General features: G+C 36.0%; 2 protein-coding genes across 2 annotated transcripts; both read right to left on the bottom strand.

The window, feature by feature from the left end:
• Positions 1 to 21061: 21061 nt before the first annotated feature.
• Positions 21062 to 54133, bottom strand: LOC110731966 (uncharacterized protein slr1919-like). The gene is made up of 16 exons (XM_021911872.1): positions 53252 to 54133; positions 49223 to 49398; positions 48724 to 48886; positions 48525 to 48577; positions 44928 to 45071; positions 44442 to 44546; positions 44237 to 44362; positions 41614 to 41811; positions 36372 to 36478; positions 36121 to 36283; positions 34150 to 34215; positions 33508 to 33601; positions 30898 to 31010; positions 24839 to 24909; positions 23618 to 23765; positions 21062 to 21815 (listed from the first exon to the last, which is right to left on the bottom strand). Exons 1-16 carry the CDS (start codon positions 53616 to 53618, stop codon positions 21435 to 21437), a joined length of 2475 nt encoding a protein of 824 aa, XP_021767564.1. The 5' UTR covers positions 53619 to 54133; the 3' UTR covers positions 21062 to 21434.
• A 4084-nt stretch (positions 54134 to 58217) lies between these two features.
• LOC110731994 lies at positions 58218 to 59129 on the bottom strand. Its single transcript, XM_021911912.1, has one exon. It carries the CDS (start codon positions 59127 to 59129, stop codon positions 58218 to 58220), a length of 912 nt encoding a protein of 303 aa, XP_021767604.1.
• Between the last annotated feature and the right edge of the window lie 12960 nt (positions 59130 to 72089).

The following is a 72089-nucleotide window of genomic DNA, read 5'->3' as shown; positions in this document are numbered from 1 at the left end:
AAGTTTATATGAAATGGGAAAGTGGTTGGATACTTTAATAAAGAAAATGGGCTCAAAGAATTGGGTCGAAATTCGGTTTGTAATTCGGTTTTTGGTTTTTTTAAACCCCATACCGAATCCAATCCGTAATCCATATTTTTTAATTTTTCCAATCCGATCCAATATGAATTAAAAAAAAATCCAAACCGAATTAGTAATTCGGTTTAGTTTTCGATTCGGTTCGGTTTTAATCCGAATTACTTTCACCCCTAGGTGGGAGAGACAATCATACTCTCATAATTTCTTATAAATACCCAAGTAAGGGCATTGGAAATGATGCTTGAGTAAGAGTTGTAAAGGGCATCTCTAGTAAATGAAAACTCTTAAACTCAAGAGTTGGAAAAGGTATAACATTTACTGAAAGCCTTTGAACTCAATTATTTGGGTTTTATTGGTCGGGTCTTGCTAACCCCAAGACATTGGACCTTGTCGGTATTCGTTGGTGCGGGTGGATCAACGTTGGAGGCTTTGTGCTTTCGAAGCTTGCTTTCAAGTAAGAGCCTATTTAGTCGGGCGAAGCACGCTCCAATAGGTAATCGTTTTATCTTAATCTTGTGATTAATTTAATTATATTTATGGTTTTATTTATTGCGAGTGCGGTCTTGTTTTTGGGTTTGTTTCCATGGTGAGTCGGACTCACCAAAACCCCAACAGCGGTATCGGAGCCTCGCTCGTTTATTTTTAAAATCATAATATTTTTCAAGGTATTTTTATGGCTTAATTTTTCTTGTTATTAGTTGCTAATTAGATTAGTAGCTCGTTTTATCCATTTTAACCTCGTATTAGAGCTGACTTCAGCTTCCGAACCCAGATTTCAACCCAAAAATAGTGTATTGTGGGTGGAAAACACATTCTGGAAATGGTTTCACCCTTCCAGAACTCGGTTTTTAGCCAAAAAACGACCAGAAATGCATTTTCTGAGGGGTTTTTTGTTTTTACGAAAAATTTAAATCTTTCTAACCTTGAAAATTAGTTGCATATTATGGTGGTTATGTAATTGGTTCAATAAATATTTTATATGCAATTTTAAACCACTTTAGGCATGATTACTTGGTGGTAATTTGTGTTTGAAAATTGGTTTTATTTTTCACATAATTGCAAATTAACTGCATTAAGTGTTAAGCACTAAAGATTCAATCATTAATTATGTTAAGTGATTGAAACTTTGAGTTACTAAATTCCATGAAATTATGTTAAACTTTATTGATTTAATCATTTTTTAGTTGATTGGAATCATAAAGTTTAAAACTTGTGATAGAAATTTGTTTATCTTCACCTTGGAAGATATAATTTTTCAAGAATTCACAAGTATTAAAGTTGGAATCTTTATTGAACTTATGTTCATTTTTTTCAACTCCCTTTTATTTTGTCAAAAACTCAAGATTAATTTAAATTAATTAAATTGATAGTGAGTAATTGCCCTCTTATTTTTGTTACATTAAGTTAAACATATTTTATTAAATAATGGTTCTAGGAAATAATTTTGGTTACATGCACTTGGATGATTTTTTATTTAAGTTAGACTTGTTTAAATTTTCAATTTCACTCATGAAAATTAGTTCTAAAATTAATTTACAATTAGTAAATTGTCACGCGAAATTTGTGATTAAAATCCCGAGGTTATGGCACGCAAATATTGGCAAAGCCTCCCTTAGCTAGCCGAGCTGCATAGTAGCCCGTATGTGACTTCCAAGGGGCTGCTCGATGCGTGCGGCCATATGCGTGGGGTGTGCGAGCGTTATAGTGCGTGTATGTGCTTGGTGTTTTGGTGTAAAGGGGCAAGCAGCCGTGGCCTTGTGTCTAGCACCTTGTAACCCGTAGCAAACGCTACTAGGGTGTACCTAGCTAGTGCTACGCGGGGTGGTGAAGGCACGTGCACCAAGCCGTATAGTGCGGGGTTGTTAAACAACCTTGAATTTCATATGGCACGTATGTAGTGCGTGAACCACTTGAGTACGGTTGGCTTCGTGTTTGCATATTTTGTCGTTTTAATTATTTTAATAAATTTTGGAGGCTAGGCCTCGGTTTTTCAAGAGCGGCATTTGCAAATTTTATTTTGGCAAATAATTAGGTTTTACCGACTTAATTAATTGGATTAATTAAGATGGATGCGGAATTTAGTGGGAGATTCAAATATTAATTGCGCTTATTTACATAATCGTTTAAAACAACTTTGACTAGTTTTAATTAGGCGTGTTAATTGGATTAACCACCTAGATTAGTTACTAGTTATCGCGTTTTAATGCATTGTTACTTGTTTATTGTTTAAAATGCATGGGCCATTCACATATAGTGATTGGATGAATGGAATGTATATTCTCTCACAGGTTTTATAAAATTGGCAACTAGTGGGGCCCGATTAGGATAGAATATACGGAATGCGATCCCTGATGTATTTTTGTAAATATAAATACGGTTTGCGTACCGTTGAGTATTTTTGTACCTTAATATTTATATTTTTCCTAATCGTAGATACTAGTATTGCATAACTATGATCAAGTCTTAAAGATGGAGGTTCTTGGAAGACAAAGCCATGAAGTTGCAAAAGAAGACCTTTTGAAACTTGAAGAATTCAAAGAGTCATGCTAGTTGCCAATATGCATCAAAATGATTATGTTTTACATATTCATGATTATTTATATATGAATTATATGTTAGATGCATGTTTAGCATTTCAAATGTTGTGATAATTAATTAAGTTCACTTAAATAAACAATCATAGAAACACTAGGTCCCTAAATATTGAGTAAAATTTCCATTCCAAAACAACACTTATCGACCTATTTAGAGTAGTGATGGGTTACGCCAAAGCGAGGCATCAGTACTACTCCCTAGACTCATAAGGCATATTGGATATGCAAGTTGGTTTTGGTTGTACTCAATGATATGAGTGATGGAGTCCTAACTTTTCGTGGCAAAGTGGATAAATTGTTGAGATAGCATTAGATGCAACGATTTATTCAACCAAGAGTGGCTTAGAGCCATTAGCAAAGCATTTCTTACTTTAGGATATAAAGTGCTAAGACAAGCCAAAGCATGCTTAGCCACTTTTTGTTTCCTTGGATCTTGGAATCGACTTATTTTCATAACAAGGAGACAAATATTAAGTGTGAATAAGACGTTGAATAAGTTTGAAATATGCATGAATTAAATTCAACCTTATTTAAGTATTATGAATGCTTTTTCAATTAAATTCTTTCAATTGTAGAATCATGTCTTCAACTATCGACAACAATCTAGTATTCCCAGAACTTCCCGAGAAGTTATCATTTAGCTTAAATTTGGAAAACTTCAAGGAATGGGAAGTTGAACTCCGTTTGACCCTCCGCAATTGCTACCTATACCATATCTTGGATACACCCATCCTGAGATTCTACTCAAAATGGGTTATGAGCAATGAGGCTCATGATGAGTGGAGTTATGATTGCAAGAGAGTCTGTCGACTCATGGCGAACTCCATTCCGGAACAGTGGAAGAAGAAATTCTCCAACTACCTTCCGGATGTACTTCTCAAGGCTCTAGAAGATGTGGTCAATCAGAGGGTCACAAAGAGCGATAACGGCAACTATGATGGACTTGTGGAAGAAGTGACTAGGTCATTGTCTAACATGAGGATCAAGCCACCGCAAGATGGGTGTCTCAGCAAAGAGAGGCAAGAAGTATGGGATAGGGTCTATAGTGCAAGGCTTAGACCCGGGAGGCCACTTCAAGCCCATGTGCAAAAGATGACAAGGTTATTTAACCATCTAGAATTGATTGGTAGACCGGTGGAGGATGAGAAAGCGGCTCATATGATTTTAAACTCACTCCACTCGGGGTACGTTGCAATTAAGATGCAACTTATTAACAATCGAAAGAAACTATCCTACAAGGAAGTTATCCAAGAGCTCCAGAAAACCTATTCTTGCAAGGCGGCTAAGTTTTCTCTGAGGCCCAAGAAGACGGAGTTCAAAAACAAGGCTAAGATGCGCTGCTTCTATTGTAGTAAGAAAGGCCGCTACAAAAGAGAATGTAGCGAGTATTTGGAAGATGAAGTAAGAGGAAAGATAGCCTCAATCTCAGGTATCATCTTGACACTTGAATATAAGTAACTTGTAAGGTATTAGATACCGGAAAATTAACTCACTTTATGCTCCTATTTAAGGAAAATAGTGAGCGGCGCATTTCAAGTGGACATGAGTACACAAGTGGATGAAAAAGAAAATCTATCCGAAGAAAGCTTGTAATCTCATTTATTTTGTCTAAATTCTAAAACTTGCTAAGTTATATCTACCATACTTTGATCTTGCGACGTTAGACGTCATTTTAACCTTGATCACAAGACCTTTTATTTATATTTATGGAAATGGCACTTTTGTGTGTTTAGACAAAATTGTTTATAATGATACCAAAAGATCTAAGACCATGGAGTCAAATCAAACTTACTTGTGGCATTGTCGTCTTGGCCACATTAGCACCAAGAAGCTTCTTCAAGAAGGCGTTCTTGAATCTTTCGATTTAGAATCTTTTGAGAATTGCGAAGGATGTTTATTAGGCAAGATGATAAACCAACCATTCTCCAAGTTGGGAGAAAGAGCATGTGACTTATTGGGTCTAATACATACCGATGTATGTGGACCAATGAGCTTCGCCATAAGAAACAGACATCGATATTTCATCACCTTCATAGACGACTAGAGTAGATATGGCTATGTCTACCTAATGTCGCACAAATCTGAATCGTTTGAAAAGTTCAAAGAATTTCAGAGTGAAGTGGAAAATCAACTTGGTAAGAAAATCAAAGCCCTTCGATCGGATCGAGGTGGTGAATACTTGAGCCAAGAATTCTATGACCATCTGAAAGATCATGGCATACTTTCAAAACTGACACCTCCAGGAACTCCACAATGGAACGGAGTATCTGAACGGAGAAATCAAACCTTGTTGGACATGGTACGATCAACCATGGGACTTAGTGATCTTCCTATCTCTTTCTAGGGACACACACTTTTAAATTCGGCACTAACACTGAACCGTGCTCCATTGAAAACTGTAGAAAAGACTCCATACGAATTATGGACGAACAAACCTCCTAGGTTGACTTTTCTAAGTATATGGGGATGCGAAGCATTTGTCAACAAATTGATTTCTGACAAGCTTCATCCCAAATCTGATAAGGTTTACTTTGTGGGCTACCCAAAAGAAACCAAAGGGTATTACTTCTACAACAAATCGGAGAGCAAAGTGTTTGTTGCTCGCGATGGTGTCTTTTTGGAGAAGGAGCACCTTTCCAAAATGACAAGTGGGAGGAAAATCGAACTTGACGAAGTTCGTGAGGATGAGCAACAAAATCAAAATGACAGTCAAAGTGCTCAAGTAGCATCTGTTGACGAAGGTTAAAATATGCAAAGTCGAATCGACAATGCAAATGCTCAGTCCATTACCCTACGTAGGTCTCAGAGGCCGAGATCTCAACCTAATAGATATCTTGGATTATTTTTAACCGAGAATCAAGACATCCTAATCATGGATAGAGATGAACCGGCAACCTACAAGCAAGCGATGGCAAGCACCGACTCTGCTAAATGGCAAGAGGCGATGAGATCTGAAATGAATTCCATGTTTGAAAATCAAATCTGGGACTTGGTTGACTTACCCGAAGGCTACATACCTATCGAATGTAAGTGGATTTTCATGTTGAAAACCGACAAAGATGGAAATGTATTCATTTACAAAGCTAGATTGGTAGCAAAAGGTTATAGACAAGTTCATGGAATTGATTACGATGAAACCTTTTCTCCAGTCGCTATGCTTAAATCCGTTTGGATCCTCCTAGCGATTGCTGCATATTACAATTATGAAATATGGAAGATGGACGTTAAAACCGCCTTCCTAAATGGTATTTTGGAAGAAACTGTGTATATGACACAGCCTGAAGGTTTTGTCGACCAAAACAACGCTGGAAAGGTATGCAAGCTTAAGAAATCCATTTATGGATTAAAGCAAGCAAGAAGAAGTTCGAATCTGCGATTTGATAAAACCATTAGTAAGTTTGGTTTTATCAAGAATCCAGATGAGTCTTGTGTTTACAAGAAGGTCAGTGGGAGTGACATCGCCTTCCTAGTCTTAAGATCTATAGGGATAGATTAAAAAGGATGATAGGATTGAGTCAAAGTACTATATTGATAAGGTACTAACTCGATTTTGCATGAAGAGAGGCCACCTACCCATGTCACATGGCATAACCCTAATTAAGCAAGAATCAGTGTCCAAAGACACCTGATGAGCGAAAAAGGATGAATCAGATTCCATATGCTTCGCTTATTGGATCGATCATGTATGCCATGATATGTATTAGGCTAGATGTTTCGTATACCTTGAGCGCTACGAGCCGATACCAATCAGATCAAGGAGAGGCGCATTGGACTACGGTCCAAAATATCCTAAAGTACCTGAAAAGGAACAAGGATAAATTCCTGGTCTATGGTGGTAGAGATTAATTAGTTGTTGAGGGTTATACTGACGCAAGCTTCCAGACAGACAGAGACGACTTCAAGTCATAGTCTGGTACATATTCTGTCTCAATGGAGGAGCGTTTAGTTGGAAGAGTGCTAAGAAAAGCACAACTGCAGATTCTAACAACTGAAGCCGAATACTTGGTAGCATCTGTGGTAGCTAAGCAGGCAGTTTAGATTCGCAAGTTCATTGGTGAACTTGGTGTTGTACCCTCCATCGAGGGACCAATAGACCTCTATTGTGATAACAATGAAGCTATTGCTCAGGCTAGAGAGCCAAGAGAACATCAGAAGGTCAAACATGTCAAGCGGCGGTTTCACATGATTTGAGAATGGAAATTAGAGGGTGAAATCAGAATTTGTAAAGTTGGAACGGATGACAATGTAGCCGATCCACTGACTAAACCTTTTCCTCAAGTGAAGCACAACAAGCACGTTGAGGCAATGGGAATCATGCACATTGGAGATTGGCTTAGATTTCCTTATTTTAATGTTTTAATTAATTTTGGACAATTTTGATGTAAAGCACTATGATTAACCATTTATTTTTTAGAGTAATTAAATTTTTCATGAAATTTAAATCACTCCGTTGACTATTTTATTGTGGTTTAGAATTAAATAATGAGTCCATTCGATTTTTGAATATTCAAAATAGGGTATCAAGACTAGTCTTGGTAAGGAAACACCTATTAAGTGAACGTTGAATATTACAATAAAAAATTATCCCTAATAAAGGTCATTTAAACAATGGACGATTAATGATCAGTTGAGATTAGTGTGTAGTTTTATTTATAGCACTATTTCATGTGCTACAAGCACATGATTGTCATGAATCATTTGCACAGGTATTGGTTTAGAACCATAATGGATCGACCTATGAGAATACTTTCAGAGATTAAAAATCGTCATAAGTATACTTCTCATTATTGCTATCGGAACCTTTTTCCTTGACCATGAGTATTTGAGCATTCTTGTTTGAGTACTAGTCCGTTTTGATAATTGTCAAACGTCTGCCGTAACAGGAGATTATAACGGCACCACTCAAACAACTAGGTCCTCTTACTAAGAGAAGCTACATTACAAGACTGGAAATGTCCCCATATTAAATTAGGGAAGATCTTTTTGTTGTTTACAAGGCCTATCGTAGAGCGAGACTGTAAAAATGCATGGTCGTGCTCGTATAGATTTTAGAAATCATATATTTATTGACAGTCGGACTCGGAATCGAGAAACACTTCTCGACGCAATATGGATAACAAATAAATCTTACCTTATAGTGCATGAAGAGGCATTAAGCGACACTAGAAAAGAGCTATACACTAAATGCACACTTGTCAGGAAGGACAAGTGGGAGATTGAAACTAATAGCACTAGTAGAAAAAAAGAATTAGGCACCCCCCATATGGCACCGGTTCAGCCTAAACCGGTGCCCAAAACCGGTCTAGAATTGGGCCGGTTTGTACCAAAAGAGAAAAGGCACCGGTTCAGCCTGAACCAGTGCCAAAAATAAAAAAGGCACCGGTTTGAACCGGTGCCATTCAAACCGGTGCCAAATTCAAAAAAAAAAAACCCCGCGTCTTTTCCTCTTTTCTTCCTCTCTTTCTCTTTCCTTCTCTTCATTCGTTCATCCCTTCTTTCGTTCTCACTCAGAGTATTTGAAGTCGTGCCTCCACCTTTTCCCTCCACCACAGCCGCCACCTTCACCGGCGCTTTCAGGTGTCGAAATCCACCGCCGTGAATTCTCCCTGCCCTGCCCTTCTCTGTCTTTCACGGTCGTCCTCCACCGCCTTTCTCTGTGCGAAACACATAACAACAGCAGCAGCGCGCACCGCCTCCACCTCCACCAGCGCGCACCGCCTCCACCTCCACCAGCGCGCACTGCCTCCACCTCCTATCGACCTCCACCAGCGAGGGTCTTTTCATTCTCTCATCCCCTTAGCTTCTTCCACCTCCAACTAATTTAGGGTAAGTTCATCTTTTCAAGTTAATGGGTTCATCTTATTTTAGATTAAAATTGTGCTTAGATTGTATATGAAATGCAAAGAAAATTAATGGGTTCATCTTATTTTAGATTAAAATTGTGCTACATTGTTGGGATTAAAATTGTATGTTTGTGCTACATTGTTGGCTGTGAAATTTGTTTATGATGCCTTGTTTTGGGGAGTTTGGTTTTTGATAATTGAATCAGTTTAAGGATTTATTACTGAATTTTGTTGCTTTGATTCGATTTCAGCTGAATTCTGGCAAAGTTCTTGTTGTTGGACCTGGCCTTCGTGACAAGATGGGGAATCATATTCCTGTTGCTGTCAAAGAAGGGGATACCGTGAATACGGAGGAACTACAGTGAAGCTTGGTGAAAAAGAGTGAGTTTATTTTTCTCCATGCACTTTTCTTTTTGTTCCAGATGGTGATTTCTTAGTCAAATTATTGTGATTGAATGCTTTGACTCTTGATCCTCGATTGAATATATTAGTAATTTTGCATTACCTTGTTCCTTAGTTGAGTTTTTGTATGTTTTAATGTGTATATTAGTGACCTTGCTTCTAATTAGTTGTGAATAAATTAGAAAATTGTGAATAAATTAGAGAATTGTGATTACATTATAGATTTGTGAATAATTTAGAGAATTGTGATTAAATTAGAGAATTGTGCATAAATTAGAGAAATAGTGATATTGCCACTTAATTAGTTGTGAATAAATTAGAGAATTGTGAATACATTAGAGATTTGTGAATATATTAGAGAATTAGTGACGTTGCTAATTTTTGTTTTTTTAATATATAGATTCATATGTGAATTGAAGCAAGAGTTTAATTAGCTTGAGGACTACATATTGAGCTCAAGTGGGTAGTTGCTAAATGGGTATGACTACTAAACTTTACTTAGCTATATTTCTTTCTATTCATCCATTTAATTAAAGTTTATTCTTGAAATTGCAACTTGTGTATTGTTTAATTGCAAATAAATACAACAATATATAGAATACTTGAATTGCATCATCATATGCCTAGATACCCGTTCAAGGCTTTCTCATTAGGAGAAAGTCTTGAATAGTCCCCGGTTGGGACTGTTCTTAAATGTGTACTCTCACTTAGGTGGTGAATGTATGTTTTCTTTTCGATTTTAAGGAACATCTTGGCTTACCATTTCCTCACTTATGTTCTCTGGGTACATATGTGGGTAATTAATTATCTACATCGTGTACTTGCAGAACTAGGGGGAAATGCTGTCGGATTTTCCTTAAAATTGGAAAGTTGACATACATTCACTAGTGAGAGTAGACATTCAAGGATGGGTTAGGTTGGAGTGATAAGGACCCTTTGGAAACATGCATTTTTTCACTATATGAATGGTATATTCACGTTTTGTACTTGAATTTGATTTACATAAAATATGTAGCACTTATACATTATAATTATATGGTGCTATATATATGTTTAGAGACAATTACTAAATGGAGAAGGATCGTGGTTGGATGTATGGTAGACGCGATACATTGGAATTTTGGAATGGGGTTCAAGAGTTTTGCGAGAGGGCTTTAGCTTATCAACGCAAACTGGGAGGCAAAGGCCTTTATTGTCCTTGTGTTGATTGTAATTGTGTGAATGTGGTCGATAGTGTTGAAATCATTAGAGATCATGTATTATGTCGTGGGTTTAGGAAATTATACCATGTGTGGATTTGGCACGGAGAAAGTGCAGATTACAGTGGGGATCTTGATCGGAATGATGTGCGTGTTAGAAGCACTGAGATTCATGTGGACGAGGAATACGAGAATGATGAGTATATTGTTGATAATGGTGAGGATGGAGCCGATGAAGATCAAGCAGATGAGGTCGAGGATGAACAAGTGGATGAGATGTTGCAAGGTGTTGAAGGTGAAGTGTTTGAATTATTATCGGAGGCTTCCAAAAAGCCTTTTTATCCCGGGTGCAAAAAATACTCCAAACTATCGGCCGTGCTAACACTTTTCAACATTAAATCGAAACATGGGTGGACGGACATCAGTTTTACTTCTTTGTTGACCGCATTAAGTGATATGTTGCCTGATGGGAATGAAATTCCTAAGTCTTAATATTACGCAAAGAAGCTCATGTGTCCCTTTGGTTTGGAGTATAAGAAGATACATGCATGTCCTAATAATTGTATTTTGTATCGAAATGAGTATGAAAAACTGCAGGAGCGTCCACGATGCAAGCGGTCGCGGTACAAGCGCATGAGTTGCAATCCTGGCACGGAGGGACCTCCTGCTAATAGTGTCCTTCCAACAAGTGTAATATTCTGATAGTGGGTTCAGAATTATTAGAAAACTAATATATTCAGTAAGGTCAAGTGATCGGAATGTCAGGGTGAAGGCCGCTTCCGATCCGTAATATAATTGCATAATTAATATTACAACTTAATCTTAACTGAACCCTTCGGGTCACACCCAAGCAGTCAACGAACCGAAGCAACGAATTAACTCGAAAGGAATTAATGAGTCGATCGAGTAATATTTATTTAGACGTCGGAAACTCGAGCTTACAGCGTCGAAACCGAGCGTCGGAAGTCGAGTCGGAAATAATAAAAGACGAGAAGTGCAAATAGTAATAAATCAACATAATTCCCAAAATACCCCTAGCATCGGAAAACTGAATGAAAGGCTATATAGCAAAGCTAGCAGCCCGCACCAAGTGCGGGACTTGCTAGCAAGCTGCGGCTAGCAGCCCGCACCTAGTGCGTGGCATGCTAGCATGCAGAAGCTAGCAGCCCGCACTTAGTGCGTGGCATGCTAACAGCAGCTCTCGGTAGCAGCAGCCCCACGCATGTGCGTGGGCTTGCTGGCCGAGAGAGAGCTAGCAGCAGCAGCCCGCATTTTTGTGTAGGGCTAGCTGGGCTATGCCGCGGGTAATGGTGAGAGTAGCTGGGCCATGGGCAAGGAGAAGCAAGTGGGAGATTAGGGAGGACATGTGGCATATGGAGAGGAAGAGAGTGGGGAGCAAGTTTGGTCCCCCCCCCCTCTCCAAGTGGTCCTGACTTGCTCTCTCATAAATTGTTGATACTTGTTGATTTATTAATTACTAGCTTGCTTAAATAATATTATTTTGCTTCTAAAATAAAATGTGAAAAACCCACTATCCCACATTGGTGGGAGAGACAATCATACTCTCATAATTTCTTATAAATACCCAATTAAGGGCATTGGAAATGATGCTTGAGTAAGAGTTGTAAAGGGCATCACTAGTAAGTGAAAACTCTTGAACTCAAGAGTTGGAAAAGGTATCACATTTAGTGAATTCCTTTGAACTTAATTACTCGGGTTTTATTGGTCGGGTCTTGTTAACCCCAAGACATTGGACCTTGTCGGTATTCGTTGGTGCGGGTGGATCAACGTTGGAGGCTTCGTGTTTTCGAAGCTTGCTTTCAAGTAAGAGCCCATTTGGTCTGGCGAAGCACGCTCCAAAAGGTAATCGTTTTATCTTAATCTTGTGATTAATTTATTTATGTTTATGGTTTTATTTATTGTGAGTGCGGTCTTGTTTTTGGGTTTGTTTCCGCGGTGAGTCGGACTCACCAAACCCCAATATAATGTAGACTAACAATGCAATCTAGCATAATTCCCAAGTCCTAATCGAATTACACACATGCACAATTTCCATTAATCATTTTAATCTCAACAATTAATCAACACAATTCCCAAATTAAGTACAATCAATCAATCATCCAAGTTTTACCTAATCCCCAGCCAAACAACTACTCTAATATCATCATCTAATCAATTAACAACTAAAGAAATCAAGAATCAACAATATATGATGAACAACTACACTAAACAAGCATCAAACATCAAAATCAATCCAAACAACAAGAATATAAAACAAAGAAATAAAATGAGATAAGAGTTAGAAATGCTCATTGATAATAGAGAAGATCTTCAACAAAATTGTCACCATTGAATCTTCAATCTCTTAATCACCATTGAAATTCCTCAGTTTCTCTCTCCAAATCTACTCCTAAACTAACCCAAAAACTGGAGAGAGAAGCTCTCAACTAAGCTAATATTATGAATTCTAATTCTAATTCTTCTTAAAAAATTGGGTTATAAGTAGATATTTATAGGAGGCGGAAAATGAAACCGAGCAAAAACAAGGACCTAGGGAGGCACGCCTGCGTGAGCTGGGTACCGCGCCCGCACCCGCTCTCCTCTAGATTTCTTCGGTTCTTCTCGAGGCTTTGTGTGTTCGCTAGGGGCTTTAAATCAGCACGCAATATGATGATGATGAACACTAAGAGTGGTAGTTTCAAGAGCACTTGACAGTGGGTTCAATCTCACTCGTTCATAAGAGCACGGCTTGAGAGCGCAAGAGCTTGAACTTGGAGAATCCAGTTCCTTGCATCTTAAGCTTTCCTATTGCCATGTGCTTTCTCAAAAAGCATCTTCCACCTTAGTAATTCATCCATATCAAGACTCAAACCTCGTATAATACCTACAACCACGAAAAGAAAACAAATAAGGGGAAAAGACTAGAAAAACCATCAAAATGCATAAAACCACAAAATTAGAGAGAAAAGGTAAAACAAAGAGAAAAAGCATGAAACTAAGCATTTATTAAGAAGGAAAGCTATGAAAAGAAGGTAAAAACAACCTAAATACTCATCAAATGCCCCCAAGCTTAACTTTTGATCGTCCTTAAGCAAAACCAAAACAAGGGAAAAATCGACGAGCTTATTCAAACAAACAAACAAAGAAGAGAAGAGACAAGAATATATTCTAGCTCACTTTTGTAGGAAATCACAGTCAATTTTAGCAACTAAATACAAGCCATTGAAACCCCTAGATCGCCCTAGAGGACGAGTGATGCTCATGTAAGGGTTTCCTAAGAGATTAACCCATAACTGTCACAAACCAAACAAACAAGGCAAAGAACAAAAAAGATGTAAAAACAAAAGAAAAGAAATGTTCATGAGTGTAATTTTGCAAATGTACAAGCATAAATGAATATAAATCTTTCTAAACAAGTAAGGGAGTGCACGTTCTAATATATCTAAGGTTGATTGAAACATAGGATATGCTAAGCATAGAGAACTAATGTAACGTAATTCACTTTCATCTCTAAACATGTCTAGCACATTCTCCCAATTAGCTTCAAATTTACTTTTATCAAGCATCTCTATAGTTCCTCAAAGGAATCGGAAAAAGAAAGAGATTTGAGACTACTCGACGTCTCAACTATTGCATACCCCTCTATAGGATTGACTTACATCTCCCTCCACCGAATTGTGACTCAACCAAAAAGTTCAAAAGGTCTTGAAAAGGCTTGTAATGTAAGGGCAAGAAGGGTGAGGGAAAGCTAAATTTTGAAATTTGGTGGTATACCTAAATCGTGAAACAAAGATTGGCCAAATCTCAACACCAAAACCAAGTAATCACCAAAGAATATTTTTCAAGATTCTTTCAAGTCTCATCCACTCATCTTAATTAAATACCGATCACTCAAATCGATAAATAACCAAGAATCCTCCCCAGTGGAGTCGCAAAATTGTAGGCGTCGTTCTAAGTGCGCCTACGTTAAACCATGTGTGAATATTCTTGGCACTCATAGGAAGTGGGAATTGACATATACGATTAGGGACATGGAAAGTAGGGATCCGCCAACAAGTTTTTAAGGAACTTGTAAACCGTTCACGGATCATAAAAGGCAACCACGATAAAGGGACAACGAAGGCAACAACAATTGACCCGTGAAGGTTACACCCCATTCATAATCCATGAGATTACTAACTCCATATGGTTCGGAACCACGAAAGGAGGATCAAGGATGATGGTCCGAAGTGAGTCATGGAGTCACATTCGCCCGTATTGGCCTCTACTCGATTCTTATTGTGAAAAGTGATTCCTGCGATCTCAAAGGCATACAAACAAAGATTCAATTTGCTCCAACCTATTATTAAGCTAAAACGGTTTAATATTAATGAAACACATTATTCTAAAATATCGTAATCACTTGAATTAATAACAAGATTAAAAAGGAACCTAAACCGGTCGTCCAAATTATCTTATTAGGCGTGATTTTCAATTACATATTCCCTTTAAACATGAAATATAGTGATCATAAATAATATAATAGAATAAACATTAATATTGGAAGCAATTTAATAATAATTCCAACAATATAAAATCGTTAGAAAAATAATAGAAATAAAAGGAACATAATTCTTACTTTGATTCTGTTTGCTTGCAACTATAAAATAATAAACGAGTTAGTAACTTCAAGGAAATAATAATAAAATAAATAATAATTAAATTAAATTAAATAAAGTAGAGTTGATTTGGGGCCAAACCCTCAAACAGTTCTACCTTTCACGCCTTGGCTTAAGGACAGAACCACGAGTAAATGGACTCCTTGGAGTGCTTGAAGAAAGAATTTTGAAAGAAGAAGGGTAGGCTAGTGTTTAGGCTAGAGCATAGAAGAGAGAAAAATAGAGAATTAATTGATGCCCCGTACATCAGAAATGAGGGGGTATTTATAGAAAAAATGTGCTGAGGGAACACACGGAACCCTAAAAAGATAAAAACCCTATAAAAATATACTGCGACACGGGAAATCCCACCGTCAGACGGGAAACATTCCCGTGACACGGTGTACTATTGTGTGATGCGGGAAACATTCATTGAACGGGGGAGAAAACACGTTAAGGGTTTACGCGGAAAGGACACGGAAACCCCCGTGTCACGGGGAACCCCACCATCAGACGTGACACGGTGGACTGTTGCTGTGACGCGGGAGTATTCATTCCACTTTTCCGTCTAAATTCATTTTTTAACCCTAATTTCGTTCAGCATTTTAAGTGCCGATTGATAATTTCGGGCCATTTCTAATTTATTATTATTTGGGCTAAAATAAGAAAATAATTAAATAAAATAAATAAAAAGTTTGGGCCAAAATAAATAATAAAATAATAAAATAAAATAAAAAAAGGTTTGGGCTAAAATTAAAATTATGCTTTGACTAAACATCAAGACTGATCCATGGACTATTCAAAAATTGAATTTAATTAAATACAATTTTTTAAGCACTCTCGGGATTAAATACTGAACCCGACCAATAGTGGCGGTGAAAGGTTGTTCTTCATTGGGTTTGGTTTTGGGGAGACATTTTTAGGTGTCTACAGAAGCCCCCACTTTGACTGAGTTTGTAGAAACGTTAGTTTCGAAAACGATAGTCAAAGTATCCGATAGGGACGGAGAATGATTTAAGACGTTCTGCGATCCTAAATCACTCTATATACGCCGATACCTGCAGAAAAATGTTAATTCCACAGATAAAAGAGTAAAAGGATAGAATACGTATCTGGCACCAGTGTATCGGTGACAAATGAGTTTGGCAGCTTCCTATGCTTGAAGGAATCCACCGGATGACATTCGTTGAAACGTTTTCCATGCCTGGGGAAAGCCGACTGAGGAATTTGGTAGCTTTCTAAGCCTGAAGAAACCTACCGGATGATACTTTCCATGCCTGAGGAAAGTCGACGTATGAATTTGGTGTCATTCTATGCTTGAAGAAATCCACCGATAATGCTTTCCATGCTTGAGGAAAGCCGACTTGGTGGTTTTCTATACTTGAAGAAAAATCCACCGATAACGCTTTTCATGCTTGAGGAAAGCCGACTTGGCGATTTTCTATACTTGAAGAAAAATCCACCGATAACGCTTTCCATGCTTGAGCAAAGCCGACTTGGTGGTTTTCTATACTTGAAGAAAAATCCACCGATAACGCTTTCCATGCTTAAGGAAAGCCGACAACTACTGTAATCGCTGAAATTTGCAAGTGTATGATGGTTCGATTATCCCTGAACGTGGGCCGCAAATGATTCACACCTTCAAATCGACTATCCGACCATATTAGGTGTTTAAAACGTCGGCAAATTAACTTTGACGCTTGCTAGGGGCAAAATAGTAATTTTGATACCCTTTAAATGTCAGTTAGAATTTTCCACGTGATTTTACTGAAAAACTAACCGTCCAATTTGTACGGAAAATCATGCAATTTTGGTCAAAATGCAAGGAATATTCGCTGACAACTTCAAGGAATGTGCAGGACACGTGGAGACCACCATGTCACGAAGGAACAATCCCGCGACATGGCAATGCTCCCCGGCACACGGAGTAACATCCCGTGACACGGGAAATTTTCTGGCTGCAAATTGGTCAACTTGTATGTTTGATCAGTCCAGTGCACGTGTGCCACGTCAATACATTACCGTTACATGGTAACGAAAACCGTGGCACGGGAAACGGGATGTAACGGGATGCTTTTTGTCTTTAAATTTGAACTTCCATTTGCCATTTCATGCTACACTTTCACCATTTTCATCTCCCTTTTCTTCCTTTCTCCTAAAATTTTTTATTTTTCATCTCAAAAACTGTCGCGCCACGTCAGCTCCGGACTGGCGCACGGTTGATGTCACCGTGTCACGTTTCCTGGTACCGTGACACGGCGTTTCTGCTGCTATGTTCCCCTCTTTTTCTTTTTTTTCATTTTTCTCCGTTAGCTCGCCGCTGCTGCTGTCCCGGTGCTCGTCGCTGCTGGTCGGAGCTCCGCCGCTTCCCGGATTCACCGTGGTTATATGGTTCTTGTTTCCTTGAGAGTTTTGGGTATATAATACACTACATTTTTTTTTTGGTAAATAAAGAATTTTATTACCAAAGAGGAAAAGTTACAACTTACAATGAGCTAAGTCATAACTCACAACCAACACCACAAGACCCAAAGAGGCCACACAAACACCAAAAGATCCAAGAGACTGCCAAGCCACCTTCTAGGAAGGGTGCCAGACAGATACAAGGACCAGAACTGGACTCAAACTCCCAGCCACCTTCTAGGAAGGGTTCTGGGAACAAGGACCAGACAAGACACACAAAAGCAACAAGTAGAGACAGACAAGCCTGAAACTCCAACAGCCAAAAGGACTCAGAGTAGGCAAAACAGCAGCCAAACTCAAGACCACAACATCACAGATACAAAAAATTTCTATCAAACTCAGTACATTGTAGGCGTCGTTCGAAGTGCGCCTACGTTAAAGCATGTGTGAATATGCTTGGAAATCATAGGAAGTGGGAATTGACATTACGATTAGGGACAAAGCAAAGTAGGGAGCCGCCAACAAGTTTCTAAGGAACTTGTATTCCGTTCAAGGATCATAAAAAGGGAACCACGATAAGGGACAACGATAGGCAATAACGATTGACCCGTGAAGGTTACACCCCATTCATAACCCATGAGATTACTAACTCCATATGGTTCGAAACCACGAAAGGAGGATCGGGGATGGTGGTACGAAGTGAGTCATGGAGTCACATTCGCCCGTATTGACCTCTACTCGATTCTTATAGTGAAAAGTGATTCCTGCGATCTCAAAGGCATGCAAATAAAATATTTAATTTGCTCCAATCTATTATTAAGCTAAATTGGTTTAATATTAATGCAACACATAATTCTAAAATATCGTGATCACTTGATTAAACAACAAGATTAAAAAGGATCCTAAACCAATTGTCCAAATTATCTTATTAGGCGTGATTTTCAATTTCATATTCCCTTTAAACATGCAATATAGTGATCATAACAATAATAGAATAAACATTAATATTGGAAGCAATTCAACAATAATAATGTTAGTTAAATCGAATAATAAATTAACCTAATCATGATACTAGCAATATTAAAATAAAATAAGAGTAATTAAATTAATTAATTACTCACATTCTGCGAGTTCCTTTAAATTGCTACATCATGAATAAACTGTTAGTAAATTTAATTAAAATATAAATCAAATTGAAATAATTAAATTAAATTAAATAAAAAGTAGATTTGATTTGGTCCAAACCCTCAGTTAATTATACCTTTCACGCCTTGGTTTAAGGACGGAACCTCGGGTTAAGTATGAACTCCTTGGAGTGCTTAAGGGAAGTATTTTGAGATAATAGGATGGCTAGTATTTTGGCTAAAGAGGGAGAAGATAATTATTTTATGATCAAGCTTGTTGATGATTAAAAAAGGGGATATGACCTCTATTTATAAGGAAAAAAGAGGGGTCGAAGAATGAAGAAAAGATAAGAATTCGAATCGGATAAAACTCTTGCGATAGACAGCAATTTTTGCAGTTTTTGTTTTTATCATATCTATTGATCCAGAAATCGAAATAAGATGAATAAAATGTCGTTGGAAAGCTCTTGAAGTCTACTTTCTAACCCAATAGAATCAGATAAAAATATTTTGTATAACAAAAGATATAGCCGAAATAGTGAGACGGTGTTAGTTTTGGATAGAGTTTGACATTTTATTCATATCTTTTCCGTTATAGCTCGGAATTGATATTATAATATATCATTGGAAAGATAATTTCAAGGGCTATCCAATCATATAAAATTTGGATAAAAAATACGAGGCACGAAAATAATATATGTCTATCTTTGAACGTCTTTCAATTCGAATAAAATTAGGACTTTAAAAAAAAGGAGTTTTATTCAATTTCAAACTCTTTAATCTTACCTTTTCAAAAAGGATAATTAAAATCTTTTAGAAACTTGTAGAAACTTCCAATTAATCCTAATTGGTTTAGGAATTGGATTAAATCATTTGGACCCTCCACATGATCATTAGGTCGTAGGTAAGGTGGGCTTAGGTTCGGTTTGGGCTCAGTTTAATATTTTGGCCATAACTTATTCGTTATAACTCGGATTTGCGCTTATAATATATCGTTAGAAAGATCTTTTAAAGCCCCATATAACTATTAAATCATTGGACCCAGATTATGGACCAAACTAAACTGGACTAAACATTTTTTATAAAAAGACACGAAATGAATGATTTTAAGGGACACGAAATAAATTATTTTGGGTTTAAAGGCACGAAAAGAAAAAAATAAGTTATGGTTTGGGGAAATGAGCTAGAATTTGGGTTGGTTTATGAAATGGAAATATGGATTTAAGCACTCCAAGATTAAATACTCAACCCGACCAATAATGGCGGTGAAAGTGTTCATCATCGGGTTTGGTTTTGGGGAGACATTTTTAGGTGTCTACAAACACCTAACACCAACCCTATAAACAATATCTCTGAAGACCAAATCTGCAGGTTGACAGCTGCCATTAAACATTAGATTGTTTCTCTGAAGCCAGATATTATGAACAGTCTCAGCAAATAACATCAAATTAAGCCTGCACTTCCTGCTAGCTTTCCTGCAATACCTTGTAGCCCACTGTTGTTCAAGATCAAAACTCTAAACAGTCTTCTGAATTTTCAGCAAATCAAGGATTTTCTGCCAAATTTCTCTAGAGTAAGAATAGGAGAAAAATAAGTGAGCAACACTCTCATCACAGTTCTGGCAAAAGAAACACAAAGGATCACAGTTATTATGCCATTGAATAAGCCTGTCCTTAGTCACCATTCTATTTTGCAGAGCCAACCAAGCTATGAAAATACTCTTAGGAGAAGCTTGGTTGTTACAGGCAAGTCTCTTCCAACTCACTTTATCAGAGGTCTTATTTTAGAATAGACTCTAGAAATACTCAATTTGCCATTGTGGATAACTACAGGCCAACCACCAATGCTGTCAATAATATTCCTGCACCCTAGAATCTTCTTTAGAACCCAAGTGCATTTTTTAGGAATAGCTGCAGACCAAAAATTCTTGTTGTTGAAATAGTGAGTATGAACCCATTTAACCCATAAATCATCAAATTTATGAGTCAAATCCCACAGAATCTTACAAATAGCAGCTTTGTTCCAATCACCCAGTAGAGTGATATTCCAACCACCACAAACTTTAGGGAGAGTCATATGATTCCAAGAAACAGGAGCTTTCTTAGAATAGGTATTCTTACCAGTCCAAATAAACACCCTAAATCTAGACTCAATTTCTCTAAAGCACCTTTTTGGGAAGAATGAAGATTTAAAGCCCAATAAGCTTGAATACCAAAAAGGACACTTCTAATGAGCTGCAATCTTCCTGCATAAGAAAGATGTCTAGCAAACCAATTATCAATTCTTGTAGTAACTTTCTCAATCAAAGGTCTACACTGAGCAATGGTCAACTTCTTAGAAGACAAGGGAATACCAAGATACTTGAAAGGAAGATTGCCTCTGCTCATCCCAAGAATAGACTGCAAGTTATCTTTTTCAATTGAAGGTATTAGGACTCTAAAGCTGCTATTTTTCAAAACCCTTTAAATAGAAGTCTTAGATAGGGAAAGTGCACCAAAGTATTAAGTTAAATTTCTGTAATTAAAGACTAACAATCTTTTTAAGAGGTAATCGAGGCCCACACAGCATATCCCATCACGGGAGGAAACTGCGGGTGGGAGTACCAGGGGATGTGCTCGGTCCCGGGTCGAGACCACGGAAGAGAGTGTAGCTCCACTAAGTTATTCACTTACTGCACTAGTTAAAGGCTAACATGACTCGCAGAAATTGAAAATTTTGTCAGGCTCAATCTCCAGATCAGTCCCAAAGGAAGTAAGATCAATCAGATCACCGGAACTCAGATACCTAGAAAAAGCAGTTATACATAGTATATATTTATATATAAAATTTTGATCTCCCAAACTTGACAGTAAGAAATTTTAATCAAATAGACTTATAGAGATACAGGTTAGTATCTTTCTTGATAATGAGGTGTTATGCAAGTCCCTAGAGCATTCAGCAAAAGGTAGATTAGTACGGTGTACATGAAATGAAGCACGATAGCTGCATGCTTGTACCCTGGCTTTGAGGAACTTACAGTATTCTTTGATCTTAAGGTGAAATTAATCACTACAGTCCCTTTTTCGGAAGGCCAAACTTGTCGACTTCATTGACAAATTTGTATTGGCCCCAATAACCAGTTGTCGATAGTTCTTACAATGTGCAAATGTTTTTTTTAAGTGCTGACAACGGCTTGGATAGGAGAAAATGATAATCGACTTGCATGACTTTTTGAGAGAGAAATCATTAACCGATGGCAAGCCATAGCTGAAGCAATAACAAACATGACGAAAGATGTCCCGTAAAAGCGAAGCATTAACAACCAATCCCGTTTTGCATCATTAAGTATTTTGTTAAACACGACTTTGAGGCGACGGTCTGCTATGAGTAACTTGCAGTTGGCTGCAAATGAGTTAGAAGATGTGGTTAGATAAGGATCCTTTACAATATTTCCCGCCATCCACTGGTACAGCACATCTGCAGTTGCCCTACAGAATTGTTGTCGGACAGCAGCAGCTTCTGGTGAAAGAAATGCCTTAAGCAATGACGCACCGTCCTGTTCAGAAGAATATATAATAAGAAAATGATTTTTTTTTAAAAAATGCAATTGAATTCTACTCTACTGATATAGATATTGAGCAAAACTATTGAGCATCCACTCTCCCTCTTTATTGTGTTTTTTTTTTTTGGGTGTGTGTGTGTGGGGGGGGGGGGAGAAAGCAAGTGGATGAGGAGATAGTTACTTTTCAAGAAATGGTCATACAGCTACGAACTATAGAAAATTTGTAAGAAAACCACCTTCAAAATTGGGGTTTTTCCCCTTATTATATACTTCCTCCGTATTTAATTACTTACTCCATTTCTCCCGGGCACATATGCCGATGTAAATCTTTGATCAGAAACATTAGTCAAAATGAATACTGTGAAAAGTGCAATTAGAGTAAGTAATAAAAAACAGAGAGAGTATATTAGTATATTATTTGTAATATTTTAACTAATTTTTTTAGCACCTTATCCTGATTCAAGTGTTGACCACCCACGTGACATGCACGTGACCACTAAAAACACCCATTTCCACTAGACCACCAACTGACCCACCAATGCCTCCCCATTGAACTATCCTAAATCCAACCAAAGACCTCTAAAATCAATCACCTCCCGTAAAAAACCCCACCAAGACCCCCTTTAAATCACTCAACTACCTCCATATATACATCTACCCCCAATATGAACCCTAACCTTACCAAAAACCACCTTATTTAATTCGAAATCAACTCCACCCACCCCAAAACAACTTACACTACTTAAAAATGAATCAAATACCTTAAATCAACCTCAATTATCAAGAAAACCCACCAAACAACTAGAACTAAGAGAGAGAGAGAAAGCGAGAGGTGGGGAGACTTCCCCTAAAACCTCAATCCCCCAGAAAACACACCAAACAATTATAATTGGAGAGGATAAAGATTAAATGAAAGAAAGAGGGAGGGGGTTTGGGGAGAAGGAAGGTTGCGATGTCGGTGGGGGACAGGTAAAAAGTGGTGGTGAAGAGGGAAAAGGAGGTGGTGGTGCAGCCAAGGACAAGACATAAATTGAGAATTTTAGCGGGAGTTAATGTCAGAAATAGAGAGTAAAAGTTTGAAATCCAGTTAAAGGTATTGACAAAAATAAAAAAAAATAAAAAAATATGATTAAGATGGCTTATTTACAAATAAATAAATAGAATAGAATAAAATAAATATAACAGCTGGTTTTGACAAATTTTCAAAAAACTATTTGTGAAAAGGCAAATTCAAAGCCTGAAAACGGGCGTTGCTCATCTATTTTCAATTACACAAAATCAATTGCACAACTCTCATAGCTTTTCATCGCTATATTAATAAACCACCCGCTTTTTCGAATATAATGCTCCTTGAATGACAATATTGCAGTCATATGACCTACAAAGGATTACTTCTCACAATAAATTTCCACTATAGCATCCCAAAATTAGACCTAGACAACGACTCTAGTATATATTGTTCTTTCAGGTCTCTTCCATCTTCCTGCCCCATCAATTTTTTTTTTGTTTGGGGGAGGGGGGGGAGATCTTTATCATTTTTCAAAAGGGAAAAAGTGTCACCTGTGTACTATTCGGTATAACCAATTTGTAAGGTTATTTTGAAACTGTTTTTCCTTTCAAAAAAATCTTACACTACTCAATCATAGCTTACATTGACAGTTAACTTTTCTCATTTGCATCAGAATGAAAGTAAAAAGTAGTAATAAAAACGTAATTATATGCAACCGTGCATTAGGATGAAAGTAAAAAGAAAACCTATAAAAGTTATTATATGCAATCAAGCTGGAGTAACTTACTGCAGTCATCAACAGCCTTCTAAGCACAGTACCATCTTTTGACGGTAGCAGCTTTAAGACAAAAGTTGCGACGTTAAAGATATTATCATTGCTACTTGAGGATCCTGATAACCCATCATTAGCAGACTCCAGAACGGGCAAGAGTTTCCTGCCAGTTGATGCCCCCACAGAACATTAAGTACTTCCAACAAGGCCAGATGTATATCTCTCAGAAAATTTAGAAGAATTGCATAAATTATCAGTAATTAAAGAGACCCCAATTATTAAAATTAAAAAATATCAATAGTATAAAAAAATGAAATAATATACAAGTAACAATTAACTTTTTGATACATAGTGCTCCATATTTGTTAAGTAATAATTTTACTTTAGAAGTGTGAGCCAGATACCTAAACTTAAAACATGGCTGTGAGGAAATGAGAATCATCGACTGAAATAAAACAAGAACATGTGCACCAAAAAAATTATAAAGTGAAGCTATCAAGTGTATAAACATGAGAAGCAACATGAGACAATAAATGTATATATAAGAGAAGCAACTTAAGAGAATCAAAAGAGATATCCTTTAATTGGGATATCCTTTAATTGAAAATTTAAGAGAATCAAAAGAGTACTGCTGCCTTTAATTGGGAAAATCAAAAGAGATATCCTTTTTCTTTCGTTAACAGAATAACTCTTACAGTGGTTGGTTTGCACTAATTTAACGTGTGGCATGCTAAATGATCAACTGATAGGTAAACCCTAGATTGCTTAAACATATTAATTTACTATATAGCCACACCATAAAGTGCTTTCACACAATACAAAACGCAGAAACCTTTCTGGTAATTCATATTTCAAAGCCGAAGTAGATGCATGAGAAGGAATTCTTTAAAGAAAACAATGTGTAAGAATGTACTAGGTATGTTAATTTAATACGAAAGTTTCTACTAGATTTAAGCAACGCTGGTAACTAACTTAAGACGCCACAAGATTGAATAACACTTCTTCATCTCATTCCAAAGGAGATGTTTGGATTACTTGGAAGTGTAGATATACAGCATATCACAGTTAAAAACTTCACTACTCATCAAAATCTTGATTTTTCAAGTATACTTTTTCTAGTACTGGTAACGTTTGAGGTTATACAAAATAACTTGCGTTACTTTCATCTCATCATCACAAACATAGAAAACACAGTTTTAGTCAAATACATTGTCATTGAAAAGCAAAATGTTGTACCTGGTTGCACCTACTCTCAAGAAAAGAACAAGTCTCGTCCATTGGAATTCACGCCTTTTATTTAAAATTACCTGCAGAAAATGAACACATTAAAAATTAATGCATCATCTTAATGCAAGAGTAGGCCAGCACAAGGCTAATATTAGATGACCTATATTTTGTCTGAAAACATAAGCTAGATAAGGGCTATAAACTAGATGAGGGCTATATGCCGTAGTGAAACAGCAAATAAGCTAATCATGGTAACTTATAGGTCAACTTTTGAAGCTGCATATGTCATATTAATGGCACGGTCAGAAGGTTAATATTGCAAAATGAATGTGGAACAAACATGCAAACGACATGCATTAATTTTAAGATGGACATTTACACATTGTACAACTTTATATATAGCTTTTGCCAAAAGAAAAATAAACTATGCCAAGACCAGTTTAAGTTTTTCTCTTATTGATTCCTTTTGCCCTTTTGCACATCTGGCTTTAACCGTGCATTTATATTATGCAACAATCCTAAATTCAAAGTTACTTGTAAGTTGTAACATGTACTGAAAGGGTCAACATCTCATGGATTTCCTTTTACTACCTAAAAACTGATTCAGTCACATTGTCTCTCCCTCCCTGGCTTTGTGGCGTTGGTATACGGAAGAATATTTGATCAAGATTAGGCTCTAAAGTCTAAAATGTGATTCAAGACAAGGCGCAGTTGGAAAGTACACTTTGACATAAGTAGGGCATATTGATCACAAAGCCCTTTCATTCAAGAAGACAAACAAAATAAAACCGAATTTTCGACTGATGAAGGACAAAAGTATCCAAGGAAAACAAACCCCATTTTAGGAGTAAAAACACACAAGTTTTAAGTAACAAGTTCTCGGTTTTCATCAAACTTTAAGTGCAAACTAAGCTAGCTACTATGTAAGTATGAATTAAGGGAGTGTTTGTGATAAAGATTATCTCCAAGCTAATGCAAGGAATCAGACCAAGCCTAGTATCAGCTTTACTTATTCAAGGAGGCCCAAGAATGTTAGCAATGGTTGAGAAGGGATTTTGGTTAGAAAATCAGTTTTGGAGGGGAGAGGGTAATAGTAATCTAGAAATAAATCAGTTATGGAGTTTGTTATTTGATTCCTTTTGCTAGAAGCTTCTAGAGTCGGTTATTTGCTTTAGTTTTGGGTATTAATAGGGGATTGGGGTCAAGGAAAATGAATGCAAAATTTTGATAAGTTTGTTGTGGAGAGAACCTTCCTCTCGAAAGAAGGCTTGTAATGTAAGTTACTCTGATTTGCAATACAACTATCCCTTGGCTGCCATTGTTACTCTGTTTTCTTAGCTTAGATTACTCTGTTCTGTACTTAATCCTAGCAAATTGGTATCAAAGCAATCCCGATCTTAGCCGGAGAAGAAGATGGCCCGCCTGAATCATGGTCAGCGTTTGGAGTTGTTGGAGCAGGAGGTAGCTGGTATGCCAAATCGGGTTTCTCGTGAGATCAGAACGATAAGCTTCGATCGGAGCTACGTTCAGCCATGGTAAATGGACCACATCTCCAGTGGAACAATCCGTTTGCGTCGCAACCTCATGTGCATTTTGGTAACGAGGGTTTTCAAGGAGGATAATCGAACTGGAAGTTGCGCAAACTCGATTTGCCTCTCTTTGATAGTTCTAACCCAAATGGTTGGATCCTTCGCGCGGAGCGTTTCATCCATTTATATCGGCTTACCGAGGAGGATCAGCTCGAGGCCGCCATAGTTGCGCCGGACGGCGACGCATTGCTCTGGTATAAATGGGAGCACCGTCGACATCCCTTGCGGTTGTGGAAGGCGTAGAAAAAGTTGTTACTCCGTCGTTTTAGATCCACCGACACCGGCACGCTCCACGTGGCTCGCGCACCAGCCCCATGACCGTCACCATTTCATCGAGCTTTTAGCTCTAATTGATGGTGTTCCTGAGGAGATTGCTAAGGGGCAATTTATTAATGGGTTGAAGGAGGATATCGAGGTTGAAGTCTGGATCCTCGACCCGGTTACGATGGACCACGCAATGGATCTTGAGGATTGAAGAAAAGAAAAAGTTAAGCCCACGGCCTTAAACAATTGGGAGCCTGCCCAATTGGCGTACCCCTTACCCAACCTTGCCACCCAACCCAAACACAAACCAAACCACAACTAACCTAAACACGAACCTGAATCTCACCTCCACCAACACCTACCAGCCAAACACAAACCGAAACACGTACAACACCCACAAACCTACCGTTGAAATAAGGTGTTTGTCGGAAAAAGAACTTCAGCAGAAGCGGGAACAGGGGTTATGTTTTTACTGTGGCAAAAAATGGACACTCAACCACCGTTGTCATCGGCCGGGGTCGAGCATTTTGCTCACGGAGGACAAAGAGGAGTGAGATGATTCCGGCAAGTTCTCTATGGTGGAAACACAGCCGGAAATCATGGTTGACCCCGGCGCAATGCATAATTTTATTGGGGTTACCACCAACAGAATCAAAGAGCTTCGGAGTAACTCTAGGCACAGGAGAAGCGGTTCAAGGGGAGGGCATTTATAAAGGGGCTTTGCTGGACCTTCAAGGAGTGACAATAATGGAGGATTTTCTTATTCTCCCTGTGGGAAGTTCAGACATGATACTTGGAATTCAATGGCCGGAGAAGATAGGCACTATCACCACCAATTATAAAACACAAACTCTGAAGTTCCAATTGAGTGGGGAAACAGTCACATTGAAAGGTGATCCTCATTTTGGGTCGTACGGGAATTTCCCTAAAAGCCATGATCCGACATTTACAAAAGGAGGGGCATGGATTTCTACTTGAATTTAATTAGTTGGAGAAATCTGAGGTATTATCGAAAATCCCAACAGAATTTCAAGCCATAGTTTGAGCAAGTGTTTCACATGCCTGATGGTCTACCCAAAGAGACACATTGAGCATGCAATTGTGCTACGCAAGGGCACTAATCCCACCAGGCCGTATAGATATCCTCAGTCAGAAAGAGAAGTTAGTAGCTGACGTGCTTAGTGCAGGGATAATTCAATCCTCCACTAGTGCTTACTCGAGTCCCGTGATATTGGTGAAGAAGAAAGATGTTTCACAGCAATTTTGTGTCGATTACAGGGCCCTGACAAAGAGACAAATTCCCTATTCCCATCATCGACGAGTTACTAGATGAATTGGGTGGTGCGGCAGTTTTTAAGAAACTTGATTTAAAATCAGGCTACCATCAGCGACACCTGAAGATGTGCATAAAACTGCATTTAGGACCCACAAGGGCCATTACGAGTTCCTCGTATATGGGCTCACCAATGCCCTTGCCACATTTCAGTATCTTATGAATGAAGTGTTTAAGCCATTCTTGCGTAAATTTGTCCTGGTCTTCTTCGACGATATTTTAGTGTATAGTCCCTGTACGAGGACACTTGAAACAGGTGTTACACACTCTGGCAACTCACCAATTGTATGCCAATTTCAAAAAGTGTGAAATAGGAAAGTCGAGGGTGGCTTATTTAGGCCACGTAATTTCAGCAGCTGAGGTGGAAGTTGATCTTTCCAAAATTCAAGCAATGGTGGATTGACCTCCTCCCACCAACTTGAAGGAGTTGCACGGGTTCTTAAGCCTTACAAGATATTACCGCAAGTTTATCCAAGGCTATGCGGTGATTGCCCAACCCTTGACTGGATGAGCTACAAAAGGACAATTTCGGTTGGACTGAGGATGCTACAACAGCTTTCACTACACTCAAGGCTGCCATGGTGAGTGCACCAATCCTAGCTACTCCTAATTTCTCTTTGCCTTTTGTGGTAGAAACAGACACTGTGGGTATGGAGTAGGTGCAGTCTTGCAATCTGAACATCCAATAGCTTACTTCAGCAAGATACTTAGGCTGCGTAATCGTGACAAACCCATTAATGAGAAAGAACTAATGGCTATTGTGTTTGCGGTGGAGAAATGGAGGCATTATTTACTAGGCATGCACTTCATTGTGCACACTGACCAAAAGAGTCTTTAAGTTTCTCTTGGAGCAAAGAGAGGTGGGTCAGGCCTACCAGAAGTGGGTTAGCAAATTATGACACCTTATCTAGACAACATAGACCTGAGGTGGAGTGTTCTTCTATTGTGACTTCATGTGGCCTACGATGGGATTATGTGCAGAGTCCTTCATACAAAAGGATGCGGTGTTGCAGCGATTAATTTCGCAAATACAAAATGGTTACTCTCCACCCAAGTGGTTCACTCTGGAGGATGGGGTCTTGAAGTATAAAGGAAGGGTTGTCATTCCTAAGCACAGTGAGTTGACCAACAAGCTATTAAAGGAGTATCATGACTCCTTGGTGGGAGGACATGCTGGTGATCTGAAGACGTACCAAAGTTTAGCCGGGGAATGGTTCTGGTTTGGTATGAGGGCTGATGTGACTAAGTGTGTCAGCAGAACAAAGCCTCGACAGTATCACCATTGGATCTTCTTCAACCTTTGTCAATTCCGGACATTGGGAAGACATATCAATGGACTTCGTTGAAGGGTTGCCAACATCCTTGGGTTGGGATACCATACTCGTAGTAGTGGATAGATTGACCAAGTATGGGCATTTTATTCCCCTCAAACACCCTTATATAGCTCAAAGTGTGGCACAACGCTTCATGACTGAGGTGGTCAGGTTACATGGTATACCAGGAGCTATTGTGTCCGATCGTGACAAGGTGTTTTTGATTATTTTTTGGACTGAATTGTTCAGGTTACAGGGCACCCAGCTTATGAGAAGTACATCTTATCACCCTAAGACAGACGGTCAGACGGAGGTGGTTAATAAAGGGGTGGAATCTTATTTAAGGTGTTTTGTGAATGGGAAACCTCACTCTTGAGCTCGTTGGTTACCTTGGGCAGAATATTGGTACAACACCTCTTTTCATACTGCCACAAATTACACCCCGATCAAGACTTTGTATGGCAGGGACCCTCCACATTTGCTCAGGTTCACCTCTGGTAGCAAAGTCGTGTTTTCAGTAGACGAGCAGCTGCAGGAGAGGGACGCATTTTGGATGACCTTAAATATCATCTGGTGCAAGCTCAGGTATACATGCAATACTATGAAAACAAGGGAAGGTGTGCAGGAGATTTTAAGGTGGGGGACTTGGTCTACCTGAAGCTGCAGCCTTGTCGGCAGAAGTCTCTGGTCAGAAGGTCTAACAACAAGCTCTCTCCTCGTTTCTATGGGCCTTATTTGATTGTTCAGAAAATTGGCAAGGTGGCCTATAAGTTGCAGTTACCTCCAGGAGCCCAAATCCATCCTATATTTCATATCTCTCAGCTAAAGAAGGCTATTGGTGCTGGTCATCGTCCAACCAACCTACCTGTTCAGTTGACACCTGATTTGGTGCTGGAAGTGGAACCTGAAGCTGTCCTTGGGATGCGTAATTCACAATCGGCTGTGGAGGTGTTGATTCATTGGAAGGGATTGCAGGAGCTTGAAGCTACATGGGAGCACTTTGATGAAGTCAACCTCAGGTTTCCTGCTTTCCACCTTGAGGACAAGGTGAAAATTTGGGTGGGAGGTATTGCAAGGAATCGGACCAGGTCTAGTATCCGCTTTACTTATGCAAGGAGGCCCAAGAATGTTAGCAATGGTTGAGAAGGGAATTTAGTTTTGGAGGGGAGAGGGTAAAATAGTAATCTAGAAATAAATCAGTTATGGAGTTTGTTATTTGATTCCTTTTGCTAGCAGCTTCTATTCAGTTTTGGGTATTAATAGGGGATTGGGGTCAAGGGAAATGCATGAAAAAATTTGATAAGAAGTTTGTTGTGGAGAGAACCTTCCTCTTGAAAGAAGGCTTGTATTGTAAGTTACTCTGATTTGCAATACAACTATCCCTTGGCTGCTATTGTTACTCTGTTTTCTTAGCTTAGATTACTCTGTTCTGTACTAAATCCTAGCAGCTAAATCCACAAAAGATATGTCTTATCGAAGTGCCAATATCACCTTGCAAAGTGAAAGTTCAAGATGTAGTTACTGTAGGATGAATCCCATCAATAGCATATTAGATAAATATACACTTACTGAATGCAGAATTCTCCTCGAAGCATCAGAATTATCGGTTAGCAATTTGTGCACAACATACGGGTAAGCTGCTTCAAAAGTCTTGAATTTATCATTTGCAGCAATAGCTAAACCTACGATACATCAGATACAATCTTAATATTGAAATTAAATAAGATATATACTACAGTTAACAGCATGTAAGACTAAAACTAACACCCAATACGTTACTACTTTTATTTTGCACCATCCCTTTCATCTTGTTAAAAACATCAAATTGCTTATGCTACGACTGGACAGACTGATCCAATTTGCAGTCAGTATTGTACATTAGATAAAAAAAGCATGTATATAAAAATGATATTTGTTTTCTGCATGCACTATTATATCTTTTGAATTCATAGCAAAGTTTCTATAACTGCCCCACTAACCTTAAATTAAAACATAGTCATTCAAAACAACAACAAACCAAATAAAACCACCCTCTAATCCTGAAATGGAAACCCTCCCACCATGAAAAATAGACCCTAGCACCACAACTCCATCACGATCTCAAGTCCAACACCTCAACCACCAAGCCACCTCACTTTCTTTGCAGTTGCACACCCTCACTCTGCCACCACAACCAGTAAACAAGCTGATTCACCAACTTCTATCTTCTCTCTCATCTATTGAAAAGTTCCATCCTTTTCTAAGCTGGGGTTCATGTTTTTTACTATCATCCCTGAAAGTTTGATTATTTATTTTCTAATAAAGAAATAAATGATTTAAAAATAATAACCCTCTTTCAATTATGTCCATAAGTAGTTATTCTGTTTTGATTTTGTGGTTTGCATAACAAAAATAAATAAAAAATAAAACATAAAAAATAAATAAATAAAACAACAACAACAACAACTAGTGCTCTTTGCCATATATGGCAACAAGGCTTAGAAAGATAGCTGCAATGTTGGGTAGTTCTGGGTAATGCCAAAGTGGATTCGCAAGTAGGAGAAACAAAGGGATAAAAAAGGCTAAGAGAGAGTGAGAATTGGATCGAACAGAGAGGTGATCAGAGTTGGGGATGATGTTTAGAGGAGGGGTAGCCAGTTGGCTGCAGGCTATGGCAAGGGAGGAGAGAGCAAAGGATGATGGAGAAGAGAAATAGAGTTTTTAAAAAATATAAAAATAATGAATCAATGTTTTGATAGTTAAATATTACCCAAAAAAAAGGTCAAAATATTGAGACCTGTTAAGTAGTGACAAGTGTCACACATAACCTATTTATTAAACAACTTACCAACCTCATTTTGACAAATGCCCCCTAAATGTTACATTATTCTAAGATAATCCAATGGTTGACTAGTTTTTGGCAGAGGCCCAAAAGGTTGTATTATTTTGACAATTGTTTTCATAAGTTTTGTGCTTATGGAAAGCAAGAATGCAATGGGACACCTATATAATTTAAATTTATAATCACCGTCAAAACTAGAACGCTCAGGGACGGAAGGATCATGTAGCCAAACACATAATAAACTGGTAAAAGAAAGAAAGTCTGGAAGACTAAATTGGGATAGAATCAATTCCAAATTAAATTTGTAAATGACCTTGTTGAACTACGAACCTGACAGATAATGTTATCTATTATCAAATGAAGTGAGCATTAACCAAATGGAAACAACATGCTCATGTATTATCCCCTAATTAGATTAGTCTGTATCAGAAGCTTACACTCCTATTGGTCACCTTTTCTTCTCTTATTTCTAAATAAGTTCTTCCAAATCAGAAGGTTGAATCCAGGCCTAGTAGAGCATGTCAATGGTCACAATACATAGGTTATGGATTTTGAAGCTAAGGCTATCTATGAAATTTCTTGACTCTTCCTTCTTGCCTTTCTATAAAAAAAGTCTTTTTTTTCCTGACTTGTTCCAAACTACTATTCCTTCTGCCAATTCAAAGAACCTAGAAGGTGACCGATAGGTATAAAATCATTATCCAGAGTCTAATATCTAGAAACGGTTGGGATTGGATCTATTTTGACTTTTAGATTACCCAAATGGGAGGAAATTGGACACGAGCGAGAGCTAGACTGACTCTTGGCCCAATGCTCGTGGGCTTTCAAAAACTTTAGAAAATAAGTTTGAGATATGGCTAACAAGCACAACAAAGATGATGAGGCATGATGTTGATTTATATCTAGAACTCTCAATAGAGTTCAAACCCTTAAAATGAAAAAGCAAGTTCAAATTACTATCAGCTTTCATTTGTAAAGGATTTTGAATTACCACACCGAAGCCCTTAATAATTTTTTCCTATAACATACTTTCATTATAGTTAATATATTTATAATTTAATAATAATAATTTTTAACTCTCTATTTCAGAAGTTCTTTGATGATTAAGTTTCAATTAAAAATAAATAATTTTAAAAAAAAAATTTATAAAAAAAAAAAAAAAAAAAAAAAAAAAAAAAAAAAAAACACTCAGCTTTAGAAATAAGCTTAACGTATGTCATGGCTGCTGTCAAGAATATTTGTAATATTAATACCAATAGTCTGTAAAAGGAATAACCATGATATGATGGTGATATAAAGTAGCTATTATTTTTATTTATGCACTTCATAATGTGAAAATGATATGATGACAGTATTACCTTCTAGTGAAGCCAGAGAGCGCAGCAAAAGTGTATAGTATGTTGGCATGCGAAAGTTGTACTTGAAGGCCACAGACCAAATATTTCCAAGGACCTTCACCAAAAAAGAATAACAAAATATAAAGGAAAAACCATGGGAAAAAATGTAACTAATATTTTAGACCAAACTTGATCAAATATACTGTTTGTTTGATATAATAAAGTAAAAAAACACACCACATTTCAAACTGACTTTAATTTTCTTTGCGGGTCAAATTTTCTTGGGATCATTTGGTCGATTTGGATATGTAACTCACATGGATTTCCTACATGAAACACTAATACCGTAAGACTAAGCCCTTGAAATTGTTTCTCCAAAAATAAAAATTTTACGCATTTCTTGTTCACACCACAATTCCACCCTTAACAGTGGGTTTATGCAGCTTATGTTTTTCACCTTCATGTTCACATTTTTCCTGAACCCCAGGAGTATCATTAGCTCAACAAAAAAAGATAATTCAAAGAATGGTGTGAAAAGCAATTCAATATTGCCTTTGACAAAATTGACTTCTGACAGAAACATACTCAAGAACAACCAAAGCTTAATTAATCTAAAGAGTAATAGTGCATAACAAATTATATACTTATATTAAAATACCTTACCTTACTAAACTTGACATCAGGAATTCCATCAATGAATTCTACCTCTCCTAGAGTATTTTCCAATTCCTGCACATTCAAAATAAAGTTATGTTTAAAACAAAATAAATAAATTATTCTTCATTTTAAGAATTAGATGAAAGCCGATGTGAACAAATATCCTAATTTCTAGCCATTAGAATATATTCAGTGAAAAAATGTAATTTTCAGTCTTTCATTCAGTGAACAAATATCCCAATTTCTAGCCATTAGAATATATTCTCTCAGGTGATGACCTAGTCGTCTAAAGTATGAAGTGATTCACTATGCATCTAAATATATTACAAGTTTACAACCTCAAACATAATCTGATGAAAGTATGTAAGAAACAACAGCTTAAGTGCTCCTCACCAACTCAAGGGCAATAACGGGTTTTTCTGCTAACATGTTAAGAACTGTTCACCAACTTTGACCAATCTGGTTAAGGTAGCTTTTTTCTTTGATCAAAAATTAGTTTCCGATATCTTATACCCACTTTACTTCTCAATGCATGTCACTTTATACTTCAAGATTGCCATAGCACACCATTATATTTATTATATATTTGCAAAGATATTTAAAGCTGATAATTTGAAATTATACATTTAATTATTTATAGTAATCCAAAATTTAAAATAATGACATTTAGTTTCACATATTAGTAATAAAATGTAGTAAAAGTTAAAACTTTGAAAATGATGCATGTAATGAGAAATGGAGGAAATACAAAGTTAGTAAATTGAAACATGGTACTCCCTCCGTTCCTAAATGTTTTTTACGTTTCCATTTAGGGTGTTTCTTTTTATTCTTTACATTTAGTATCTTTCCTTTTTTGGTCATAAATTTTAGACAAAATTACCCTTGTTTTACAATTTTTATACTCAAAAGTTCTTACTTTTCCATGTGCTATGGTACTTTTTGTACTATTGTAATAGTTTTTCAACACTTATTATTACTTTCTCTCTCCTCTAATTTCTTCACCCCACATGTTCAACATTGTATTTTTCAATAAAATTGTACTTTCAATCATTGAAATATTCCAACATATCTCAACTTTACATAATTTCTTAATAACCGCGCATAATTCCAAACGTAAAAAATATTAGGGAACGGAGGGAGTTCTATTTTTGAAGCTAGTCACCTATTCTTGCAATAAAAATTAAACACATAGGACAGCAGACAGGCGTGTTGTTTGGATTAGAATGACCAATCCAGTAAATGTTTTGGAACATTTGAAGTCATTAAACAAGCTTTTAGAGCCAAAAAGAACCTCAGATATTCAGCAATTTTATAAGTACTTTGACAGAAGAAAAATAATAGGTACTCTAAAAATGGGTGTCTAGTGAAGAGTAGGATTTAGACTCTCTTTTGCCTCATGCTCATGGAAAACACCTAGCTTCACTGAATTTCTCTTCTATCTTAATTTTCTTGACCTGGTTTTTTCAAACTTTCTTTTCTGTTTCTTTGAGAAACTACACGATGACAGGACGGTTTTGTATATCCTATTTGGAAGAATTCGAAGATAATGAATTTCACCTAAACCCCCAACAAAAAACTTTAGTAATCAATAAAAATCAGTTCAAAAACCCATTAAGTTATAAAAAAATTAAATATATATTTTAGAAAAAACCTTGTTTTCTCCAAAATCCATCCCCCCCCCCCCCAATAATACCCACCTGTGAATTTAGACAGATTAGAACTGGTCTGAAGGTTAGTGAGAACAGAAGGGGCCAATGTCAAATTATGTGGTAAAGAAAAAGCAGCTGGTGTATTTCTTAAATTGAATCATTCATCAATACCCTAAAAAAAAGGCATCATAATTCATATTAAAAATAAAAAATAGGAAAAAAAAATAAAAATAAAAGGTGAGTTGTAACAATGTGTGTCTGTGTACCCTTTTTCTTTAGGGAGGGGGTTAGGCTAAAGATGATGGAGGGACAGGTACAAGTGAAATACCATTGTCACAAGACGAGTATTGGTGCCAGGGACGATGACATCCATTTCAGATAGAGCCTGAACAAGAGAGGCCCAGTCCCCATTCACAATATGAATTATGGAAGCAAGCATTGCCAGCTGATGTTTCCGTTCCATTTGACACATGAGTCCAAAATCAAGAAACCTAGCAATGAGACAGCAGAAATATGTATCATACTAATTGATGTAAAAAACATAAAGTTCATTTCTTGTCTTGGAATATACAAGAGTACCCTATCTGTCCAGTACTTGTGTAACGCAAATTCCCAGGATGTGGATCAGCATGCATAAATCCTGTCTCAAGAAGTTGAACAAGTGATGCTTCTACACCTTTGTTCACCTGGATGAATTGATTATAGAACTTATTAATACACCACGGACATAGACAACTTTCAAAGATGTCTAATTCCAAAGATTACTCATAAAATTTGGATTAGATGGACTTGAATAAAAGTGTAACAGTAATTTTTAACAAACGAATTTGCATACAGACTTTGAGTTTAGAAAATTAGGGAAATCAGTTTCTTTGCTATTTCACAGGTATGTCTGCGTATATTTGGCATCCGGTATCCCATACACGAGAGGGTCTTCTGTGATTGCTCCTGTGGGAATCTCCAGCAAATTTGGCATACAAATTTCGAATCCCGTATCTCACACACGAGATGATGGGATCATACTGTGATTGCTCCTGTGGCGGAGCAAATCCAGAATCTGTAACTATAGCATTTGTGACGACATTGATTCACAAAGTTTCATGATAAGGTAAAGAACTAATAATCAAAACCGGAAAAATACAAATATGAGTATCAATTATCACAAGCTCTTTCTAACAAACATAACAAAAGATCCAAAAACTAGCAGACACAAACATTCCAAGAAAAGGCCCAAACGCTTGTCAAATATAAGCTAATCAAAAGAATTATATATTTCTATTCTATACAGAGCTCAGCAAGAAAAGTGATTTTAGAAAATACAATCACTCCTCTGAAATCATAGGATTCACAAGCTATCATCGAATAGGTTTTGACCCTGTATGTGTAGCAAACTTAACATAAGAATCTTGAAGATGTTCATAAGAGTAGTAGGACAAACCCACTCCATCCCAACAAACCTAGAATCAAAAAATTGACACTGCCGAAACTCTTCAGAATTTATACACAGCAGCGATATGCACAAGTAGTTTAGTTGTGCAGATAATTCAAAGCAACTCCATAAACCAGTGTTACAGGGTATGCAGTACATTCTAGCATATGCAATGTACATAGAAAAGTACATCTAACACAGTGTCTAACTAATTAAAAGTTTTCTGATTAACACATACTCATCCATACATTCTAAATCTTGTTTCACCTGGGGATGGGGTAACATTTTTGGTACCATTGACAGTTAGTATAAGAGGCATTAGATTTGCAAATACGGTACACATAATTAGGGCTTGAAGGTTTGAAGTTTCCAATATAATGATTATTATAGAAACTTAGCATCAAAAAGAATCTGCAACCTAAACTAAACACGAAAACAGACAACAGATTACCCACCAAAGCAAGAATTAGATCATTACTTCAAATATAGATAACTTGAAAGAAATATTCCAAATGAGGGGAAAAATACATAAAATTAGGTCCCAAAGCTGCAAACTCAGACCAGTGTACAGAAAGACTGTAACACCCCGTATTTTCGAACCACTATTTTATGTGCATTTAAATCTATTAAACCTAATTTCTTATTTAAATCCCAATTTCGAAAGTGAAATCTTTATTTAATTATTAAAATCGTTATTTTGATTTAAGGGTCATTATAAACTTTTGAAACCTTAATTATAATATATTTGATAAAGCAATTGAAAATTATTATTTAAAAAGGTTTTATACTTGAGTTTTAATCATTTCAACTATATTTGACATGTCTGAATTGATATTAGCTTTAAAGGGTAATTCCTTAAGCTTAAGCGTCAATTCAGCAAGTGTTTCTAAATTATATGTAATTTCAATATTTAACTTATCGCAATTGATACGGGTCATCATGGGTGATTCCTCGACTGAAGTGCCAATTTGATAGGTATAAAATGATTCTATGGGTTAAAGACGTTTTACGTTCAATCGTATTAATATCGATGTATAAAGTGGTATTGGATGATTTCGTCAACTCAATTATCGAATTGATATTGTTTACAAACTATTCTTTAATTTATATTTATAAAACTCATTATAATGTCCTTTTATTAATTAGGTCATTGTAAATGAATAATTATTATTGGTTTCGCATATCGCCTTTTATATTGCTTTTCTATAAAATATGAACTTTATATATTTTTTTGTATCGTAATTTAAATTATTGTTTTCATTATTACTATTGTAATTATTATTGAGATATCAATAATATAACATATACATTTTATCGTTTTAAACGTGTTTTGCATATCGCCTCAACACTTTCATGACCAAATAAATTAAGATATGCTTGTTTATTAGCTTCCTTATCCCATTCTTAAGCCTCAACTAATTATTCAATCAAGCCCATTTGTGTAGCTTAACTTAGGGCTTGCATGGGAGCTAATTTAGCCTATTTTCTCCTCACTCTTCACGGTAGCCACAAGGCTTTACTACTGTACATATTCCACCTAAGTAACCCACCATATTCACCTTCATTGAGAGAGTACTGCTAGTTGCTCCCCACTGATTGTGGAACATTGTTATAATTTATAGGTTTCATTTGTCTATTTGATCTCTATGACGATGGGTTGGGTATTGATAGTTTAGAACCTAACTTTTGGGCTTGTATCCTTTTGTTATTAGTCGATTGTTTAAGTACTTTGAATTTGGTTTGGTTTGATTTTTGTTTAGCCGATAAGGGTTGTTCTGCCCTTGGCTTTTGAATGTAATTGATTAGTTTATGTTTTAAGTTCGTTTGTTATTTTCTTTTGTTCACTTAGTTTGTGCTTAGCTTAAACAACTTAATTTGGATGTGTGAATGAGTTAAATATGACCTTTAGACCTAGGTTATGCTTGACTTCGAAGTTAAGTAGCCTCCCGTTCAGGCGTAATTCCGTTAATGCTTCCGGTTCCAAAAGAACGGGGTGTTACAAAAACTGTGACCTCCTTCAAGACTTACCAAAATAATTAAGAAACGGAAACATGAAGGACATATTGTTTTCTCTAGGTGCACAAGAGAAGACTATGATACAAATAGAAAAAGAAAAATAACCATATGTTGTATAACCACATTATCTAATCAGATGAAAATATAAAGGGAAATTCTACCTGGTAACCTGAGTAGCGTTAGAGAAGGGCAAAATTGATTAGTGTGTTCTAATTCATTCACCAACTTATCTAAGCTTCAATGGGATAAACCCAAACCGAATCTAATAAAAAGACTGACCTAACCCCTATTAATTATTCCCTCCCAAACCAAAATATTTCTCAAGCCACCATCACCACCGGCACAGCCACTAGGCCCACTACCACCTACCCCAATCTGGTCAAACCTCAAACCCCCACTCGAAACCACCCCACCTGGGCACCTGAAACCAAACCACCCACCCTAACCCAAAACCATCCACCCCACCCCTACCGAATCCACTCGGAACCAAACCCTTAACACCTAAAACTACCCACCCCACTTGAGAAGGCTGGTGTAGGAGGAGAGAGGAAGAAGGCAAGAGGGAAAGCGGATGAGGGGGAAGGGGTTGCGGGTGCTGGCTAGTGCAGAAATTGATGGTGGGTTCAGATGGCTACTAGGGATGGGTTTAAGAAGGCAGCATGATGGTTTTGGGTGGCTGCTATGCGTATGTTGGGTCAGCAGACAAAAAGGGGTGGATGGATGGTGTTTGGTGTTTGGTGTTGGGTTAAAGAGAGGAGGAGACAGTTAACTTAACTAGTAGGGTAAGTAGGTACAATTATGAAATATCATTGCAAAAAAAAAAAAAAAAAAAATGGTGGTCTTCCAAACAGAATTTTTGTTTCCTTAAGGCCACCATGTAATGTTACAAACATATTTTATGGGAATTTACAAGCTAGCATCTCATACATGATTTTCCAAATATATCCTTCTTTCAAGTTACCCACTGATAGACACCGGTTTATTCTCCCCTCAATGTAAACACAACTAATCCAGCAAATTAGCAAAATATAAAGGAAAATTTAACACTAATAATCCAACCTTTGCCCCGTTCTCCTAAAATAATCCAACCTTTCGATTAACCCTGAATAATCCTAAGTTTACTACTTATTATCTTATACCAAGCCTATATGACCAGTTACCTGAACTTCAAGTAACTTTTTTTTTCTTTTAATTTTTTCCCCCTTAATTTTTTCCCCTTCTTCCTTCTTCCCTCCTCAACTCCATTTCAAGCTTTTAGCCATTAACAATGGATCCTTCACCTCCCTGAAACTCCCCGCCACCACCTCACCTCACCATCAACCTACCCCATTTCCCCATCAACCATCCCACTACCTTTTCCTCTCCCTGACAATCAGCTTGCCACATGCCACCCCTTGTAATCAGCCTGCAACTCAGCCATCCACCACCACAACCAATTACCCCACACCCCACTCCTACCCAGACTTAAAACCACCAACCTCACCTAGCCAAAACCACCAATCCCACCCCCACGGCCTCATCCATACCCCAAAACCACCAACCTATCTTCACCCATGCCCCGAAACGGCGAAACCCCAACTCCACCAACCAAGAACCCAAACCCCAATCTCCACCATTTTCCTTCTCTTCCCTCTTTATCAATTGAATTTGATGCTGAATTGGGGGTGGTCATACATCGAAGATGTTGTGGGTATTATTTGCATTGTTGTGGGTTGGTTGTTGTGTTGAGTGGTGATGTTGGTGGTGTTGAGGTGGTTGTAGGTGGTGGCCCCATGTATTGTGATGAGTGGTTTTGGTGGCTGATAATGGAGGAAAGGGAAAGGAGTGAAAAACAAGCACGATGGGGAAGAGAGAATTTTTTTTTTTAATTTCAATTAAAAAAAAATTAAACAATAAGAAAATGCCACTTTGAAGGTAACCTGTTACAAAAGCTAAGGTGACTTGCTAGGGTTGTTGGAAGAAAATAAGTAGTAAACTTAGGATTATTCAGGGTTAATCGAAAGGTTGGATTATTTTGGGAGAATTCAGCAAAGGTTGGATTATTCTTGTTAAATTTTCCAAATATAAATTCAAATATCTTCGATATAATAAGCCAATAACTGAAAATTTAACTTGAAAACAACAAAACCTCCCCCTAGTCCTGCATAATGATTTTAACCCTCCATGTTTCAGCAACTACCATTCTGAAAAGCTTCTAAAGTAAAGCATATCTCCAGAAAACATACTGGCACCAGCTCCAAACCCTTAGATGAATGGATTCATGAAGTTAATAATGTATGTAGCTGTACTATGTAAAACATAATTATGCAGACAAGCACTCAAAAAGAATAAATCCCCACATCAAGTTAACAGTCTAATAAATCAAGTATATCTCACCAAATCAAGAAGGCGTTGCTTCGCTTCAACTGCCTGTTTCTCTGAAGGTGCAGCACTATTATCTTTAGCTCCTGTACAAGCTAAGAGTAAATCAGTTGGATTGTCACCAGCCAACCACTCCATAGTCAGCACTTTTTTTCTTGTGAATTGAGGATAAACTTTAGGCACGTGAATGAATGGAAAGGATGAATGAGCCTCCTGGAATATTATACAATAATAAGTTAAGATTCACCACAAATATTATGTTAAACCAATAATAATCACATTATAGATCCATTTAGGCGAGGCGTTCCAATTATGAATATAACAATTTAACACCCCAGGAATATTAAGATGTTTTCTAATATCCCAGAAGTGCTTATACAAGAGTATATGATGGCCTATGTTTTATTTACTATATACATACATTATGGATAAATTAATACTTCATATTATCATTATCTAGAGTTTAGAGTATAGTAAAATGTAATTATGTAAAGATTTATTTCCATGAGCACATACAGAAACATACTTAAGTTACTTGACATTAAAATGTTAGAGGGAACTGTATTACAGATTGTACAAATAATAGGGCATACTACTTTTGAAACACAAACAATGCAATTAATGAAATTATCTATCAAATAAAGGTGGAAAAAAGCACATATTGTCACTACATATAGGAAGGCAGGAAGTGTTTTTGATTGAATCCTTACTTCTATAGCATTCCATTTCTTAAACTACAATAATTCAACAAAGTTAGCTAGTGTTACATTGATAATATGTAGTATATACAAATTCAAGTAAGGATGGATCAAAGACTAATTTCTAAGTTCAAAATAATTCAACCAAGGTTCAACTTCAAACATTAACAAATTATCCAAACAGCTAATTTGACTAAACTTTCAACTTATTAGCATGAATTCAAAAAAAAAAAAAAAAAAAAAAAAAAAAAAAAAAAAAAAAAAAACATCAAATGAGATGTCTTTACATTCTTTTGAATTTTTACTTACAAGATATTTCCCCAATTTGTTGATTAGGGCAACATATCTCATTGGCACGTATTTAAAAGAGGTGATTAGAAAGGTCAATAAACAAATTAGCTATTATAATATGAACACCGCTAAAAGAGACATGTTGTATTATTGGTGTTTAAGTTATTTTAGCTAATCTGTCCGGTTACCTATCTAACCTCTTTCTCAAGATGTGAAGTGTGAAACAATCATAAATTTATATATCACAGAATTAAAGATGTTTAGCAAAAAGAAAAAACAAATAGAAAGATATAAATTGATCTAATATCTGGTTTTAGTCTGATGTTATCATTTCTGAAATAAACAAATATGTACTTAAATAAGTTAACCGAACAAGGCTTAAATGCAAGTTAAAAAAAAAAAAAATCAAAAAGCCCTTACATAATTAAATATATTGAGCTGAAGTGCTGAACATGGCCTAAATGGAAGTAAATATTCTAAACATACTAGAAAATCCTAACAATATATAGTGGCCTTATGTGAAATTTTATAAATTCTAGAGCGTCATAGGATCCAACACAATGTCAAGGCATGACACCAAATCCAAATCCAAGTCTAAGCAATATAGGCGCTTACAAGATACAAAATTATAGTAGTAAAAGAGAAAATTAAATGACAGATAAACTGAAAAGCCATGAGGACATATAGTCTCAGTTGTATGTTAAACCTCAATAGCTAGCGCTCATCAATTTCATAAACTCCAAAATCTGATTTTATTAATAATACATATATATGTGGCCACTAGGCACTATAACACTAAAAATTAGGTACCTAATAGAACATGATAAGATTTACATGCTTAAGTGTCCTAAATTAAGTAAAACTTTTTCCTAAAAACAAATCTAAAGATTATAAAATCCTAATATGCTTGAAACACGAAAAAATCCAATCTTAGCAAATGGTAAATACATATGTCCAATCCAGACTAAAATTACAAAAAGTTCAAAAGAACCACCGATGATATTGCATCACAGTATATCTATAAAATAGTGTAAGATAAAAGATAACAACCATCCTAAACAATGAAGCACATTTGACACAATCTTGTAGGTACTAGTAAGGAGGCTAATGGGACAGCAAACACTTACTTAGGAAAACCTGTTTTTCTCACAAAAGTCTCTCACCTAAGAATGGAAAGAATCATTGTCCAAAACCCTCAGTTTAGGGTTATGATCATTCTATCATGAAGAAAAAATAATAATAAAAAAATTATTACAATTTGAATTCTTTGTATGGGAATTATAATAATCTAAAATAACCTCCCCTCCCCAACTCATAACATTTTGCTAAGCTTCGCTTGACTTTATCTTCCTTTTAATCACTAAATTCAATACCAAACAATAGAAACCTATCTTGGATGGAAACTTCAGCTTTTAAAAAGATGTATGGAGGTTTTTGTAGCTTAAATCAATAAAAATACAATTCTACCAAAATCTAAATCATTGTGTGTCTGTTAATCAGATCCCAAATCTAAAGATTTGTTGTCTTTTTATCTTTCTACCAAGCTCACAAAAAAAATGGAGAACAAAAGACTAACATATGGCTTACAATATCTATATACACTGCAAGGAGAGTAGAAAACATGAAAAGAAATAGGAATAGAAGAATACCAAGAATCGGGATGCGTTTGCAGCTTCCAATCGATAGTCCAACTCTCCCATTAAGCCTTTTCCAAGTTCATCAGCATACAAGCGAATATCATTTTTCCTTTCGGCAATCTTTTTTAAAAGGCCAAGCTGAAATAACCTAAAATATCAAAATTTAGACTCCTTGATAAAAATCAGTCAAAAATATAGAAAAAAAGTCAGCACGAACCCCAAGACGAAGGATGTATATATCTCGGGCAACTACATGATGTAAATTTGGTCGCTGAATTTTGATAGCCACAGCATAGCCTTCATATGTTGTTCCTCTGTAGACCTGTTGCACCAAAAAGCAAGTGAACAAAGATTCAATCAACATAAAATAATAGCAACGCAGAAACTGTCCATCCCACAAAGCAGTCTCACAAAAGAGCAGGAACCATGCATTGTTCTGGTAAATTTTCTTAGCAATTATACGTGTATTGAGAGAGGATTATGATCCTTTATTCCTTATACCCATGTTTAAAACATTCAAAGAATATGCAAAGACAAATCCTATTAAAACCATCACCTTGATCAAACCGGTATGAATATAACTAACCAATGCATCAATTTTAATATCAACTTGTGATCTTCTGAATAATTTTAGTACTTAACTCCTCCAAATGAGATTTTTAACTTTTAAAATAAGCTTGCCTATTGTAAACTGGAAATGTACCTGACCAAAAGAAGCTGCACCAACAGGTTCATCAGATATATGACTGAAAAATCTTTCCACGGGAGCTCCTAATTCATCCTCAATAATTTTCATTGCAATAGCTCTAGGGAAAGGAGGGATTTGATCATGAAGCTCAGATAGCGCCTGCATTGGCAGTTTATACAAAACAAAAACAAGTTGAAAAAGAAAATGCAGATAAATTCCCATATGCATAAACCAAAATTAATGAATTTACTATTGGATTCATATAGATTTGGTATTCCACATTGGTGATCACTAAAAACATTCCAATTTGGTTCCTTTACATAAACCCATTAATATCTTTATAAAAGAAGCTAACGTAAGTGTTGTGACATTTAGATTTGTGAAATCCCTTCACTTTGGTAAACTTTCAACACCCTGGAAAGTTAATAATTAAGGTTTTGTTCTCCTCAATCCATTTTCACTTATTACAAGTCTAAGAAATTCAGAGAAGACAAGGTCTAATAAACTTAGTTAAGTTAAGATAAAATTATATAATTACAGTCTAATTAGAAAATATAATACCTCCTCCTTTCTTTACAGTCGCAACATAAGAAATTCTACACTATTCACACAAACTCTAATCTCTTCCTTAAACTATATGCCAAGGGGCTAAATGTCAAGTTAATGAAAATGGAGGAAATATAATATAAGATAAAGGTGGATAAATTTAATAAAAAAAAATAAGATAATAGCTAATACCTTCGGGACTTATAAGATGATATTTCTCTGTTCTTTTTCAGTTGACAAGTATTATGTTTTGAAAGGTTACTTTTTGTTTGACACGTTTCTATATTAAGCATATTTTTTTGTAGTAGATAGTTGTGGTACTAGTTATTTTTATTTAGTGTATATTAATCTTCACTAATCTCTTCCTTAAAAGGTTTCAAAAAAAATCTCTTCCTTAAACAACGTGCCAAAGGGCTACATGTCCAGTAAATAGAAATGGAGGAAGTATCATAAAGACAAAGGTGGATAAATTCAAAAAAGGTAAAATAAGATAAGAGTTAAGACTTGAAGTGACATCATCAATTTGAATCTTAAGACATATGCTTAAGACTTTTCCCATTTTTCTTCAAAAATCTCAAACAAGTCTCAAGTTGAGTCTTGAAATTCCAAGACTCAACTTAAGACTTGAGATTGGGACCCACCTCACTTTTATTTTTATTATCCCTTTTTTTTATTTTTACACTTTTCTACATATAATATGTCAAATATTTAAGTCTTGGGGCTAAAGTGATAAATTTGTGTAAGTTTTAGTGAGTCTTAACAATAATTTGATGATATCATTTTCAATGGGGACTACCAAAAACGATGTCACATCCAAGTCTTAAGAGTTGGGGCTAAACTTGCTCTAATAGCAGTGACTAAAGAGTCCCTACTTTTTTAGTTGACACATATTCCATTTTAGGAAGTTTCCTTTTGTTTTACATTTTTATTATAGGCATATTTTTATAATAAATTGTTAATTTAACACTAAACTCTTATTTCTTTCTTATTCTCACTCTTCCCCATATCTAATCTCTCTCTCCTCTAAACCCAATCAATAAACCATTATATAATCCTATTTTATCTCTCCTTCCCCACTTCGACCACAACCACCACCTCCTCCACACCCTATTTTCCTTCGCTGCCAACATTCTTTTTTCTCTCCTTTCCTCCACTCGACACTCGTTACCTCCTTCTCTCTCCTAACTCCACTACAGCGTACCACTTCACTATATTACCGCTAGCTATTGCTCCTCTTTCTCCTCCATGTATCAAAACCTTAAACTATTAAGATCTTGATTTTGTTGATCTACAAGAGACTCACATTGCACACCCATCACACTCAATTTCATCGTTCTAGTGGAGGATCACATTGCATCTCATTTCAACGAAAACAAAATGACATCCACAAGGAATTTATCATCTCTCACCATCAACAAAAGCTCGTTATTCCTCTTTTGATTTTGTTAAAAGACTAGTAAATTTGTCTCCAGCACCAACTAACTGTAGATATAGGATTTTTATTATTCATTTATTTATGTTTTTAACAAAATAATTAGGATGGGGCAATTGTACAAGTTGATTAGGAGGATGAATTATTTTTTTTGGGTGTTAAAGGGGAGAAGAGATAAGGTTTGAGGTAAAGGAAAAGGAGTGATGCTGGTTGAGTAGATGAAGGTGGAGTGGTGGTGCATCTTGGAGGTGGCTGGTTGTTAAGTTAACAAGAATATGAAGAAGGGCAGGTGAGTAGAGATGAGTAAGGGAATTGTTGTCTTCATCCTTTCTTTTCCACTTCTTAATTTGTGTGCCAAAAAGAAAAGAGTGTCGACTAATAAAGAGCTGAGAAAGTATAAGATAAGTGAAATTTAGTTGAAGAAAACGCTACCTAAATGTTTTAGTGTTTTACATTCAGGAGCAATTTCACATTGGACCATGATATTTGCCATAATATATAGAAAAGGTACAATGTGTTTCATCTCATTTCAGCCAGCATATGACATTTATCTAGCATCACTTAGGTGAATACATCGTTCAGAATGTTGAACTGAAACAGTAATCTAAAAGTAAATATGGGGAATAAATTAAGATAGTGAATATGTATGCAGTATGTATAGGGGGGTGTTAAATACCGCCAACAAAAATTATCGAAACCGCCAACATTTTAAGCGAAATGTCATTATTGCCCTTGCTAAAATACTAAACCCAAACCCATCTTTCTCCTCTTTCTTTTTTCTCTCTTATCAACCAACCCCCAAGATCCCCAAACACAACCACCACCACCACCGCAACAAAGGCAATCAGCGCACCAGGCGGCGGCGGCGGTGTTCAGGAGGTGGCGGCGTGAACACACGTCGGTGTCGAGTCGTTGACGGCGACGGCATGGCTGGAAATCCGGGGAAGGAGGTAAGTTTACCGATTAGCTGCTTGTTTTGAATTTAAGTTTTTTTTTTTTTAAAAATCTCGGTGGCCGGTAATCGGCGGTTGAAACCGGTTGATCGCACTGGTCAATCGGTTTTGACCTCCGGTCATCGGTGGTGGTCAACTGGTTTTGAGCGTTGATTATGGTCCATCAGTTTTTTAACTTATTCTAATTAATTGTTATTATTATTACATAATAATCATAATTAATTTTATTATTATTAGATAATTATTATGATTAACTGTAATTATTATTGACAGTGTGGTGTAGATGGTGGTGGTTAATGCGGTGGTTGTGGGTTGTAGTGGTCGACATGGTGGCATGGGTGGTAACGGTGGTGGTTGTTTTAGAAGTGGTGGATGGAAATCATGGGATAAAGTTAGAGAAAGAAAATGGGGAAGATTTTAGTAAGGGTAATGTTGTCCCTTTGCTTGAAATGTTGGCGGTTTAATAAATTTTGTTGGCGGTATTTAGCAATCCACTGTGTAAATGATAGCTGGTTTCAAATCCTTATTCAAAAAGGAAGCTTTGAAAAGTAGAGAGAGAGAGGGCATTGATATGAATGACAATGCCAAGAAAAGAAAAACAAAAGAGTTATAAAAAAAAAAATTAAAACAAGAAATAAACAAACAAAAAAAAAAAAAAAAAAAAAAAACCCTGCATCTCACCTTGGAGATATCAGAACCAATAATATCTGGCCTTGTTGAGAGTGACTGTCCTACTGCATCAGTGTAATCCAGCAAAGGGATAATATTAAAACAGAACCTCCTATCAAGTTCAGTAAAAGTAGTCCATATGTTTTTTCCAAAAAGCCATGTAACAGCAAGTAAGCCAAAGAAAAAAAAATGTTTCTGAGCTACTGCTAACCTTTGATAAACGTGGGACCCAAATTAAGCATTGTTTCTTTAAGAACCTTTCCAAAATCAAACTGTGACAAGCTGTTGATTCCATCCTCATCAGTCCTCAAGACATGCCTTCCGATCCTTGAAGCACGAATTTTAATTACAGCAGAAGAGAATGCAGCAAAAACCTTCAAAAGCATGAAAACGAACAGCCAATACTTATTATTTAACAAACAACTTAATTAAATAACATTTGTCAATTTTATTATTACAACATATTAATCTACCTTAGGAATATGTCATTAATAAAATGGATACAAATGATGAACCACAAGCATCCAAAGATGTGCAGAGCTATAGATAGAACTATAAAAGAAAATGCAATGCACACACCCCCACCCCCAAATACACACATCATATTTAGGCATGCAACTTATGCAATATTTTAAGAAAAACAGTATTTTACTCAGACAGGATCCAACTATGCCATCAAGATCATCTGCATAAATAAATTACATCAATACCTCTATAAGTCTAAGGGCAACAACATGAGGCCTACAATTAAAATAGTCAGAAACGACTTCAGCATCATAGACCTCAGGCAGTGGGCTTTGCCAAACCTTTGTCATACGGTAAAAGTAACTACCATATGCTGCCAAAGCTTCGATATCAGCCATCAACAAATCCATCCCTGAGAGTGCTGCCAGATGAAAATGTATTTTGAAGTTATGTATAGAATCCACCAAATAGTCCAAAAATAAGTAAACCACCCACTAAATCCGAAAACTGAATAGATATAAGGGAAGACAGAAATCAGAGAATATAGCATATTAAACATTAAATCATCTGCAATTTTGCACATTAAGTTTCTGTCTCATGTAAAATGGTAGCAATCAGTAATGATGCAGTAAAGAATGCAGTAAACTTTCTGTCTCACATAGTCCTAGATTTAGTCAGTAAAGGATGCAGTAAAATACCATAGCATATAATAAGAACCGAGAACCACTTCTACTTGGGCGTGTAAATCTAGTCAGTTTAGGAGTAATAAAATAATTTAGGTTGCTGTTGAGTTCCTATCTTAACTAGAGTCCTTAGTATGTGAAATAAGTATGTTGACTTAGTCTAAATCTAGTCTATGTTATTTATTTGATGACTAGGAGTTCAGGACTTATCCTTACAGAATCTATAATATCACATAGGGGCTGCCGCTTGTAATCAGAGTTCATTGAGAGTTCCTCTGTAATGGACTGATATTACTCCCGCTAATAACAGTACAATCAAGGAGAAAGCTCAGAAATTTGATTCAACATATTAATGGTTTCTTACAGATGATAGTAGTAGGTTTAGCCTAAAAAGCTCCAAATAGTGACTTTAGGTCACAACTCTCCTAAGGAATTCTGCCTACCTTCTTCTTTCCCTCCTCTCTCTATTTATACAAAGGCTAACAACTACTAGCCTAATAATACTGGACTTCCCATATTGCCCATACTACATTTGATAACTACTAACATACTAAACTACCCATAATACCCTTCCCTAAGCACTACAATACCGGCCCCCTAAACTTCCACCTTGTCCATAGCTCAACACTCAAGGTCATCAGGCCACCACTCAAGGCTTCCAAAACAAGGCAAAAACTGCAGATTGTGTTGTAAAATGTAGGGGTTGCGGGTTTTGGTGATGTAGGAAGGAATATTTATAATTTGAGAAATAGAGAAAATATTGGTAACGAATATTGTTGGTTGGGGTCTTGATTCATTATTTGGAGATGAAATTGGATTTGCCAAGGAAGAACTAGGCACGTGCCCCATATTCTAATAGCTGATGGTGGCCCTACTTCCTTGGTCATCATTCAACATATTTTCAAAGTTATTCCATGTTTTTATCAGTGAGTCACCGTATTTTGCCACATGCCCCACATCCCCACTCCTCACCAAGACCAATTTACCCTTTCTAACATATTCTATCACTGAGAGCTAAAGCTTGACTCAGTCAAACTCCTTTGTTGGAACCCACCAAATATCCACCGCTCGTGAAGCTCTCCACCCTACATTCCACCACCACCTGCAAAGTACTCTAGCCCACCTTCGAACAAGCCACCTCCGAACAAGGAACCACCACCAGACCCGTTAGAAAATTCGCCATTCTTCACCGTTCCTTTACTTTGCAACTCATAGTACATGTTCCTAAGACCAACAACAGTCCCTTGTTCACGTGTCCCACACCAATATCCCGGACCATCACTGACCCACAAGACCCTCCTTTCACAAAGCCACCCCGTCCCCGTTGTCCACGTTGAGGTCACCGCTAGTGGTGGTCTTACAAACATGTTCACCTTTTTGGCCATACGTCCTGGACCACCACCGGACCCACTGCAATCAACACCGCCCTTCTTGAAAATTCCTCATAACCAACCGCCACAAAAAACATCCACACCGCTCCCTCTTACAGTATCCAGAACACCCCTAATTTCACGAGTTCCACCACCAAAATCGCCACCCGAGCCACACACCCTCTACAAAACCTTCAGGCCCACCATCAAAACCACCTCTGCAAGTATAACTACTTCCGAAATCTTCCTACCTTCCACCAGATTTATATTTCCTTGCGACAGCTCCAACTCCGTAACCCGACTCGCTGTCTAGGTTTTCGAAGCCACCGTGTCCTTCAGCCGTCATGGCTCTGCTCTCTTCTCGACCGTTAAGATGAGTGGGGTCTTCCACACTCTTCGTGCCAGTGTGACAGAGCAATTCTCTACCCTTGAGTTGCAGCGTTCTCTAACATAGTGGAAACGACAATTGTAGGCTCCTCTAGTGATCCCGATATGCCTTCCCTATCCAGCTGCGTATGCAAGTCGTTGATAGCCTCTTCATGACTCTTCATGATAGCCTCTGTTGCCTAAGCGGCGGCTACCTCCATAACCCTTTTAACTGACTCCTCAAAGTCTGTCGTTTTTTTTTTAGATCAGAGGGTTGCTGTTTCTAACGATGAAATGTCCACCGATACCAAGTGTAATGGATTGATATTACTCACACTAATAACTATACAATCAAGGAGAAAGCAAAGAAATTTGATTCAACATTAATTTCTTACAAATGATAGTAGTAGGTTTAGCCTACAAAGCTTCAAATAGTGACATTAGGTCACAACTCTCCTAAGGAATCACTCCAAAATTCTTCCACCTTCTTCTTTCTCTCCTCTTTCTATTTATAGTAAGGCTAATAAGTAATAACTACTAACCTAATAATACTAGACTTCCCATATTGCCCATACTACATTTGATAACTACTAACATACTAAACTACCCATAATACCCTCCCCTAAGTCGAATCATTACATACTAGACTTTAGGGCAAGTGTGACTTTTGATATACATACCCGCCCACAAGACACAAGTGCTTCACATTACAAATGGAATTTAACATTAAGGCCCTATTCTTTTGAGCTTCTGGATGAGTAGGGATTAGTACAGTAGGAGGCAAGAACTGGCATAGTATAGAGTACAGTAGCTTAAATGAATAGGGCCTAAGCATAGCTTAAATCGAAGCATGAGCATATAGACTCGTAAAATCGTAATTAATATTGCATTAGCGCATTGCAAGAATTATCAACAAGCTGGACCACCTCATTAAAGCAACACGTACAACCATAAATTTGGAACAACTAACCACACTCCCACCCTAGTTCTCCACCAATAATACCATTCTCTCTTTTACTTGCCTACTACTTGATTACGGATAAACATCTCATACATTGCCAAACTCATTGATTACTCTTATTCAAGCAATCACAAATTCAACTAATTAGCATGTTATATAATTTTCAATTGTATTTATACATCACAAATGATTAGTAAAATTTGCAATTATATGATACTACTTATATATAAAATAATGAGCCAACCGAATTGGAAACCCTCTAAGCAATTAAGGTAGCACAGCCATCCATAATTACACGACAATTATTACTTCATTACATTTTCATTAAAAAACTGGAATGAAACGATACAAAACATGCAATGAAGCGATATTAATTGTTATGCTTAAGATTACCTTCATTCATAAATAATCTAAACACTTTCCATTTTAACTGTTCGTAAAAGTTATTTTACTGCATCTTTCCCCTAATCTTCCCCGACTTTATCTACCTTTTTCTTACACCCCTACTTTTTCACTCCCCAAAATTTCTTCATTCACTCCCCAAAATTTCTTCATTAACGGCCCATTTGGAACCGGTCATAAACAATGGTAAAGAGAATGAAATAACAATGGTAAAGAGAATGAAACGTGTGTAATTTGGAAAGAAAATCAATGCTCTTGCCCCTGATTATAAAAATTGTCTATTTTTCTTAGACCCACCTGCTTTTTCACGCTTTATTGCTCAAACCAAAATTTCTCTATTTAAAATTCGCCATAAAGAGTACATGAATAGTCCAAATGTTAAAATCAAAGGAGGTAGCACAATTCACTCGACACGTAATTTTAATTCATCCAATAAAAAATCATAAATAGCAATAAATTTGTAAAGCAATTGAAGAAAGACAGAGAAAATACCTGGATAAGAAGGTTGAGGCCAAAAAGGAGGCTGAAATGGAGGAGAATTAGGGTTTTCCAAATTACGAAGCCAAATAACATCATCAACTTTCTTAGCAATTTTGGGAACATGTAAATGCTCATTTGCCCATTTAACACTTTTATCAACGCCTTTCTTCAAGAATTCCCAATCCTTTTTCACAACTCCAAACAAGTGATCGAAATTTCCCATATTTCGTTTCTGCTTGTGGTTTGCGACTTTTGAAATGATGAATTTGGTCTGACATGATGCTGTTGTGTTGCATTTTACTACTGAATTTGGCTTCGGATACATCGTTGCTGTTGTTGACGTTGTTGCTGTTGTTGTTGCTAATCCGAGCATCGCCATTGTTGTTTAACAGTGTCGATTTGTGAAGTAGATTTTACATCGCCATTTAAGCCCGGTGTTTTTCGAAGGGAAGTGGCAGTGGCAAACTGGCAACGAGTGGTGGATGAGGTGCAACGCTTTTTTTTCTTTCTTTTTTTTTTTTTTTTTTTTTAATTTAATGCTCCCCTGTTGATCTTAAGTAATTTCTTTTGATATCCAACTGTATTCTTATACTACCTCCGCTTCACATTACTCGCAAAACAAATTTGCGGAGGCCGAGTCAAAAGAAAGTAAACATGTAGGGAAAAGGTTACTAAAAAAGGAAAGAAAGTAAGTTGTTGCGGGTAATGTGAAGCGGCCAAAAAAGGAAATTGCTGCGAGTAATGTGAAGCGAAGGTAGTATTTGAAAATAGGATAGTACACCAGGTTGCACTTGATAATTAAAAAACAGCGGATATTGTAACACCCCAATAATTCTCCCTTTTCCAAACCACTTACTTTAAATAAAAATAGAGGAGAACCATTGTCATGTTACCGCCACGTGTTAAAACGTTAAGGCTTTATCAAAGTATCGCGGCGGAAATCCATCTTAAATATTAAAATAATATAGTTTAGAAACCAATAAGTCAAAGCTTTCAAATTGGAACCATAAAGGCCCTTATTAAAACCAAACCAATATTTAAAATCCCAAAACATAATTAAAATAGTAAAACATAAATAAGTTCAACACAAAGAACGAATACTCTCAATCACACCAATCCCTTGACAATGCGTATGTCAAATCCCCGAACTTCACATCATCAAGCTAACCTGTGCAATACTGCTCCCCAATAATACAAGTGTAATAATTGGATCATCACAGGGTCATTGAAAGGCGAAGGCCATGACCAAAAGAAAACACACAAAAGCACACAATCAGCAAAGCTGAGTACATATAAGCTACAACGCACAAAACCTAGCATGCTCAACTAATTTAAGTAAATAAACATACAACACGAATTCATTAATCAAGACTCCACACTTAAACAATTCAATCGACTCAACATATTTGCTAATCAAATCCAAACACTTGACTCTTTATATTTAATTTAATTAATTTAATTTGGAGTAAGCAATAGACGAGGTTGTCCAATCCACCAAATCATTTTGGTCCCAAATGACCATTTAAAATAAAAGTTTAGCGCGATGCAAGAATGGGCGCGAATCCATTCTCACAAAGTTAGTCTAGGATCCCATCTAACTTTCATTATAAAAATAAAATGTAAATACCAAAAGAAAAGAGGACATGTTGATCAAACAAGTCTCGGAAAGCCACGGGCTACCACCGTGTACCCCAACCCATAATTGTCAATACTCTAGAAGTGCACGCTTTGCAGAGTTTTATTGCTCATCCATGTTTCACTTTTCGTGATTACAAATTTAATTAATAGCCGACTCAATCAAGTAGAACATACATAAAAATCATACATCAATTCACTTTTAATCTTATTTAAGACAATGGTGATCACATCACAAGTTGACCTTTAATTCCATTAAACTTCCAAATTATTCAAAATTATTTGAACATAGTCAACCCACCTAGCCATTTCGGCTTAATCCACCTTTACTCAACATACTAACAAGTCATGATTGAGTAATAAATAAATAATAACCTTGTGGAATAATTAATAAATTCATTCCACTTAAACCATGCATTCAAATCCAATCCTTTAATAGTCCAAATGTGGTTAACAAACCAATTCAATAAAATATGTTTCTATCAACATTCCATACAAACAATTAATCCAATATAATTCAACATGTTTGCATCCATAATTCCATACAAACATAATCAATTCACCAAAACATATCTCATAAACATAAGCACATGAATTAATTAAATGTATAACCAAATAATTTTCATCCAAGTGTTCTCTAATCATGAAACTAAGTTCTTTTCTTTGGTACCTAAACATGATACTACTTACAACGAAGTAGACATGTACGTACCTCGTATAAACAATCCTTTGTGCCACTTTTAATCACTTAAAAGTCTCCTAAGGAATAATCAATTCCTAGAAAACAACTAACAACAATAAATTAATACTTAACCAAATTTCCAGCAATATAATTTAGATTAAAAGTTCTTAAAACTCCATTAAAAACATGTTTTTATGGTTAATTATGCATTAGAAATACAATAGGAACAAAAGCCCCAATTTAATTAGTCATTAGAACCCTAAAATCCCAATTTGATTAAATTAAAACCCTAAGGTTATAAATTATAAAATCTGAAAATTAAATCAACATTATAATCTGAAAATTATAAGTTTAACCTATCAAAAACATGAATTTGATACTAAAAATTTGAACTTTATACCATAAAATCAAACCATAAACAAAATTAATACTTTCAAGCAAAATAGAAAAACAAAAGAGGGGAGAGAAAGGGGGCGGCCACGAGGGCTGCTGCTTGGTGGGTCGCCGGCGGCGGGTGGGCGGCGGTGGTGGCAGCAGGCGGCAGCAATGGGCAGTAGGTGGAGCAGTGAGAAAGTTCTCACGTAGGAAGGAGGAATAAGGGGAAAAAAAGAAAGGAAAAAAAGAAAAAGGAAAGAAAAAGTAATAAAAAATAAAAGAAAGGAAAAAGAAAAGAAAAATAAAATAAAGGAGTAAGTAAATAATACTAACCTTTTGTGTGGGAAAAATTTTGGGGATGTATGAGGTATTTATAGGAGAGAGAGTGGTGTAGGGTAAATAGTAAGATTGAGCCTCATAAAATTAATGGGCCAATTAGGAAAGTAAAGTGGGTTAGGCTTTGATTGTTTGGACATGAATTATAGAATGAATGTATGTATAAGAAATTTGTACCAAAATAATTTTCGACCCAAAATTAAAAATTGAAACTTTTGAAATTAAATTCCGGAAAATACAAATAAATATTATAAATAAAATATAATTTCATTTATAATATATTTAAAAATACGGGGGATTACAATCTACCCCTCTTAAAAGAAGTTTCGTCCCGAAACTTAGCACAAAATCCGTTAAATTGCAAAGCATTTGCATAAAATCCTTTCAAAATTTTCAAAATTATGTTGCTGGAATTTCAATTGTGTCATAATATCGACACTAATGACTCATCACCATCCCAATTTACGCACTTCACTAGATACGTAAACAATAAAATAGCTATGAAAAGCATGAAAACACCATAAAATAACATAAAATAGGGCTGACTATGGGGTATTATCAAGTTATTTTATGGTGATGCTGGTGGTGGTGTTTTCTCTGTCGTTGTTTTGGCGTGGTGGAAGTTGGTTGTTAAGGGTGAGTCTTGGTTATTCTAGCTTGCTTGGTGTGTAGTAGGTTGAAGCCCTATTTTTAGTGTTGTCTCCTAGTATGAGGTGCTAGTTGATGGCCTGGATTGTATGGTGGATGATATTCTTATTGCTTCCTTGTTTGCTGTTTCTTCCAGGACTCCTTTTGCCTCTTCTGTTGTGATAGATGTTGATCTTCCTTTATCGTGGCATCTTGTGCTTCTCTGTCTTGCTTGAGCCTCCTTATGTTTGTGCTGCTGGATGATGGTTCATAGCTGTGATCTTTTGTCCTGGGCTGTACTGCATGCATGCTGTTGTTCTGTCCTGGCAGGCTGACTGTGGGATTGTTATCAAGCTGCTTTTTATGATGATGTTGGCGGATGGTGTATGCTTTCAAGCTAAGCTAATGCTTTTTTTTATACTCACCTTTTTTGTTATCTTTGGATTGTTGGGTTTTTACCTACTTTTGGTTGTAGCTTCGGTTTCCTCTACCTTTGTTAGTTAGAGGTTCCGTAGTTGTTGTCTTTGTATTGCCTTCGGGCTTTGGTTTTGTTGCTTCTTTGGCCCAGAGGGCATGTACTGAACTTTCATTTCTTGTAGTTACTACTTTTTTGGGTAGTAACTCTTTACTTTTGGTAATAAAATTCTTTATCTACCAAAAAAGCGCAAAATTATACGCATTCTACCCCCCTTAAAGAACTAGAGTTACGCCCTCGTAACTCACCTCATTAAATAACTCAGGATATCTCTTTCTCATATAATTCTCGGCCTCTCAAGGGCTCATGTTTTTCCTCAAAATTCGAGTATACCAAAATATCATCAATAAAAACAACTACAAACTTACTCATGGAATACTCGATTCATCAAGTCTATAAAGAGTGCATGTGCGTTGGTCAACCAATCTATTCCCAAAACGACATCAAGGTCACCCAACTCAAATTTTATAAGATCAAATGGAAAATTAGTCTCTCTAATCCTCAATGGTTATCCCTTATGTATCTTGGTGCACCTCACAACCTTACCAGTAGGAAAACTAATAAGTAAGTCAATCGAATTTGGTTCAACTAGTGCAAATGGTTTCACTACAACAGAACTAGAAATAAAAGAATAGGTGGCTCTAGAATCAAACAAAGCTTTAACAGAAATAGAATGAATATAAAAGTTACCAGTGTCAAAAGACCTTCAGCTTCCGTCTTGTTCATCACAGACAACTGACCTGTAGTGACACTCTTTCCTTGATTCCCGGAGTTGTTGTCGCCAACATTTCCGTTCTTTCCATTCCCATTATGGCCATTCGAATTCCCTCCTTGGTTGCTTGTTGAAGTCAACTTGTTCCATTCCCTTGTTGCTTTAATTTGGAGAAACACTCAAACTCCCTATGGCCCTTCTTGTTACAGAATCTACACACAACCAAGTTCCCATCGCAATCCTTTCCAGGATGATCCTTGCCACATCTCTTGCAGTTGTAATGCCTCTCAGCTTGGCCATTAGGTCTAGAAGATCCTCCATTGTTTTGAACATTCCTATTCTGGAAATTTTCGTTCCTTGGCTTCTTGGAGTTACCTTGGTCACTCGAATTCCCAAAATACTTGCGCTTTTCTCCAACACTCCCACTCTCAGGTGCACTCCTGACATTCAAGCTGTACAGGTGCGCTGCTCTCCCATACACCTTATCAAGAGTCTTAAAAGTCTTTCCAGCCAAGTCCTTTTGTAACTGCTTAGTCAAACCTTGCTCAAATCTTTGAGCTTTCAACTCCTCAGTAGGCACTACTTCAGGAGCAAACCTCGACAAGTTCATAAACTTGTTATAGTATTCAGTAATCGACATATTGTTCATTTGCAGATTGATAAACTCTTGAGCCTTTTGCTTCCTTAAGAATGGTGGATAGAACTTCTCCCTAAGTTTGGTTTTGAAAGTCTCCCAACCAAAATTAGCCTCAGAACGAATCACGTTTCCATTATCCCTCCACCAAATATCTGCCTCTTCCTTCAAATACATGGCAGCTTGATCCACTCTCATATTCACAGGACAATTCAAAGTAGCAAAAATCTTATCAAACTCCCTAATCCAGTTCTCCAGAAAAGTTGGGTCTCCACCTCCCTCAAAGTATGGTGGTTTGACTTGTGCAAGCTTCTTAAACATCTCACCAGCAGGATCGGGATTATCATTGCGGTTTTGGTTCAAGTTCTCAGCTAGAAGCCTAATAGCATCAGCTAAAGCATCGTTGTTAGCCATCCTCCTTCTCTGCCTAGAAATGTAACACACTCTTAGGCCGACATCAACACGAAAGAACTCACTTGCTCAATAAATCACATGCATAATCATCAAATATATATATTAAGGTAGAAAGGTGGACACGGCCACACAATCGCCCCTAATAAATCACTTTTAAAGGAAATGATTATTTAATTTTAATCACTCCTACGCACACGAAAATTAAATAAAATAATTCCCTTGTTTATATTCCTTCCAAAATCCAAACATTAAGTAAATAATATAATTAAATAAACACATTATAATGATCACATAATTACATGCTTCACGTAAAGTTAATTTACACATATCATACAGCACAAATCATCACATATAGTTCCATATTACTTGCTTTAAACCTTAAACATGATACTAGGTGATCACAATCAAGTTTGCAACATTAGATAAAACATACACAATTAAATAACTTCCATAATCACTTCATACAATAATTAAAAGACAAAAGAATTAATTACAATGCATATAGAAAGAAATAATCTATCCTATATGCCCTTTCTAAAGCTACCCAAATCTCACCGATAAAATGAAACAAGCAAGGAAGTTAAGAAAATAAAATAAATTAATTAATTAACTTTATTTCAAAATAAATAAATAATTCAAAAATTAGATAAAATAAACAAATACTTTTTTTTTAATAAATGCCGAAGTAAATATAATAGAATAGAATAATTTTTTTGAAAACTTAAGTTAACTTTAAATACAGTAGTTAAATAAAACTCATTAAATTTAAAACGTTAGGCGCCTAAAAATTTTAAAATTGGCTTTAGTGATAATTAAATCTAACCTAAGCTCTGATACCACTTTGTAACACCCCAATAATTCTCCCTTTTCCAAACCACTTACTTTAAATAAAAATAGAGGAGAACCATTGCCATGTTACCGCCACGTGTTAAAACGTTAAGGCTTTATCAAAGTATCGCGGCGGAAATCCATCTTAAATATTAAAATAATATAGTTTAGAAACCAATAAGTCAAAGCTTTCAAATTGGAACCATAAAGGCCCTTATTAAAACCAAACCAATATTTAAAATCCCAAAACATAATTAAAATAGTAAAACATAAATAAGTTCAACACAAAGAACGAATACTCTCAATCACACCAATCCCTTGACAATGCGTATGTCAAATCCCCGAACTTCACATCATCAAGCTAACCTGTGCAATACTGCTCCCCAATAATACAAGTGTAATAATTGGATCATCACAGGGTCATTGAAAGGCGAAGGCCATGACCAAAAGAAAACACACAAAAGCACGCAATCAGCAAAGCTGAGTACATATAAGCTACAACGCACAAAACCTAGCATGCTCAACTAATTTAAGTAAATAAACATACAACACGAATTCATTAATCAAGACTCCACACTTAAACAATTCAATCGACTCAACATATTTGCTAATCAAATCCAAACACTTGACTCTTTATATTTAATTTAATTAATTTAATTTGGAGTAAGCAATAGACGAGGTTGTCCAATCCACCAAATCATTTTGGTCCCAAATGACCATTTAAAATAAAAGTTTAGCGCGATGCAAGAATGGGCGCGAATCCATTCTCACAAAGTTAGTCTAGGATCCCATCTAACTTTCATTATAAAAATAAAATGTAAATACCAAAAGAAAAGAGGACATGTTGATCAAACAAGTCTCGGAAAGCCACGGGCTACCACCGTGTACCCCAACCCATAATTGTCAATACTCTAGAAGTGCACGCTTTGCAGAGTTTTATTGCTCATCCATGTTTCACTTTTCGTGATTACAAATTTAATTAATAGCCGACTCAATCAAGTAGAACATACATAAAAATCATACATCAATTCACTTTTAATCTTATTTAAGACAATGGTGATCACATCACAAGTTGACCTTTAATTCCATTAAACTTCCAAATTATTCAAAATTATTTGAACATAGTCAACCCACCTAGCCATTTCGGCTTAATCCACCTTTACTCAACATACTAACAAGTCATGATTGAGTAATAAATAAATAATAACCTTGTGGAATAATTAATAAATTCATTCCACTTAAACCATGCATTCAAATCCAATCCTTTAATAGTCCAAATGTGGTTAACAAACCAATTCAATAAAATATGTTTCTATCAACATTCCATACAAACAATTAATCCAATATAATTCAACATGTTTGCATCCATAATTCCATACAAACATAATCAATTCACCAAAACATATCTCATAAACATAAGCACATGAATTAATTAAATGTATAACCAAACAATTTTCATCCAAGTGTTCTCTAATCATGAAACTAAGTTCTTTTCTTTGGTACCTAAACATGATACTACTTACAACGAAGTAGACATGTACGTACCTCGTATAAACAATCCTTTGTGCCACTTTTAATCACTTAAAAGTCTCCTAAGGAATAATCAATTCCTAGAAAACAACTAACAACAATAAATTAATACTTAACCAAATTTCCAGCAATATAATTTAGATTAAAAGTTCTTAAAACTCCATTAAAAACATGTTTTTATGGTTAATTATGCATTAGAAATACAATAGGAACAAAAGCCCCAATTTAATTAGTCATTAGAACCCTAAAATCCCAATTTGATTAAATTAAAACCCTAAGGTTATAAATTATAAAATCTGAAAATTAAATCAACATTATAATCTGAAAATTATAAGTTTAACCTATCAAAAACATGAATTTGATACTAAAAATTTGAACTTTATACCATAAAATCAAACCATAAACAAAATTAATACTTTCAAGCAAAATAGGAAAACAAAAGAGGGGAGAGAAAGGGGGCGGCCACGAGGGCTGCTGCTTGGTGGGTCGCCGGCGGCGGGTGGGCGGCGGTGGTGGCAGCAGGCGGCAGCAATGGGCAGTAGGTGGAGCAGTGAGAAAGTTCTCACGTAGGAAGGAGGAATAAGGGGAAAAAAAGAAAGGAAAAAAAAGAAAAAGGAAAGAAAAAGTAATAAAAAATAAAAGAAAGGAAAAAGAAAAGAAAAATAAAATAAAGGAGTAAGTAAATAATACTAACCTTTTGTGTGGGAAAAATTTTGGGGATGTATGAGGTATTTATAGGAGAGAGAGTGGTGTAGGGTAAATAGTAAGATTGAGCCTCATAAAATTAATGGGCCAATTAGGAAAGTAAAGTGGGTTAGGCTTTGATTGTTTGGACATGAATTATAGAATGAATGTATGTATAAGAAATTTGTACCAAAATAATTTTCGACCCAAAATTAAAAATTGAAACTTTTGAAATTAAATTCCGGAAAATACAAATAAATATTATAAATAAAATATAATTTCATTTATAATATATTTAAAAATACGGGGGATTACAGATATAATATAATTTGCACACATTGTATTTTTTTTTTTTGGACATTTTGTGAAAAAACTACCTTATGAAGCTGTAGGCGTCGTTCGAAGTGCGTCTACGTTAAAGCATGTGTGAATATGCTTGACACTCTTAGGAAGTGGGAATTGACATAATACAATTATGGGACTGTAGGGAATATTTCAAGCGTTAATCCCCTAGCTTGAACCCCACTATGATCATACACTAAAGTATGGTGGCGTCCAAAAGGAAAGAAGATAGAGCAAAAGATTCGCCAACTAGTTTTTTTAGGAACTTGTAAATCGTTCACGATGTGAAGGTTACACCCCTTAACCATCCAAGAGATCATCAACTCCATAAGGTCTTGAACCAAATAGGGTTCGGGGATGAAGGTACAAATCCAACCTAAAAGAGATTGAACCTGCCCTAATAATAGGCCTCTACTTTATTTAGATCGTATTCATGTGCGCTTTCTGACTAACATGCAATCAATAGGATTAACTCTAAACCTGTTTATCTATGTTGGTTGAATATTAATGCACAAATAAAACTATTATTGGCGATCACTTGAATTATAATTATATTAACCCTAAATAAGATTATTAATTATCTTATTAAGCGTGATTACAAGTACAAATTCCCTTTAAACATGCATAAAAGGCGTGATCAAGCAATAACAATAAATATCAAGCAACAAAATAATAATCACAATAATAATAATAATAATTATAATCATAAAAATAATCATAATCATAATTAATAATCATAAATCATGTTAAAGCATAATAAAAATAGCAAGATCCTAGGCATGATACTAACAAGATTAATAACAAACCCTAGCATGTCACTAACAATAAAAAATCATATATTTAGCCCTAACATGATACTAACAATCATAAATATTAGGAAGAACATAAAAGTCATCATACTTTTAATCATACTTGATATTAAAGTTACCCGAGACATGATACTAGGAATATCTTAATAACATCTAAGCATGATTTCTACATCATAATATCAATGAAAACCATTAAAGTACTTAATTTGATGCCTTGTACCTCTTTCTAATAACAAAATACACATGTTAGTAATTTCAAGGAAAATAATAAACAAAATAATTAAATTAAATAATTGAAAGAGAGATTTGGGACCAAACCCTCAGAAATTAAACCTTTCACGTCTAGGGCGAAGGTAACTTCAAATATGGCTAGGTGTATCTAGATCTAATGAATGCGGAATTTTGTATTTGAGAGAAGTTAGTTTAGAAAAGAGAGACAGAGAGTATTGGTAGATTGTAGGTGAATGAAAATTGGTTAATGGAAATTGATGATTGTTGATGAATGAAAACGGAGTTTTTAGCACGTTATTTATAAAGAAAATTATCCAAAAAGATAAAATATCAAAAACAGAGTTCTGGCGCACCCAAAATCTGATTAGCGCCAACGCTGGCTATTGGCGCCAGACGCCAACATTAGCGCCAGGCGCTACAACTGGCGTTTGGCGCTGATTCAGAAAATCACGCGTTTTCTTAAAATCAGATAGAAATTGCCGTACAGGAGGATAAAATCGTATTTTTCCCTCAAAAATGCTCTTTGATTTTAATTAAAATTCTGAAAAGTCAACAAAAGTCAATTTATCAATGTTAATTGAATTAGGAATGAAAAGAACCTTCTAGAATAATCTAGAAGACTAAAACCATTCCTAATTGCATTAGGAATGATAAATCTATATTAGGCCCTCCCCAAGATCATTGGGCCGCATATAAGGTTCAAACCGGGTCCAGTTCTGTAAATTGGCCATAACTTCCTCAATATTCATCGGAATTGGGCTTATAATATATCGTTGGAAAGCTCTTGTCAAGCCCCATCCAACTACACCACTATTGGACCCATATTATGGACCAACCAAACTAGATTGGCTGTTTTTCTTAAAATAAGTTTTCAAAAACAGAGAGAAGAGAAAAGAAATTAAAACTATCCGCAACACTAGACTTTCCACACTTTCACTTCATTCGATTATGATTCGACGTGAAAGGTACTCATCACTGGGTTTGGTTTTGGGGAGACACAAATGGGTGTCTACAGGGACAAATAAAGTAGGGAGCCGCCAACAAGTTTTTTCGGAACTTGTAAACCATTCACGGATCATAAAAGGCAACCACGATTAAGGGACAACGATAGGCAACAACGATTGACCTGTGAAGGTTACACCCCATTCATAATCCATGAGATTACTAACTCCATATGGTTCGGAACCACGAAAGGAGGATCGGGGATGATGGTACGAAGTGAGTCATGGAGTCACGTTCGCCCGTATTGGCCTCTACTCGATTCTTATGGTGAAAAGTGATTTCTGCGATCTCAAAGGCATACAAACAAAGATTCAATTTGCTCCAAACTATTATTAAGCTAAATTTGTTGAATATTAATGCAACATATAATTCTAAAATATTACTGATCACTTGAGTTAAAAACAAGATTAAAAAGGAACATAAACTGGTTGTTCAAATTATCTTATTAGGCGTGATTTTCAATTACATATTCCCGTTAACGTGTAAAATGGTGATCAATAAATAATAGAATCAACATTAATATTGAAAGCAATTCAACAATAATAGCATTAGTAAAATAAAATATAAAATTAATCTGATCATGATACTAGCAATAAGAATAAAAATAAGAGTAATTAAGTGATTAATTATATTACTCACTTTCCGCGTTTCCTTGAATTGCTACATCATGAACAAACTGTTAGTAACTTCAATAAAAAATAAATAAAATGGAAGTTAAATTAAAATAAAAATTAGATTTGATTTGGTCCAAACCCTCAGTCAATTATACCTTTCACGCATTGGTTTAAGGACGGAACCTCAGGTTAAGTATGGACTCCTTGGAGTGCTTAGGGGAAGTATTATGAGATAATAGGGAGGCTAGTGTTTAGGCTAAAGAGAGAGGAGAGAATGATTTGTAACCAAGCTTGTTGATGATTAAAAAAGGGGTGGTATGACCTTTATATGTAGAGAAAAAAGAAGGGTCGAAAAAACAAGATAAGATCTGAATTAAATCGGAGTAAAACTTGATAGACTGCAGTTTTTGCGGTTTTTGTTTTTATCATATCTTTTGATCCAGAAATCAGAATGAGATAAATAAGATGTCGTTGGAAAGCTCTTGAAATCTAATTTCTAACCCAATTGGAATCAGATTAAAATATTTTTTAGAATAAAAGATATGGCCAAAATAGTGAGACGGTGTCAGTTTTGGATAGAGTTTGACATTTTATTCATATCTTTTCAGTTATAGCTCGGAATTGATATTATAATATATCATTGGAAAGATAATTTCAAGGGATATCCAACCATATAAAATTTCGAGAAAAAATATGATTCACGAAAATCATATATGACTATTTTTTAACGTCTTTCAATTCGGGATAGAAATAGGATTTTCAAAAAGAAAAGTTTTATTTAATTTCAAACTCTTTTATCTTATCTTTTCAAAAAGGATAATTAAGATCTTTTAGAAACTTATAGAAGTTTCTAATTAATCCTAATTGGTTTAGGAATATGATTAAATAATTTGGACCCTCCACATGATCATTGGGTCGTAGGTAAGGTGGGCTTAGGTTTGGTTTGGGCTCAGTTTAATATTTTGGCCATAACTTATTCGTTATAACTCAGATTTGGGCTTATAATATATCGTTAGAAAGCTATTTTCAAGACCCATCCAAATATTCAATAATTTGACCAAATTATGGACCAAAATAAACTCAACTAAATGTTTTTATAAAAAGGACACGAAATGAATGATTTTAAAGGATACAAATGAATTATTTTGGGTTTAAAGGCACGAAAAAAGGAAAATAAGTTATGGTTTGAGGAAATGGGCTAGAAATCCAAAGATTAAATACTCAACCCGACCAATAATGGCGGTGAAAGGTTGTTCATCATCAAGTTTGGGTTTGGGGAGACATTTTTAGGTTTCTACATAAGCACTTTTTTTTTTTTAGAAACTACCTATTAAAAATTATGTTATAAGAACCTAGCTTATAAAAGGGTAAATGTTGTAAGAGACTACCCTTGGTCGAAAAGTCATCGTTGACTTTTATTTTCTGGTGTTGAACACTTCACGTGTCAATTAAGAAAAAAGGAGGTAAAGGGTGAATTAAAAGTCATGTGATTAGTTGTCAAAAAAAAAAAGTCATGTGATTGGCTAGTGATGTGGTCAATGCCGAAAAACAAAAGTCAACGGTGACTTTCGGACAAATGGTAGTCTCTTACAACATTTACCCTTTTATAAGTTAGTTTCTTACAACATTTTTTTTACTACCTTTGTTTCATAATGTTAGTCTCATATGGAATCAATCACATAAAATAAGAAAATCAATATATTTGGAATCTAACATTAAAGTACAACAAATTTCATAATTAGTTTATCTTCTTTAACTTTTTTGATTTTTCATTAGGAAAGCACAAGTTATAATTGCATAATTTAAGGTAAAAATTTCTTTAATTAGAGTCATGTCATCAATCCACAATCAATTAATTAAAAAAAAAGTTATAAATGAAATATATTCAATATGGGTAGATCTTTTTGAAACGCCCAAAATAGTTTATGAGACGAACATTATGAAACGGAGGGAGTATTAGGTAGTTTCTCAAAAAAAAAAAATAGTGTTTTATAAGATAGTTTTTCACAAAATGCCCTAATTTTATTTATTTATTATTATCATATATATTTAAATTATTTTTATTATCGTATGTTATTTGAGTTTAATTAGTGTGTTCTTTAGGTACGAACTATATGTTCCTTACATTATAACTTATGTTCTTTAACATATGTGATTTTCAATTTTAAAATTTGAAATTTAATTTGAAAATGAAATCTTGAAATATTTTTAGCTGAAAATAATTTTTTAGAGTGAAAACTAAAATTATTATGGAAAATTGAGTTTTTAGAGAGAGAAAAAACTATTTTTGGGGAAATGATATCTTCGGTAAACAAAAAATTCTGTTAATGTGTAATTTTTCATAAAATTTTGATAAAGTTTTTATCACGTTCTTTTATAATGTCTTTATGTTCTTTGGTAATGCTATTAAATATGGAAGAGAAAAATATAGAGAGATGAGGGAAGATTGTTACGTTGTATTTTATATTCCATCTAGTACGGGATATATATAATCTACATTACCTAGGGTTCCATCAACGGATAAGACCAAATACCCAACTCTAGAGTATTCTAGATTGTACATGGGATAATAGTCATCCATATTTAGATATTATCATAACACTCCCCCTTGGATGACTATATATTGAATAAAACAATAACTAACATTTACTATAAAACCCGTACAAAATAATACACTATAATGCGCATAAGATGTTGCCTCGTTAAAAACCTTACAAGGAAAACCCAGTGGGAAAAAACAATGATTAAGGAAAAAAGAGTGCAGCGCGCATTAACTCCCCCTCAGGACTACATCACTTGAGATTCATAAGACGACGTAATCCAATGTCGTAAGCTAACTTTTTGAATGTTGCTGTCGGAAGAGCCTTAGTAAATAAGTCTGCTAAATTCTCACTTGAACGAATTGATATGTCCAATTTATATAGTGTTTTACCCCCGTCCCACGGTCATAATTAGTAGTGTTTTTGGCTCTTTAGGGCCACTTTTATTACAAATTTGTGTTTTCTAGTGTTTTCGTAGTTTTAGTTGAGTTTTACAAGGTTGCACTTTTGGAGCATTTTTCCGGGTTTTCATGGATCAACTACGGAAGCTAGAAGGGCACGACCACTCTTGAAGCCCAGGATCGGTGAGAGCCGGTGATTAAGGGCTCGACATGAGATACCGGGGCTATTGGATCGATTAATCAAGACCCGATGAGGAAATCCAGATTGGGCTGAGGAATGGAGCCCAATCAAAATCCAAGCCTCGAAGAAGAAGACCGGGCCCGATCGGGCAAGCATACGCCCGATCGGGCGGATGCACGCAAAAGAACCCTCAAGGAAGAGGCGTGCCCGATTGGGTGAGCGTAAGCTTGATCGGGCGCGGCATACCAGCAGTGGGCAAGGAAAAAGGCGGGCCCGATCGGGCGCGTGTTTTTCTTAGGAGACTGATTAGATTTGTTTTAATTTTTGTTTTGAGGAATGTTATAGTACGAATTATGTACGTAAATTCTAATTACCTTTTCTTTTAGATTTTCTCTCTCTACTTAGGATATTTTCTCTCTCTTAAATTCTCTCTCAACTTTTATTCTTAATTACTTTCATTAATCCAGATTTCTTTTGGTAACAATTTTTTCTCTTTTAATTTTAGTTATTTTATTTACTTCTTTGATTATGTTTTGCTATATTTATTTGATTAGTTTAGTTATGATGATGCTTGAGTAGTTTTATTTCTAGGGTTTATGGGGATCTAATAAATAATATGAAGGGGTAATTTTGTGATTGTTAATTATCAATGCTTGGTTAATTTCCTATTGATTGATTTAATGCTCCAGATTTAATTGTATGAGTTTAGCAATATTAATTCGAGATTCGACAGATGAGAATTGATATTTAGGCTTAGTTTCAATAGGCGGATTAATTTATAAATGGTTAAATCGAGATTCGGCAGATGATATTTAATACCGGTAAATTAACTCTGTGATTATAATACGTAGCGAAAGCCCTTTATAATCTGATTAATTAATGCTTGATGATTGCTTATTATGATTTGTCCTGGAATATTGTTTATTAGTGAACCTATGCCCTAGGTATTTTAATATTTAATTTCTCCCTACTTTATTTCCCTCGATCTTATTCTTCGTAGTATAGAATTTATTTACAAAAATATTGGTTACTCTGATAATTTAGATTATAATAATTAATTAGGAGTAGAAAGACTTGTTTCCCTATGGAGTTCGACCCTACTTCCCTATCTACTTTAGTTAGAGGACTTAGGTAATTACTTTTGATTAGGGGATACGACTTTACCCTGTCAAAATTTGGCGCCGTTGCGGGGGAAACGGTTTTATTTTTATTTTCTGATTATTTTTTGTAGTCTAGATTATCCCCTTTTGTCTCATAGAACGTTAGTTCTTTGAGGCAATTCTCATATTTGTCTTTTAGTCCCTTGTTTATGCCCAGGTGTTCCAGATCAGGTTACATCCCATTCGATCCTGAGATCGAGCTCTCTTTTCATAGGCAAAGGAAAATCTATAGACAAATTCTGGCGGGTTCCGAGGAGGACAACAGTTGAAGAGATCCTCCCTCTAATTCTAGTCACACAGAAATTCCTTCAAATTCAGAATCAGAGATGACGGCCTAGAAGAAACTCAGTGACTACTCGCAGCCGAAGCTCACAGATTTCCCGCACCTTACTCCCACTCCGGCACTAGATGGAGTTCAGTTTGAAATCAAGCCCCAATTTATCACTATGATAGAGAAGTAATCTTCACATCACAGATTTCTGCCAGTATTGTAACACCATTAGACAAGCCGGGGTCACGCAAGACCAAATCAGGGAGATTCTTTTTCCTTTTACATTATGTGGCAAAGCTAAATTATGGTTTAATGGTTTGAATAGAACTGCACTTGATATTACTGACTTGGAAACTCTTGCTTTGAATTTCTATAATAAGTACTATCATGTAGAGAGAACAGCGGTACTAAGGAGTGCTATTCAAAACTTCACTCAAGAGGCCGACGAAACGTTATATGAGGCTTGGGAGAGGTTCAAGGACCTACAGAGAGAATGCCCCCACCACAATCTAGCACAATGGCAATTGATCCAAGCATTATGGACTTGGAAATTCTTCTAGATTAGTGCTAGATTCTACAACCAGTGGGAGGTTCATGAATTTAAATGTGGACGATGCAGGACAGGTTATCGAAGACATGGCAATACACAATTCCCAATACGGGGATCCGAGAGGGTTTGCAAATAAAGGAAAACATAATGTCGATTCCGTATCCTTTTTGCAAGCTCAATTAACGTCTATTTGTCAAAAATTAGATAATCTTACTGTTGCTCCTAACTCTGTAGCTAATGTTTCTACTGTTGCTAACAATGAAGCTTTTTGAGAAAATTGTGGAATTGTAGGGCATTGGGAGCAAGATTGTAGGAAATCTATGGAACAAGTTAATGCCTTTCAAACCTATAGGCAGAATAACCCATATTCCAATTCTTACAATGCCGATTATAGAAACCATCCATATCTTTCATACCGGAGCACCAATGTACAAAACCCTCCACCTCCACAACAACCACAACAGCAAACCCCACCACAAAAAAATATTATCACCCTAATTCCGGCCAGAAAAGCCAAGCATCACCCTCATCATCTTCCGACCCTGCCATGACAGAAATTAGAGCAATGCTTGCCAATATGCAAAAGCATATGAAGAGTAGAGATGCGCAAATTGATTCCATTTTAGCCCATAATAAAATCATGGATAATCAAATTGCACAACTTTCATCTACCCTACAATCCCGTTTGCAGGGAGGTCTGCCATCGCAACCTATCCATCCTACAGATCATGCCAATGCAATCACTCTAAGGAGTGGTTCACATTATGATGGACCTCCTATGCCAAAGGAAGATACACCAGTTCCTGATCTAGATTCCTCTATACCAAACGCTAATCCTGCTAGCCCTGCAGGGCTACAAATAGATACTAACTCTACTAATGTTTCTGTGCAGGGTAAATCTCAGGATAAGGGAGGAGATGTGCAGAGCCCAGTTATCAAATTCCATTCCCTAATAGACAATTGAAGAGTAAGTTTGATAAACAATTCGGTAAATTCTTAGAGGTTGTGAAAAACTTGCAAGTAACAATTCCTTTCACTGATTTAATCACTCAAGTTCCTGCTTATGCTAAATTTATGAAAGACATTCTGACTAGGAAAAGGGCCTTTAATGAAGTAGAAACTGTAGCTTTCACAGAGGAGTGTAGCGCTTTATTGAAAAACAAATCCCCTCCTAAATTAAAGGATCCCGATAGTTTTTCTATCCCTTGTCATATAGGGAATGTTTTTATTGATAAATCTTTGTGTGATTTGGGTGCTAGTGTTAGTGTCATGCCATCGTCTGTCTGTGCTAAACTTAATATGGGAGAATTAAAAGTTACTAATATAACTTTGCAAATGGCAGATCATTCGGTAAAATACCCTTTAGGTATTTTAGAGGACGTCCCTGTCAGAGTTGGTAAAATTTTTATTCCTGTTGATTTTGTTGTGTTAGACATGGCAGAGGATACGCAAAATACCCATTATATTAGGTAGGCCTTTTCTCCATACTGCAGGAGCAATTATTGATGTTAAAAATGGTAAACTAACCCTTTCTGTAGGTGACGACAATGTTACTTTTAATTTAGGGAAAGTTTTGAAAGGGCCTATGTTAGAGGAAAATTGTTGTTATATTGATGTAATTGATATAATGGATGATATTTGTGATGATAGCTTGCCATAGGTTCTTGCGAGGGATCCCCTAGAGGAAGTTCTCTGCGGGACTTTATCTAAAGACAATGCAAGCATTTGGGGTAATGAGGTACAGGATATTGAAAAAGCTCTTTCCTTAAAAGAGTTAAGCCTCAAGGAAACAATGAAGGTAGTAAATTTAGTTCAGG

This window comes from Chenopodium quinoa, unplaced genomic scaffold (assembly GCF_001683475.1).
Source record: "Chenopodium quinoa cultivar QQ74 unplaced genomic scaffold, ASM168347v1, whole genome shotgun sequence".
Taxonomy (NCBI): domain Eukaryota; kingdom Viridiplantae; phylum Streptophyta; class Magnoliopsida; order Caryophyllales; family Amaranthaceae; genus Chenopodium; species Chenopodium quinoa.
Note: the sequence above shows the minus strand (reverse complement) of the source record. Positions and strands in the feature narration are given on the sequence as shown.

Excerpts from the sequence above, each read along its gene's own strand:
- LOC110731966 (XM_021911872.1), bottom strand. The coding sequence starts at position 53,618 with ATGGCGATGCTCGGATTAGCAACAACAACAGCAACAACGTCAACAACA. Across the intron at positions 44,547-44,927 it reads GTGCAGCTTCTTTTGGTCAG|GTCTACAGAGGAACAACATA; the intron begins GTACATTTCCAG and ends TTGGTGCAACAG. Across the intron at positions 44,363-44,441 it reads TATACATCCTTCGTCTTGGG|CTTGGCCTTTTAAAAAAGAT; the intron begins GTTCGTGCTGAC and ends AGGTTATTTCAG.
- LOC110731994 (XM_021911912.1), bottom strand. The coding sequence starts at position 59,129 with ATGGCTAACAACGATGCTTTAGCTGATGCTATTAGGCTTCTAGCTGAG.